The following is a 62929-nucleotide window of genomic DNA, read 5'->3' as shown; positions in this document are numbered from 1 at the left end:
GTCAGGGTACAGGAAGTGACCAGGGGACCCCATCCTGAAGTGCACCTTACTTATTCACCAAGTCGGTGAGGTTGACGTACGCAGTAGCGGTTTATTTATTTATTTTTATTTTTTATATTTAAAGATTTTATTTATTCATAGAGACCATAGAGACAGAGAGAGGCAGAGACACAGGCAGAGGGAGAAGCAGGCTCCATACAGGAAGCCCGACGTGGGACTCAATCCCGGGTCTTCAGGATCACACCCCAGGTTGCAGGCAGCACCAAACCGCTGCACCACCGGGGCTGCCCCAGTAGTGGTTTATCATCAGACCTCTCGGTGTGTGTACACTTACACAGACATTTACACACATGCACACACACATGCATGCACTCAGGCTTGAGCAAACCTGGAAGCTACAGGCAGGTGGCATGAGTGGATGGCCCACTCTGCTTGGGTTGCTCCCTCCTCCTGTCTCCCATGCCTCTGGCTTCTCAGAGAGCTCCTCCATTGGCTGGCCGGGGACCGCAGGTACAAGGCCACTTTTTGGAGCTCGATGGCCGCACCTCTGCCCCAGGCCCCCCAGGAGGGCTGCGGCACTCTTCCAGGAGCAGGGCTTCCAGCAGCGCACTAGGTTGTCCCTTCACCTGTCCCAAGAGATGTCTGGAGCGAGGGTCTGCATGTCTGTATAGGGAATAGCTGTGCACAACCCACAGACCAAGAACGACACAACACACCCGTACACACACACACACACACACACGCACACAAAACTTGCCATGGGCCACTCGTGGCACTGTGGGAAAATGAGAAAACAGAAAGGACCATAAATTGAAAATCCTTCCAAATCCCCCAGATCCAGAAATGACCAGGAATAACATTATAGTGTATTCGCTCCAAAATGCTTTTTTTTTTAATTTTAAAGATTTTATTTATTTATTCATGAGAGACACAGAGAGAGGCAGAGACACAGGTGGAAGGAGAAGCAGGCTCCACGCAGGGAGCCCGACACGGGACTCGACCCTGGGTCTTCAGGATCACGCCCCCAGCTGCAGGTGGCGCTAAACCACTGAGCCCCCCCGGGCTGCCCTCAAAATGCTTTCTGATCGATTTTATAAAATTGAAATCAAATGAAGGCGAACCTGCTTTGTTCACTTAGAAAGGACGTGGATGACGACAAGCAAGTAGATGGAATGTGGCCCATCCACACGGCGGGAGACCCCCGGCCTGGAGGAGGAAGGACCCTGACACCTGCTCCCATGTGGAGGGACCTGGAACAGGTGATGCTGAGTGGATGAGCCACACCGAGGGACACACAGCGTGGCGTTCCAGTGCTGGGGGGGGGGGGTTGCGGAGAGGAGCTGGTGGGGGGCAGCGCGGGGTGGGGGAGGAGGGAGCTGGTGTGTAATGGGGACAGTCCTAGTGCCACCTCCAAAGTGAACAAGCCTGATGCCCCAAACTGTGTCCTTAGAGCTGGTGAGGACCGGGGCTTTACGCTGTGTGCAGTTTATAATAATAATGATAATAATAATAATAAGACACGGAGACTTGAGTCCCGGGTCCGGAGCAGCTGGGAAGGGGCTGGGGGTCCCCTTCTCCAACCCTGGGCCTGGGAGACCTCCCTGTGGCCCCCTGGCATGGAGCTGCAGTGGCCAGAGTCCGTCGGCAGGGGGAGCCAAGCTTGCAGCCACCTGCCCACTCCTGTGCCCTCTCGCCCTGCTGGGCGGGCACCTCCGAGACTCAGGGCCTGCCCCACCTCAGCCCTCTCATGCCGCTGCACACACGGTGGGATGGTATTTGTTCAGGAGCGAGGCCACTCTGGTCACCTGCGGGGCTTGGCTGGCCGCACAGGGCCTGTGGCCACGGGGAGCCTTGCAGGGGACTCCCACTCAGCTGTGCCTATCTCTTTCCTGGAGGGCCTGTCACTGGTCCCAGGAGCCTGGAGGGACTGCTCCTTGATGAGACCACATGCTCAGTCTTCTGTCTGGTGGCCCTCGGCCAAGGGGGGAGCAAGGAGGGGACAGGAGCCTGCAGGCCTGCTGCAAAAGGTGGGACCAGAGGGCTGGGCTTCTTTGATGCCACAGGCACCTGCTGGGGGCCACAGGGCTGGGGAGACACATGGGGCACTAGGAGTGAGCGCTGCTCTCGTCCAGCTGTCCAGGTCCTCCCCACCTCTGCCCCAACCTCCGTCCCCCTGGGCACTGACTGGCCCCCTCGGCCCTGGTCGTCACCCCAACCTGGGGATGAGCCAGGGCAGTTATGGTCTGCAGCTTCCCCGGGACCTGCGAGGAGCCTGGCCGCACCTAAGTCTTCCATGGCTCTTGCTCCAAACCCGGGAGCAGAGCTGCTGTTGTGCATGGCATGCCTCCAGGCCTGGGGGCGTCCGATGGAGGAGCAGCCACCAGGACGTGGGGGAGATTTGCTTGAGCCTCCTGGAGGAGGGGTGAGCATGTCTGTTCCAGAGGAAGCTTTGGGAGCTTGGGGTGAATTCCTAGGGAAGCTGATTGGACCTGTTCTTAAGGGTGTGGGGGCTGAGCTGAGGGCGGCTGGGCAGCTCACCCAAGCAGGACATTCTCCACCTGGCGGCTGGGCTGCATTCCGGGCCTGGACTCCTGGGGGAGGGGGGGAGCAGGAGAGTCAGGGGGCTGGGGAGGGCTGGCTGGGTGCAGGGAAGGTGCGTTCTGGAGCAGGGATGGGCAAGTGCCAGAGCCATACCCCCCTCCAATGCCCACTGCCTGCTGGGCCCAGCAGTGCCCTGGATGGGGCCAGGGTGGAGTCCCAGGTATAGGAGAGGAGGGCACCAGGCAGCAGGAGGACAGGGAGGGGCACTCCCAGCCAGGGGGCCAGGGGGAGCCAGAGGCGACTGGCAGCTAGCAGGAGCCACATGAAGGGGCAGGAGAGAAGTGGAAAGCCAGGCCAGAGGACACAAAAGCAGGTCCTCTCAGGGCTGGGTGGGGGAAGACTGCGCTGGGGGAAGAGCCACTGGCTCTTCTGGGGTCTCAGCCAGTGAGCTCAGGGAAGGACCCAGATGTCAGGGCAGCCCCTGCCCTGGGCCTGATGTGTCCTTTCCGTCCTGGGTCCGAGGCCTGCAGCTGGCCCCCGAGACCCCCGGGGATCCCGATCGGCTGGGCTCTAGGCGTGGGCTGTCTAGTGAGGTGGGGGCTTCTGTCGCTGGGGAGGGAGGGATGCAGGCTGCAGTCCCTCTCACTGCTTGTGCATCTACCATGCAGCGTCCCCACCCCCTGTCTAGGGTGTACCCTCCCCTCCCCTTCCCCTCTCGAGCTCAGCCTTCCCCCAGGGTGCCCCTTCTGGGTGCACAGCCCAGCACCCCTTACACAGCAGACACTACAATGCTCACTGCGCTGCGTGACTGGCTCCACTGGGAGGCTGTCCTGCTCCAGGGTGTGGGGGGGTTGAGATGGCCCAGGAACCCACTCAGCCTGTCCGTGTGGCTGGAACGTGGTGGGCTCTCATCCCAGGGTTGCTCATGGGGCTGCTCCGGTCCAGGATGAAGCAGCTCTGCAGAGCGTGGAGCGACGGCTGCCAACCGCTTATGTCCCAGCCTTGGAGTTCCTAGAATGTCCCCTCTGCCACGATCCAGGGGTCACAGCAAACAGTAATGCCAGCCTGGATCTCCAGGGACTGTTGACCTGCCCCTCTGGAGAGGAGAGGAGTGAGCTTGTGGCTGGGGAGGTAGCTGTGCACAGGGCCCATGTGCCCAGTGGGTGCCAGGACAGGAGGGAGTCAGGACGAGGTGGAAAGGGCAGGAGTCTCTCCTAACCCCTCCTCACTAGCTGTGGGAACCCTATGGGGCAGTGCGCAGGGGGTGTGTGCAGGGGGAGTGTGCAGGGGGGAAAGAGGGGGCGGGGAAGTGCGTGTGTGTGTGTGTGTGTGTGTGTGTGTGTACAGTGAGCGCGCAGGGGCTCCCTCTTGGCCCTGGACAAGGAGCGGTCTGTGCAGGTCCGAGGCACTCCTGAGCCCTGGGTGGGCAGGACCTCAGAGGGAGACCTCAGAATGGGTCCCAGGTGGAGCGTGCAGGCCCTCGCGCTCTTATCACTGCAGCCTGGCCCTGGTCCTGGCTATTCATTCCCGAGTTCTAGCCCCCCGGAGCCACAGCCTCTAGGCTGAGCAGGCTTCTGGGTGCTCTCTGACCTGTCCTTCTGATGACCCATCCTGCCGCTAGAGCCCACCAGGGGGTGGAAATGTGGGGGTCTTGGAGGTCTGGCCTGGTTGGGTCTGCAGTCTCCTGGGACGCTGCCAGGCACCTGCCCCGTGCTCTTGCTCTGCCTGGGTTGGTGCAGGGCAGTTGAGGGAGGGCAGCTGGCATGTGGCTGAGCTGTGCCCAAGGCCCCCTTGTGTGAGCTGACAGCTTGGGTTGCTCCTGTGCCTGCCCTCCCCACCACCTCTGGTGGAAGGCAGGCAGGAAGGCTGATCAATTTTAATTAGCTTTAAGTCTCCGTTGAAATCATTTTGGTTTCTTCCAGAAAAGGCACAGAAAGCTTCGATCCTGTAACTAATGCAGGAAGGGTTAGATCAGCTGGCGCAGCCAGCAGTGGTGCGTCACCGCCACCACCACCTGGACTTCGGGGCGAGCCCTTGAGCTGTTCTTCCCCCCATGCACATTTGCTCTGTCCCTCTGGTCTGGGATGGGCCCCAGCAGAGAGCAGTCCCTGAGGGAGCCCCACCTTTGGCTCGGCTCCCAGGGTTAGACCGCAGGCACTGGAGGGCAGGGGGGTCCTGCACTCCAAGGGGCTCAGGAGAGCGGCGTGGCCGGGTGTCCACTGGGACCAGGATCTGTGCTAGGAGCTGACAGTGACAGAGGTGACCAAACCCACAGAAGTCATCGTCCAAGTCTCTGCCTCCCTCACTCCAGGGCCCCAGCACTCCTTGCGGTCAGGTCTTCCCGGCTACCAGTCACTCTCCTGGCCCTGATTTTGTCCTTTGCAGCTTCCCAGAGGTCACAGGGCAGGGCCCAGGCCCCCACCGTTGCTGGTGCAGGGGGCTGCAAAGGCACAGGGGAGCCCCCAGAAGAGTATGGGGGGGCGCAGGGCCAGGAAAGACTCGGGGTCCGCCGCTTCACTCTGGGGGCCTCTCCGTGCACCAGCACACAGAACTCTCTCCCCCAGCACCCCCCTCGGGCTGGTGCCACCCCCGCACTCCCCGCCCCTCCAGAGACGCCCGCACTCCGGCCCACTCCGTAGCAGCGCCCCCAGTTCGCCCCCGCCCCGCCGGCTGCACCCCGGAACAGCAGCCCGGGGCTCGCACCCGCGGTGGGGGGCGTGCGCCCGGCTGGGGGGGGCGCGTCCTGGGGGAGGTAGCGCGCATCCTGGGAGGGCGCGTCCTAGCGGAGCGCGCGCGCTGGAAGCGGGAGTGTCCTCAGTGGGTGGGCGCGTCCCCGAGGGGGAGGGCGCAGGCTGGGGGCGGGCTCTCGGCGGCCCCACCCTCGGCCGCGTCCCCGGGAGCCCCCCGCGCACCCAGCGGGGACCGAGCCGACCGCGAGCCGCAACCATCCAGCCATGGAGGCGCGCGCGCGGCGGCGCCCGCAGCTAAGGCTGCTGCTGCTGCTGCTGCTCTGCGGTAAGGGGCCGCGGGGCGCGCTCCGGTCCGGGACCTCGGGGCCACCGGGCTGCACCCGCCCGGGCCGCGCCTCCTGCCCTGCGCGGGTCCCGGCCCGCCCGGCGCGCCCGGCTCCGGAGCCGCGAGGTGTGACCCGGGCGCCGGCCGCAGCCTCCCGGGGCGCTCCCGTCCACGGTCCCCCGAGGAGCCCAGGCCGACGGGCCGGGGCTGGGGAGGGAGGCGCGGGCTGTCGCGCGGCTCCGCCGGCGGCGGGCTGGGGTGGCCCGAGGAGCGGGGGTGGCGCAGGTCCCGCTGCCACTTGGCCGCCGGCTAGCGAGTGAGCTCCCGTCCGGGGCCTCGGCGTGGACCGCACGCTCAGGGCTTCGGGGAGAGGCGTCCAGACTGCGCAGGACGGGTCCTTTGCACCTGCACTGGTCCACAGCGTTTGTGATGCGTGTGCGCGCGCGTGCCCCCGGCTCCCAGGACCGGGAAGGGGGCAACCCCCCGAGGCTTCCCTCCCGGATCCCCTCTCCAACGAGAAATTGGGGCTCCCGGGAGGATACGGATCGGGGATGGATGGAAAGAAAAGCTTGTTTGGAAAATTTTTTCCTAGAGATGATCCAAAGAGGCTGTGTGTGTGCCTGGGGAGGGCTTCCCTGGGAGGTTTGCTGAGCTGAGGTGGGAGCGCTGGTCCCCCCGAGGTGAGCTGGGCGCTCAGGACCTCTCAGGGGGCCGCTGTCCCCTGGTCCTTTGGGATGTAGGCCTTGCCCTAGCTGACCTGTGTCTCTGGCTGTAAGACACAAAGTTGAGCTTGTTTGAAATCATCAGCTTTGCTGATTTGGAACAGGTTCCAAGGTGGGAAAGGGCTGGATTGCCCCTCGGGTTCCCGCTCTCTGGGCGGCCCTTCCCCCAGAGATGTCTGGGGGAGCAGTGTGGCTTCATCTCACCCTCCAGGGTTAGAGCCTAGAATTAGGCGGATTTTTTCTGGTGGCTTCTGGACATGAGCACAATGAGGTGGGATTTCAGTAAGCTTCAAACTCAAGGCCCCTGGGATGGAGATTTTGGCTCCTGGGGGAAAGGGAGCCCTTTGCTTCATCCCAAGGCCAGTAGGGGCTCCCTGGACCTGCCTCCAGTAGGGCAGACCCCGCACCAACGTCTTCTGCATTCACAACATCTGGTCCTCCTTCGGTGGCTCCACGGTCTCCCTGCCATGGAACTTGGTCGGGGGGGGGGGGTGCCTGGCTGGGGAGGCACCGGGCCAGCCTCTCTGCACACCCAGCCCAGGGCTGGTCCTGCCGGAGGGCGGGGGGGGCGGCCTTGGGAGGTGGCTGCTGACCAGGTAGGATGCAGGGAAAGGCAAAACCTGCTCTTGGTCACACTCCATTTGTCAGAGGTGGGGCCGAGCTCTGGAGGTGGCTGCATCTGGAGCGAGGGTCCCAGGGCTGCTGCCGGCACCTGAGCAAAGTGGGGGCCCGGCTGTCCAGGAAGCGGGGCCAGCTGGGGGACTGGTTCTTCCTGCTGGCAGAGGCCCCTTGAGGATGGGCTGTGGAGGGCCAGGCCAGGAAGGTGACTTCAGCTGTCTCGGGCAATTCCAGACCCCCGTTCAGAGGCAGCAGCCACCATGCAGGGCCCTGGGATGGTGAGGTTCAGCAGAAGCCCCCAGCTGGGGCTCGTGTCTGGCCAGCTCCCTGACTGCACCCTTTGGCCTGAGTGCAAACCCTGGGGGCTCCCTCTTGCAAATGCTCAACCCCAGGACGGGGTAAGGCACTTACTTACTGGCTCTGGACTCAGTTTCCCCCACTGCAACGTAGATGTAGGAATGGCAACATGTGAAGGGTCATCATTACCTTTAGTTGGATTCCATCATCTTAGTCCCGATAACCACTGTGCCAGCCCCCGAGGCTTTGACTCAGACACAGGGATGCGTGGGAAGGCGCCCGCCAGTGCCTGGCACCTGTGTGTGGCTCCAGGAGCTGGTGGTACCCCAGGCAGCGCCAGTGCCGTGTGTGAACGTGACACTGTCCTCTTTTTGCCAGTGGTAAGGGTAATGACGTCCTGATGCCGCACTAGCTCCTGTCGCCCTGACTCGGGCCCGGGTGCAGTGGCATGATAGCATGTACCCCAGTGACACGGTGGCTGCCCAGATGTGGTTGGCTGACGGGTGTCTTGCAGGTCTTCTGACCTCAAGGCTGCTTTTATTTATTATTATTATTATTTTTTTCACGGCTGCTTTTATAGATAAGTAAGTGAGGCCCCGGGTGGGGAGGGGACTCCAGGGGAGACTGCCCCATCAGGGGCAGGGGCAGAACCTTCTAGAAACTTTGGCCTTGCTGGCTGTGCCTGTCGCTCAGAGCCTGGTGGCTGGTGTGGTTGCACCCCGTCTCCATCTGAGGAGGACGAGAGGCTCCCGCAATCCACTTGCAAATGCCCCGCTATAAAAGGCCTTTCTCCAGGAAATGCATCGGTTTGGCGGGTTATCATCTTCTGGAGTCTCTGGAAGTCCCCTAGACAAAAGGAGCACAGTACCACATTTTCTTTGTTGCCCTGATGGAACCAACTAGTTTTGTATTTCAGTTTAATTCCCAAGACCTTTTCTGATGCAGCTGGTAGCTTGTGGCAGCCGCCCACTTTCTCTGAGCTGTCAGGAATCTGTGTCTGTACCTGCTGTTCTGACACTGGCTGGGTTGTTGGGTTTGCTGGGAGCCCTTTGAGCAGGGCGCGCATCAGAGATGATGCTAGAACGTGCCCCCTCCCCCTGCCCTGGGACACTTCTGGTGCCTGCTTTGTGCAGACAGAGGTGGCACTGCCCTAGCATCCTCACAGCACCCCCCATGGTGCTCAGTGGCATACTTTCAGCCAGCGCTGGCCAGCTCCTGCTGCACTGCTGGGTGGAGACTCTAGTCCAGGAAGAAGGAGGCAGAGAGGAGAGAAGAGCAAGGGTCCTAGGGCAGAGGGAGGAGAACAAGAGGAAGGAAGCGCTGGGCTGGGTCTTAGTGATCCAACAGCAGATGGTTAGGGTATGCTGGGGTTCAGGACTTCCAGGTCTAGGAGCTTCTGGGGTCCAGGTCCAGGAGATGCAGCCTTAGGGGACCCAGGTCCAAGGGGTCTAGGTCCAGGGGTCCCAGGGGGTCCAGAGGTGCAGGTCCAGGTGTCAGGGTCCAGTCCCGCTGTCGGATCAGGTAGGTAGTCTGGATAAAGGTGGGTTTTCGCTGGGAGTGTGGCAGCAGCCAGGAGGAGGTGACAGTGTGGGACATAATGTGGCTTATGCACATGTGGGAGGTGGATGGAGCTTAGGAGACTCAGATGGGATGCTGTGATGATCCCATCAGGGAACGGCCAGGCTCAGGGATGGGCCCAAGGGCTAGGTGTGCAGAATGCTGGTGGCAAAAAATAGATTGAGAGTCAATGGCCTAAACACCCTAATTAAGAAGCAAAGCACCTGTGGTGGGAAGCCCACTGGGGAGCTGCAGAGGAAGGTGCCTTTGGAATAGGGCAGTGATGGGAGAAAGGAACATAGGCTGCTTCATCATCATCCCCCTCCACGTGGCCCCCGAGGGCCCGCACTCCCAAATCACCAACACCATGCCCATGTGGCCTGGGACCCAGGGCTACCTTCCTGCCAGTGGCTGGGCAGGTGCATCTGGGCAGGGCAGTGGAACGAGGCCAGCCCATGGTACACCCTGGACCACGCTGACACTGCATTTGGCTGTGGGAAAGTCACTTTTCCTCTGGGCATTTAAACGAGGGGGATTTAAACGAGGGGGATGCGGGGCAGGAGGCATGATGCTGCTCCTCAGGCAAACCAAGGATGGGATTGGCATGAGGGTGTCATCCCACGCCAGCGTGACAGGCCAGGGAGGTCAGCTCTGCAGGCAGGTAGCTTGGGGCTTGCCCTCCACTGTGTGACTGAGCAGGTGGGTGACTTCCCCTGTGTGATGATCCTGTCTTTAAGAGCCTCCACGAGTAGGACCTTACTTAGGACAGGGCACGTTGTGTACATTGGTGGGGTATTGAGATGGCAAGCTCCTCTGGAAGGACTGTCAGCTGTTTGCCTCGACTCTGTGAGTGCAAGCTCTGAGATTGGGTTCAGGGGAGAGTTCCAGGGTTGAAAACTGCCCTGGGGGGCCTGCACCAGTCTGGCTCTGGGTCCACCTTTCCAACCCCACTGCCTCCCCTTCACTCCTAGTAACTGTGGGTGCCCACCCATAGGCAAAGTGAAGTCTGGCTTCATGGCTTTCTGTCTGTACCTGGCACTCCTTCACTGTTCACTGTTCTGTATCTCACTTATTTTTTCTCTATTTTTTTCTCTATTCGTTTGTTCTGCAAATTATTGAGAGAAGAGTATTTAATTCTCAGCTATAATTGTGGATTTGTCATTTTGTTCCTTGCAGTCCTATCCATTTTTGCCTCCTATGTTTTGATGCTCTGTTATTAGGTGCATACGTGTTTAGCATTGCTATGTTTTCCCGGTGAACTGAACCATTTATCATTATAAAAGACCCTCCTTATTGCTGATAATATTCTTGGCTCTGAAATATACTTTGTTCAACACTCACATTGGCACTCCACCTTTCTTTGGATTAGTGGTAGGATGGTATGTCTTTTTCCACCCTTTTCTTTGAAAATAATTGACTCTTTTTCTTTAAAGTAGGATTCTTGTGTACTGCCTATAGTTGGGGCTTATTCTTTGATCTCATCTAACAACTTTGCTTCTTAATTAGGGTGTTTAGGCCATTGACTCTCAATCTATTTTTTTTAAAGCTTTTATTTTTGAGTAATCTCTACGCCAATATGGGGATCGAACTCACAAACCCAAGATCAGGAGTCGCATGTCCCACCACTGAACCCTTCAGGTGCCCCTCAATCTGACTGTTGACATGGTTTGGTTTACATCTACTTTTGTGTCGTCAGAACTTTTTCTCTTCTTTTTTTTTTTCGGTCTTCTTTTGGACTTAATTATTTTTTTAGAGTTTTTACTGCGTTGCCCTCTTCTCTCTTGCCTCCCCTTCTGTTCCCAGAGGCACTTCATGGTCATGAGTCACCTTCTGTATGGCGCAAGCCCCTCCCTGAGCCTGGCACGGGTTTCCACACAGGGCACCCTGTGGCCTCCCCTGGCGATGACCTGGCCTGCAGAGCAGGATCTGAGTGGATCCAAACCCACCATTTCCTTTTGATGCATTTACTTGTGCTCAGACGGTGAAATCTGTTCTGCTGCCCTTAGGAACTAATCATTCATTCATTGATTCATCCATCCATCCATTCTCTTGAAAAGTCTTTTTGGAATACCAGTGAGGTGCTTGTGGTTAGAGGAGTGAGGGAGCAGTGGGTGTTTATCAAACACCTACAGTAAGAGCATCGGGAGCCTCTGGGCACATGCCTAATGCCTGACCTTACAGCCCCCCTGTGAGACATGGCCTGTTTCCCTCAGTTTGCCAATGGGGAAACTGGGGTCAGCTGCTGCCTAGTGATGCTCAGTGTGAGCCCAGGTCTGCCCAGTTCTGGGTGTGGGCCTCTCTCCTGTGTCCTTCCCTGTGGTTTTTCCTGCCAGGACACACACAGAGATATACACACATGTACGCATACACTCACACACACACACTCACACACACACACACACACACACACACACCAGGACATACACGGCAGGGCTGTATGCGCACACATGCACACATGTACACACACGTGTGCACACATAGCAGGGCTTTCTCTCGATGGTGTGCTGGGAGCCAAAGCAGGGGCCACAGGAAGGAAGCTTATAAGGGGTGTCTGGGGTGGAACAGTGGGCTGGTCCTGAAGGTGGGGGCTGCTCAGTAGGGAAATGAGCTGGGGAGGGTGGGGGTGGAGGCATGGGGGTGCCAGGGGTGGAGGTGCAGTGGGGAGTGGGGTGCTGGGAACCTTGGGGGGACCCGTACCAGACCTGGGGAGTGACTGATGGTCTGGCTTCTGCCTCTGGAATGTGAGTCCCTGTGTCAGGGTCAGCCCTGGGCCTCCTGGGATGCGGGTGCAACCCCATGGGGGCCTTGTGCTCCTAGAGGGCCCAGACACGCAGGATCCTTCTGGGGATGTGCTCAGGGAACCCTGGACCCTGGAGGAGCAGTGGGGCCTCTCCCCATCCCTGATTGGTGGGACCCACTCCCCACCCCACCCTCCACCAGAGCCATTCTGTTCTTGCCTCCCCGCCCTCCCGGGACACGCATCCCCTGCCTGCTGCCCTCCCTCGCCCTCTTTCTCCCACTCCCCGTCAGGAGGCTGCGGCCCTCTGGGTCCCATCTAGGCACCACCCATGTGGGCCCCCTCTTGGTAGGGGCTTTACCTCCCTGGGCCATACGGGGGGAGGCCAGCCCGAGAGACCCCTCTTCCGCCTGTGGTGGGTGGGTGGTGTCAGCAGGAGGGCTCCAGGATCACCTTGCAAACCACGTTCCCAGCAGTGTGATGCCCGTGGCTGTTCCCTCTCCAGGTGGGTGTCCCCGAGTGGGTGGCTGCAACGAGACACGCATGTTGGAGAAGCTGCCCCGGTGTGGGAAGGCCTTCGCCGACATGATGCACAAGGTGGACGTCTGGAAGTGGTGCAACCTGTCGGAGTTCATTGTGTGAGTGCCGCTGCTCTGCCCCCCCCACTGCCTGCCCTCCCCTGCCCCCCCACCACTATCTGCCCTCCCCTGCCCACCTGTGCCCCTGCCTACCCTCCCCTGCCCACCCCTGCCCACGCCTGCCCCCGCTTACCCCCTCATGCCATCCCCTGCCCAGAGCGTGCCTGCCCCTGCACATTTCCAGCAGATGCAGAAATTTCATTCTGTTTCATCCAGGAACAGTTCCCCCACAACCACTGTACCAGGTCCACGCAGGGATTGGGGGTATGGACCTCCCTCCCAGAACCACTGTCTGCTGGGGCCCTGGGCACGGAAGCCCCTGGAACAGCTGTTGGGGATGGAGAGCAGGGGATCTGGGGACAGCGGCTGGCACCTGCCCGTCCCTTCCACCGGACCTGGAAGGTGACCCCTGGGGTGAGCTGTCCTTCCCGAGGTGTGGGGCCGCCGGGGCTCCCCTCGGACGGCCCAGCAGAGCCCTGGAGGCTCCAGGCAGCCCCTCTCCCCAGGCCCAGGCCCCCGCCAGCCATGAGTGTCCGGGAGGGACTGGGACTCTGATAAAGGGCTCTTCTGGGAAGAGCAGGGCAGAGTCCAGCACCTCGAGGCCCCTTGCAGCACTGGGAGATCCCAGGGCCATATCAGTGCCCCAGAGGCACGGAGAGGAGTGAGAGGAGGCGCTGTAGACACAGAATGCGCCCCTGGACAGGAACACGGAGCAGAAGATGACTGTGGGAGGAGATTTCCTCAGAAGCAGAAGGACAGAGCTGGGAGCCGGAGGCAGCCAGGGGTCAGCTAGCAGGCCAGGCATCCCGGGGCAGGAGTTCTAGGAGGCAGGCAAGGGACACAGGGAGAAACTCAGGGCCCTTTCCCGGTGAGGGCTCAGGTTTGCAGACCCTGAGTGGGGAGTGGGAGAAAGAGGGCGAGGGAGAGGTCCCTGGCACCTGGCCCAACGGTGTGGGCCAGGAAGGGGCCGAGGCACGTGTGCGGAGAGGCTAACACGGGCTAGACACACAGGTGAAGAATTGGGGCTTCAGGCTCTCCACGCAGCCCTGGAGACCCGGAGGCGGGGGCCTGGCGCTTCAGAATTCTAGAATGCTTCCCCCCAATCCGTCATCATGGAAACACTGTCAGACATGTGGAGCGCTCACCTCGTGTTTCCCGGGCACCCTTTCCTAGGAGGCAGGGGTGGCTGCCCCCGCGCCCCGAGATAGTGAGCACACCCTGAGGATGCAGAGGCAGAGCGGGAGAGGCAACCCTGGGTGGGCCTCCGGCGGCGGGGTGGCAGTGGCAGCGAGCCCCAGGGTGGCCTGTCCCCGCGGTGACCTGTGCCCGAGGTCACCGCCCTTGACTTCACCTCAGAGCCAGCCTGCTGAGGAGGGAGACCCCCTCCATCCCATTAAGGGGTGGCTGCTAGCAAGGTTTCCAGCTGCCGTGCTGTATCGCCCATAAGCAGCATGGCATGCAGCCAATCTCGAAGGGAAAGCAAGAGGTGGAGTAGGGAGCCTAGTTGGGAAAGTGCCTGCCTGGTGGGTGAGGGCATCTGGCAGGGGGCTGGGGACCCATGGTTGCCATCAGGGCTACAGCTGCATCTTCTTTACTATGTACGCAGCACCCCAGTAGCTGGAGGGAGGGTCTTCTGGGAGCCTCACCAAAGGGAGGCCCCGGGTGACCAGGGGATGCTGGGAGAGTACAAACCGTGATGGGACCCTGGTGCCCTGAGGTCATGCAAACAGCACCTCATCCGGCCTCGGGCTCGTCTCCAGTCTGGGGAGGGTGGCAGTGGCCTTTCTGGGGGCAGGGGAGTCAGCGCATAGGGCTCTGGTCAGACTCAGGGCACGAGGGCTGCCCTGAGCAAAGGCCAGGCTGGAGATCTCCTGGGCAGCAGGTAGCTGAGCCCCAGTGTGTGTTGGGCGGGTCTGGGGATGATGGCCTTCCTGGGGACGTGACCTGGGCAGGTCCCAGGCTCTGGACATGATTCAGGCCGTCCCTTCTATTTCTGGCTCTCTTCTGCTGTGCGGGCTCCTCCTTGGAGGCATTACCTGGGGGGCTCAGGTGTGTGACCTGCATTCCAGCTTCTGGACTAGGACACAGCCGGGGGCTGCCAGGAGGGCTGGGTACCCGGAGACCTGGCGAAGTGAGTCCACTCCTCCTCGTCTCCTACCCCTTGTTGGGCAGAGACAGCGTTTGTGGAGGAAGCAGTTCCTTCCTGATGGCTCAGGCCAGGCCACGTTCCCCAGGACAGGGTGAAAGGAGGACGTGGGCACAGAGCCTCAGGCCTGCCTCACCCCAGCTTTCATTCCTGCGGGGAGCCGAAGTCGGGACTCCTGGCCCCCCTGTTCCTATCCTGGGTGCAGCACTCAGCCAGGTGTGGGAAGGCATGGGCATGGGCAGAGCTGGTGCCCCTGGCAGGTGTCTGCCCAGCCCTCCCTCCAGAGCATCTCGGGTGGTGGTTCCAGTGCAGGCTCCTGCCTCCAGAGGTGGCTGGCTGTGCTCAGGGTGAGGTGGCTGTCCGGCTAACTCTGGGTCACCGTAGCTGCACCTTGGTCGGCCGGTAGACCTGCCCAGAGCCCTCCTGCTGGACAGAGGTGGCACCTCATGGGTGGCTTGCTGAGTGCCCTTCAGAGGTTTGATGACATGGACAGGGAGGCCTGTGGGGGAGGGGAGTCGAGCCTGACCTGGCAAATGAGGCAGCTGGCCCCTGGCCTTGGAGAGACCTCTCCCCTGGGGCCCACAGAGCATCTTAGATCATGAAGGGCTTGCAGGTCGTGCACCCCTCTGCCTTGGAGAAAGGGGTCAGGCCTGATGTGTCCTCTGGGCAGGTCTGGGAAGTCCTGGGGGTCCTGGAGGCTGGGTCCAGGCTGGGGGCTCCCTTGCTGGGTTAGCTCTTCCTTGAGGTGGGAGGTGGGAGGGTTGGGCTTGATGAGGTCATGTCACTGGCGTGGGGGCATGGGGACACAGGGATGTGTGGCAGGCATCCTGCCAGGTGGTGTAGAGAGCACTTGTGCCGTGGGGGAGGCAGCTGAGACCCAGGGGGTAAGGCTTGGTGTGTGTGGGGATGATCACCTTGCCCAGGAGCCTCTGGGCCAGGAGGCCGGGAGTGGGGTGCCATAGGGTCCCCGGTATGAGGGGGCCTAGGACTGGGCCCCCATTCCCTGCCCTCGGGGGCAGCAGGAGGGGCGCCTGTCACGCCGTCCGCCTTTGCAGGTACTACGAGAGCTTCACCAACTGCACGGAAGTGGAGACCAACGTGGTGGGCTGCTACTGGCCCAACCCCCTGGCGCAGGGCTTCATCACCGGCGTCCACAGGCAGTTCTTCGCCAACTGCACGGTGGACAGGACGCACTGGGAGGACCCCCCGGATGAGGTGCTCATCCCGCTCATCGCCGTGCCGGTCCTGCTGACCGTGGCCATGGCCGGCCTGGTCGTGTGGCGCAGCAAGCGCCCAGACCAGCTGCTGTGAGGCCCGCGGGCGGGGCCGCCGCAGAGGGAAGGCCAGGCCGGCGGGGTGGGGGTGGGGGTGGGGGGGGTCCCGGGGAGCCGCCCTCTCTGGCCACCGTGGGCAGGGCTCCCCTCCCCCTCACCCCCGCCCCGGGACGCAGCCCACTGCGCTCGTGCTGCTCGGGCTCGTCCTCCTTGGGCCGCGGGGCAAAACGCACCAAGGCCGGAGCCCAAATTGCTGCTGCTGTGCCCACGGTCCAGGCTGGGCGTCGGGCCCGGCCTCCTGCCCTGACCCCGCCTCCTGCGCGGGCTCTGACCCCGCCCCCGGCCCCGACCCCGCCTCCTGCGCGGGCTCTGACCCCGCCCCCGGCCCCGACCCCGCCTCTTGCGCGGGCCCTGACCCCACCCCCGGCCTGGTCCCACCTGCCCTGGGCCGCGCCGGCGCTCCCGGCCTGGGCCCGGCCCGCCCACGCGCCCCTGAGCGGGGCCTGGACGGAGTGTGTGCGCGGTGTTTGCAGCGCCCGCGGCGCTGGGTCTGACCCTCCTGGCGGGGAGCCCGAGCACCGCCCGAGACCCCCTGTCTGCCCACAGCCGTGGCCTGGGGCGCCCAGCGCAGGCCTCCTCCCCAGGCCCCTGGGAGTCAGGCCCCTCTGCGCTGGGGTCCTGTGAGCCCGCGTGCTGGCTGAGCTCCATCTGTGCTGTGTGTGCTTTCTCCGATAAAGAGTCATCCTGCCCTGGGGGTTCCTGTTTTATTTCAGGGTATTCAGAGAGGTCCGTCTCTTGGGGCTCACAAGTCCTCATGCCCGTTTTGCAGATAGGGAGTGACTGGGGGACCCCCTAGAACCCCACCCCAGAATGTCAGAGTTCTGAGGGCTTCGAGCCAGGGGATTGTGGGTGGGTGGAGGGACCAGCCTGTCCCGTGTGCATTTCAGAACCACCTGGGGCTTCCCAGGACCCCTGCCTGCTGGGTTTCCTGGTGGGGGTGGTGGTGGTCAGAGGCTGGTCTTGGAGGCCCCAGAGCAGCAGGTGGAAGCCTGTCTCTGGTTGCTGTCTCTCTTCCAGTTCCAGGGTGGTCTTTTGACGAGGCTTGTTGGCTCCAGCACATCTTTGCTGGGACCAGCGGTGGGGCTGGCCTTGGAGGGGAGGCCAGAGAGACCTGGCAGGCAGGACCCATACCCTTCAGAAGCCCACTCTTGATGACCTTTCCCCCGGCAAGGAGTCCTAGCAGAATGGGCCCTCTCCAGGGATGAGATGGTCCCACCCAAGGATCTCCAGTCACCTGGCCAACCAGAGCCTACCTGCCTTTGGGGCTGGGTCTCTATGGCTGGGTCTCTCCCTTGGGTAGCCCTCATCTGTCACGCTCTGAAAATCGTCTCTGGCTGGAGGTGGGGTGTGAATGTCCTCTACTCAGCTCTGCGGAGACAACAGGTCACAGAGCAGCCTGGAGGATCCTCGCAGTCCCGTGTTTGTGGAGCATGACCGCAGGAGAGAACGTGGCCTGCCTGCTGTGGATGGACAGAGCTGAGACTCGGGGACGAGGTGGTGACCGTGTGCTTGGGTCAACCCGGGCAGCCCAGGCTGTTCCTCTGGGTCTCCAGGCGTGTTGTTTGTAAACTTATATCCACGTGAAGCTGCTTGCACTCGGGGGCTGTGCTGCTCTGGGCTCTGTGTCCATCCCCACAGTCAGCCTCACTCAGCCATCTGGCCCTCCCTGGGGTTGCCTCGGGTCACTCATCCCTTCATGGTGAACAGATGTAACCAGACACAAAGGTAGACCAGGGTCTCAGAAACTGCTTCCTTTGGCTTCAGCTTCTGTGCTCCGTATGTTTTTGTTTCTAAGTGTTTGGGTTGTTTAGAAGGATATTGTTTTAGACCATTTAGGTGGCTGCAGGAACACTCCACAGGCTGGGTGGCTTATAAACAACAGAAATTTATTTCTCATAGTTCCAGGGGCTGGAAAGTCCAAGATCTGGCTGACAGATTTCTGAGGTGTCTGCTTAGGGCCCACTTCCAGCTCCCAGATGCCCGCACTGTGTCCCCTCTCGGTGGGAGGGGGTGGGAGCACTCTAGGGTCTCTGGTAAGGTTGCTGATCTTACTCATGAGGACTCTACCTGTGAATGTCATCCCATTGGGCCTTAGGAATTCAACACGTGAGTTTGGGGGGAACACAAATATTCCGACCTCAGCAAGTATGAAAGGGTCCCTCAGTGGCCCCGATTCGTGATGGGGGACAGTCAGGGCAAGATAAAACAATGACATCATTGCTTTTGCAGGTGTGCTCTATGGCTGTGCTCACAATATGGTGCATTCACAGGAGTCTCTTCCTTTCATGGATTTGCTTTCCTGTAAGAGCACTGTTTTAAGTCTACCATTGGAGAACTGAGCTCTTACTCAAGGAATCAACACCAAATAGATATTAGTGACGATCAAGAAGGTATCTGGGGGCAGCCTGGGTGGCTCAGTGGTTTAGCGCTGCCTTCGGCCCAGGGCATGATCCTGGAGACTTGGGATCGAGTACCACATTGGGCTCCTTGCATGGAGCCTGCTTCTCCCTCTGCCTGTGTCTCTGCCTCTCTCTGTGTCTCTCATGAATAAATAAAATCTTAAAAAAATAAAAAAAGAAGGTATCTGGGAAGTACACGTACTCTCTCAGTTACCCAGCCCTAATTAGCTAGGTGGTGGGTGCCATGAGGGGTGGGGTCTGTAAAGCCATCATCTTTGCCCTCGAGGGTCCCTGTCCGTGAGTCTGGGAGATGGAGGTGGCTGCAGATTACTCTGTCATGGGGGGTGTGACCAGCCTGGGTGTGAATTGGGGAGAGCATGTCGAGGGGGGTGTCTGGGGGCAGCTGGGTGGGGAGTCAGTCCCCTGTGGTCCGGAAGTCTCATCCACCAAAGCTTTCAGAAATCAGAAGATCAAGTAAACACACACATCAAAAGTGGAGATGTATAAAAACGAACAGGCTTGATATAATATACATTTAATGTTTGCCATCTATTGATCATCTACTCATCTACCTATCTGTCCTTTCCAAATGGAAATATTCATTTTTTTCAAATACCCATGGGGAACTGATAAAAGTTGAAATGATTTTGGCTACATTCTTGGGTTGGAAGGAGTGAGAGGCAAAAGAAAATCTTTTCACTTGGAAATTACAAAATCACCTTTCTGTATAATTTTGGGTTTAAGAGGCAAGAAAAACAGAAATCATAATTGTTTTATTTTTTTAAAGATTTTATTTATTTGTTCATGAGAAGCACAGAGAGAGAGAGAGAGAGAGAGAGAGAGAGAGAGAGAGAGAGAGACAGGCAGAGGGAGAAGCAGGCTCCATGCAGGGAGTCTGACATCGGACTCGATCCCGGGTCTCCAGGATCACAACCCAGGCAGAAGGCGGCCCTAAACTACTGAGCCACCCGGGCTGCCCCATAATTGTTTTAAAGCCAATAAAGATGAAAACACTATCTGCACACCAGCGTACATGAGGTACATATTTGCTTGGCGGTTGGAAGGTGTGTGGGCTGTCTGGCACCCAGAGTGCCTGACCAAGTGCCCTGAGCGGCAGCAGGGATGGGCATCCCTCTTGGCACTGGCCCACTGCTCAGCAGGGTGGGTTAATGCTGGGGGATGTTGACAGGCTGCGAGTCCCTGCACAGCTATAGCAGTGTATAACCTTACATGTGCTTCCCCAAGAACGGGAAAGACTAAAACAAAATTTACTAAGCATTCAACTCCATATGCTAGCAACAAATAGCAAAAAAAAACACATAAAGCATAGAAGGAAGAAATAAATAGTGATGGGAACAGAGCTAATGAAATAGAAAAGTTAGAGAAGATTTGATCAATAAAATGGCATGTTGGTTCTGGAGAGGATAGATGAGGTAAGAACCCTGAGTAGAAAAATCTCCACAGAAGAAGTTGGATGTTGTGCTTCAGATCGCGAATCCGAGAAACCGCCAAGGAGCCGACACCGATGCAATCACACGAGGGTTTATTTACAAGCTCGAGCCTGGGTCCAAGTATAGCAGGGACTTGGACCTCGAGACTAAGAGGCTTAGCAACTTTATAGGGGCCAGTGGCCAATGGGATACGCAGAAAGTTGCACAGTCATGCTGGTCCGCTGAGCCGGATTTCCCGTTAGGGTGTGCCCTGGTCTTTGATTAGGACGGGGCAGGGCCCTAAGTAATAAGGAGGTCAGCACAAGGCGAGTGCAGCCCAAAATAGTCAGTCCTGCTCTGCTTGTCCAGGGGTAGGGGATTTTGTTCAATTTCCTGGGTCCCACATTGGAAAGTTACTTAGATACTAACTTCTAAAGTATGACAGTGGGCCCTGCGTGCGGGTTTATGAGTAGTTTCTTTCTTTCTTTCTTTTATTTTTTTTTTAGATTTTATTTATTTATTCATTCATGACAGACACACAGAGAGAGGCAGAGACACGGGTAGAAGGAGAAGCAGGCTCCTTGCAGGGAGCCTGACGTGGGACTCGATCCCAGGTCTCCAGGATCACACCCTGGGCTGAAGGCGGCGCTAAACTGCTGAGCCACCCGGGCTGCCCCTTATGAGTAGTTTTTATCACGATCCTATGTGATGTATAAACTGTCCCGGATCACAGACAAAGATAGGAAGTTCTCTAAGTAATGGTACATGGCCAGGGTCACCTTGACCTGCTAGGATTCACCCTGCTGAAGGTGACAGCCCGAGTATGACCAACAAGAAATGGCTTAAACAGTTTTTTTGTCATATTATATATATACATATATATTTATATTTTATTTCTATTTTTGTCATATATATATTATGAGAATATATATATATATATATATATAATGTATATGTATATATATATGAGACTGACTCTCCTAGTTTATTCGGTTCCTGGAGCAGGAGGGCCCAGTGGACGCATGTCTTTGTTCTGCAAACCGGCCAATCCAGAGCCAGACTCTATCTGGACAAAGGAGGCAGTACCCCTGTCTTCATCATCCCAGGCCAGGTACCAGCAGCTAGGGACACCCGTGTGGTTTAGAACCTGCTAGAATGATTCTAAGTAGCCAATTTTAAGCCATTCACCTTTCCCTGACCTGCCTTTCCTGTGGAAAACCCCAGTAGAGACTCTGGTCTGGGCTCTCCCTTCACTCCTGCTTCTGTCACGTGACCACCCTGGTGCTCCCCCCACCCATGTGGTGTGTTGTGCTTCCTGTCTCTGGGCCCCCAAAGATACAATGACCTTTGTTTCCTGAGCCTCTCCTGTGTCCTCTGCAGTGCATTCAACGTCTGACCATCCCACAAAAGAGCACGGGCTATGTCTGGGGCCGTGATCCGAGGATGTCATGAAGGAGGCTGCATTACTACCTCCTTCCTGGAGCCTGCCCAGCTGCACATCTCAAAGCATTTGGCCTGCATCCGGGCATGAAGCAAGGGGTAGGGGGGAGGGCAAAGGCATATTCTTTTTGGGATTGCATCTTTTATTCAGGAAATCCACATCTTCCGGGGCTTCTCCCTGAGACTCATAGCCAGATTTGTCTCATGGGAGCACTTCTAGCTGCAAGAGAGGCTGGGAATGAAGCGTATCACTTCTCAGCTTCCAGAGAAGAGGGAATGAACAGCCCGCATGTGTGCCATCTAAGCAGAGTGGGACGGGGACAAGGGGGGAGCACAGGCGGGTAGCCCCCAGGCATGTGTGTCCTAGTGGTGAGACCTCAGACACATCCTTCCTACTGTCAGGAGCGAAACAGAGATGCTCACATTAGAGGCGGGTACTCAGTCTTAGGGAGGGGATCCTAGTCATTGCAGTAAGACTATAAAAAAGAAGGGACATTTAATGAACAGGAAAGGTCAAAACTGCCATTACTTGTAGATACATGATGGTCTACCTAGAAAATCCATGAAAATCAATAAAGATAATTAGAACCAATGAGATTTGGTGGTGGCCTGAAGCAAAATCTGCATACAAAATCAATACTTACAAAACAACTATATTCACACATAAATTAATAGAAGAAATACCCTATACACAATAGCCATGAACTTTAAAATATCCAGAAATAAACCAAATAGGACAACTACTGAGATCTAGTATATATACATATATAAAGAGCTTCTATAAATGAGTTGAAAAAAGACAACCCGGTTTTTAAACGGGCAATTAATAGTAAAGGAACTACAAACAGATATGTAAACAGCCCATAAGGACAAGAAGGGAGCTAAGTCTAAGAGATATGAAATTAAAACAATGAGATATTAGTATTTATCGTGAATACTAGAGTTGGATAATGTCAAGTGTTGGTAGGGTGTGTTGACAGGGTCCTGGTGTGACAGTAAACGAATGCATCTTTTTGGTGGGCGACTTGGAGGTCTCCGTGGAAGGAGGAGGCATTCCCTCCACCCGAGGGCAGTCCTGGACAGGTGCTGAACTCCAGTGTCAGAGACCCAGGAGGATGTCCTGTAGCTTTGCTCGAGCAGCAGCAGGTTGGGAAGGATATATGTGTCCTTCAACTGGGAATGCTGGACAGTGGATTGGGTTTCACTCCTACCACAGCACAAGCTGCGGAATTCGGAGTGGCTTCTGTGAGCCCACCAAGGGACATCTCTCACTGATGACAGCAGTAGGCCTTGCATAGACCGTTGGGCCTTAACGGCTCCAAGGAGTGAATGCAGGCCCATGGCGGAGTCTGTGCTTCCTTCTTCCTCCTCTGCCTCTAGCTGTGGATTAAGGCTGAGCTGGGCCCAAGGGCTCTGCCAAATGGATGGCTACCATCCAGGAGGAGCTCCTCTTTTTGGAGACAGAGCTTCAGTGGAAGCCCCCCCCCCACCCATGGGAGGGGGGCATCCCTCATCTTTCTTTCTCGTCTATTGCTTCCAGCTCTGCCAGCCTTGTTTGCAGAGTCGTGCCGCCGGGCAGACCTTGACCCTGGGGAAGGACGCTCCACGTGAGTCATCCATTGCTGGGTGGCCACCGGGCAGAGGAAGCACATGCTGGTTATCTTGCAGGGTTTCTGAGTCAGGGACCTGGGAGTGGCTCAGCTGGGTGGTCCTGCATCATCTGAAGCCCCAGCTGGGGAGCGCTCATGTGGTACTCAAGAGGCTTCGGCTCCTCGCCACATGCATCTCTTCGGGGCGGCTGGCTTCCTCTGGAGCTAGTGATACAAGAGCAAGAGAGCACAACAGCATACCCAGCATGCAGACGGCAGTGCTTTATTTATTTATTTATTAAGATTTTATTTATTTTTTTGAGAGAAGGAGAGAGAGAGTGAGCACACGAGCAGGGGGAGGGGCAAAGGGAGCCTGATGCAGGACTCGATCCCAGGACCCTGAGATCATGACCTGAGCTGAAGGCAGACACTCAGCTGACAGAGCCACACAGATGCCCCAAAATGCAGTGTCTTTAATAATGGGTCATGGCCTCAAAGAAATGACCTCTGCCACTTTCTGCTAGTTATACAGGCCAACCTGGGTGTAAGGTGAAGTAGGGGATGACGTGGGGCTGTGTATGTGGGTGATGTGGGATAATTAGGCACCATCCTGGAGGCCGGCTCCCACAGTCTCTGACCAGAGGAACAGAGGAAGGGGCCCTTTCTGCTGGAAAGGGTGGGGACCGCTGGTGTCTTTTCCTCACTTGTCTTGCCATTTTGCTCTCGAGGCCACTCTAGGCGTGTAGATCTGTAAAACAACATGATTTCAATGACAGTCCTGGGGAAACCAAGGCTCCACAGTCAAAAGAGTGAAGTTGGCCCCTACCTCACACCATATACACAAAATAAAGTGGATCAAAGTCCTACAGGTAAGAGCTAAAGGTGGAGATCTTAGGAGAAAAAAATGCAGGAAAAGCTTCATGATATGTGATTTGAGATGATTCCTGGGATATGACACCAAAAGAACAGGCAACAAAAGGAAAGAAGCAGAGACAAACTTGACTACATCAACATTTGAAACTTGTATGCATCCAAGGACATAGACCCCAGACTGAATCAACCCACAGCGTGGGAGACTCTGCTATGCCTCAAGTCAAATGGGGTCAAGTGGGTGCTGACAGCAGAGGTGGGTCCTCGAGAAGGGGAAGAAGGCTTCATAGGGAAAGTGCTACTCTGCCCTTGAGGTCTGGTGGGGAGTTTGCCATTCGAGATGGGAAGGTCACTCTAGGCAGAGGCATGAGAAGTGGGCTGGGAGGGCACAGCTGGCCCCATGTCCCAGGAAGGAGATTAGTGAGAGGCTGGCAGGGACTTCTCACACAGACTTCTAGCCTGCTTGACAGAAACCCCAGACCCACAGCACGCTTCCTGGCAGGGCTCTACCTCCAGGGCTGTCATCAGGGACACAGGCACCAGAGTACCCGAGTCCCACTGTGGGCATGACAGTGGGACAATGGGCCAGGGCACAGGAAGTCCCCAGGAGCAGAGGGACCCCCAGGGCATCCTTGTCTAGATGTGCCCGACAAGAGCCTTGGGATCCGTGGCTCCAGGAAGGTGCTCACTTTTCGAAGAGGTAGAGGCCATCTGTGAACTGCACTGACTGTGTGTGTGGGGGGGGATAAGGGGCCAGGAAAGGGGAGTCCACCCTAGTTTGCACTTGGCTCCACACTGCTCTCAGGATGGGATCCTGGCCTCCGGTCTCAGTCGAATATGATGAGGCCCAAAGGAGAATGAGATCTGGTGGGCATGTGGGTGTTGGGGTCGCAGGGGCCAAGACAGAGCCAAATCTTCCTTCTTTATGGTGGAAGTCCAAAAATTCCCAAAATCATGGTGTTCAGGGAGACGAAGAAAATCCAGCTGTAAAAAGAAGGACATCCTGCCATGTGCAAGACCATGGCTGGAGCTTGAGGGCATCATGCTAAGTGAAATAATTCAGATAGAGAAAGACAAGTACCTTATGATCTCACTTATATGTGGAATCTAAGAGGACCCGAATTCAGAGAGACAGGGAGTAGAATGGTGGTCTCCAGGGGCTCAGGGTGAGGAAAGCGGGGAGATGTTGGCCACAGGGAAGGATCTTCCAGTTATAAGATGAATAAGTTCCGTAGATCTAATGCACAGCGTAGTTAATAATTGTGTATTGCGTATTTGAAAGTTGCTAAGAGAGATCTTAAACTTTTGGACTGTAAAAAACTGTAACCACGTGGGGTGATGGGTTACTTCACAAAGTGTAGTATACATACCTCATAAAGTGGACATAGCAACTATGCTTTATACATATATTCACATATCAAGTACACCATGCGTCAGAACCGTTGCATTGTATACTCTCAACTTACACAATGTGACATGTCAGTTGTATCCATAAAAGCTGGGGAAATACCAGAATAACTGGTTGCAAGAGGTCAAAGCGAGAAAGAGGCGATGGGAGAGGGCAGGGCTGTTGATTGAATGCATGACCCTCATTAAACTGTTTAAATGGGGTATGAACACCTCCGATAAACCAGAGCAGGAGAAAGGCTGTGTGTGCACGCTGGGGCTTCTGTGATGGTGAGTGCACGAGGCTTGTGAGACGTGTGGCCTGAGACCCCTGCCTTGGGGGGCCAGCTGGAAAAGGGTGGTCGGGATTCTCCTGGAGGCCATGTGATTGTTACACCTGTTGAACAGGGGCTTGCCCTCCCCTGCCTTCTACCTGGGCAGACCCCGTTCCAGAATTCCTGGGTCAGAACTACAGGGATGGGCCTTGTTTTGGTGTCCAATCTCTGAAAAGATTTCTGGGAAAAAAACCCAGAACATTTATTGGCAAGTTCCCATCATTCAGGGAAGAGCTGGCTGTAGCAGTAGAAAATGACATGGCTTTAAAATGACACATTTAGGGCAGCCCCGGTGGCGCAGTGGTTTAGCGCTCCCTGCAGCCCACGGTGTGATCCTGGAGACCTGGGATTGAGTCCCACGTCGGTCTCCCTGCATGGAGCCTGCTTCTCCCTCTGCCTTTGTCTCTGCCTCTCTCTCTCTCTCTGAATGAATGAATGAATAAATAAATCTTTTAAAAAAATTAAATGACACCTTTATAAAATGTCTCGAACATAAGACCCTACCATCCAGAAAGCTGGACCGTCTACGTTCCGGGAAGGCCCACGGCTGATGCAGGCAAATGGCGTTCTTCTCTGCCCTTTGTCACAACCAGATTTCTCTGTGGGCTGACCAGGGGGCCTGGACAGGGTGCCCAGTGATAGTGAGCAGGAAGCCAGGTGGACCCGGGAGCTTTAGGCACCCCTCCCCCAGCGCAGCAATTGGCGAGGGTTTTGAAGCTTCTCAGGGTTTGAGTTCCTTGAGTTCCTGAGTCACCTCTGTGGTTCCTAGGGATTCCCTACCCCCCCCCCCCCCCCACCTGTTTGGAGCAGGTGCCAGCTCGAGAGCCAAGAGCTCCACCTGGAGGGCAGGAGCCTTTCTCAGGTATTGAGGCTTGTCTGCATCCCTGGCTGCTGTCTCGCAGCAGGAATCTGAGCTGCATCCTTGTGGCCTGGGGTGGGAGTCCTGAGGTGCAGAGGCCAGTGGTCTCTCTGCTGGGGATGGCAGGCAGGCTCAGGGCCCCACGGAGGGAGGCCCAGGGGCATGGAGGGCCTCCAGGGGATCCAGAACGCACCCTGCGGCCCAGCTGCCCTGTGAGCCCCGTCTGCACCAGAGCATCTGGAGAAGGCCCTAGGGCTTCTTATGTGACAGGAAGGGCCTGAGCACATCAATGCATGTGCACGCTGAAGAGGAATGACAAAAATGATCCTGTTCCTCAGAACCTGTGTGCTTCTCCCCATGGCTTCCCATCCCTTCCCCAGAAGCGAGGAGGAGATAGGGACAAGGTGGCCATCTACTCGCCCAGGACAGGGGCCCCGCCACCCCTGGATCTCGGGCTTCAGCTTCCAGGACCATGAGGAATAAATTCATGTTGCCAGAGCCTCCGGATTTGTGGTGCTTTGTCTTGGCAGCCCCTGCAGACTCTGGCTTAGGGCAAAGTGGGCCCTGCCTCACTCCTGTCTCACAGGGTCCCTTGGGACAAGCCACCAACTTCTCTGGTTCTCCTTCTTCAGCGACACAATGGGACAGCTGTGCTGTAGGGAAGAGCCACAGCTCTTCTGTACAAGGGCAGCGGGGGCCCAGTCCGGGACAGTGGTCCTGAGGCCCCATCGCCGGCTGGTCCCTGCCCCTCCGTGGCCCGTAACTTCATGGGACATGACCTTCATGGGACATGGAAAAAAACACATGTATGACAGGTGGATTGATCCAGCAGCTTCAGGAAGGAAGGTGCTCAATAACATTTCTTTGAAAGAGTAAAAGGCTAACATAATTGCAGGCCGAGAGGGCAGAGGCACCTTCTTCCTGAGAGCCCAGCTCCTGGGATAGAGTAGGAGCCCGGGTCCTTGTCCCTCACAGGCAGGATGGCCTCGGGACAGGGCTCAGGCAGGAAGATGGAAGCATCTGGGAGATTCTGGACCCCGATTCCTCCCTTTCCTCTTTCCCTTGCCTGTTTTCCGACAGTTCTTCAATTCACAGAATGTGTTTGGGGGACCCCAGGATTGGGGGCTGGGGAGATGGCTTTCTGCCCCCATGAGAGGACTCCTGGGAGAAAGTGGGGTGACCCAGGGGATGGGAGCAGTTAGGAAGGGGGGACAGGGAGGTGGGGAGGGGGCAGAGGAGGGAGGGCTCTTGGCAGCTCCTTAAGGTGGAAATTAAAAGGTTTCCGGCAACAAAGCCACCAGAGGAGAAACGTGGGACCTCGGCTTCCTGGAATAATAATAGCACATCCTTCCTGAGTGCTTCCTGCATTCCGGGAATGGTGCCCAAGTGCCGGCATCCTGCGGTCCGCCTGTGACCCTCAGGGTAGGTCCTGTGTTTATTGCTATTTTACAGATAAGGAAACTGAGAGCCCAGTGCGCTTGGGTGACGTCCCTGAGTCCGCAAGCCTGTTAGTGGTGGAGACGAGCTTGAGCTCCTGATCATGTGATCCCAACTGCTCTGACCACCCCTGCGTGACCAGGGCACGAGAGGCACCAGCACCTCTTCTTGGATGGGGGCACGGCTTGCCCTCCCCTCTGCTGGGTCTCGGGCGCCAAGGGCCCTGGCTGCGGGCCAGGGTGGCACTGAGTGTGGCCTCACACGGCGAGGTGGCCCAGCCTTGCCCAGGCTCCTGGGAGAGCAGGCTCGGCTGCTCATGCCAACCTGGCCCTCTGCAGGGCCGGGGGTCTCATGGGAAAAGTGGGGCTCTGGCCTGCCCTCCGCCCTGCGCAGTCACCCCCCTCGCTCTGTGCCTGATGCTGTTGGCGGGGGTCTCTGCCTAAGGGGGGGCCGGAGCCCTTATGGAGGCACCACCCCACTCTGCGCTTGGCCAGCTTCGAGGGACGGCAGCCTGGTTCACTGGCAGCCGTGTACCCAGTGGCGCCAAGTCCACCTGCTTATGGCTGAGAGACAGTGTTTCTGGGGATTTGCTAGAGTACTGTGAGGTCTGTGCCTCTGCTCCCTGAAACCCTCTGTGTCTCAGCCATCGTGAGCCTGCACCCCAACACCTGCATGACCACAGCCCTCCGTGAGCCTGCACCATGAGACCCACATGACCACAGCCTCTGTGACCTCAGTTTGGAATGTAGGTGCAGTTTCCTTCTTCCTGCGTCTCTGTTCCTTTCCTCTTTTTTTTTTTTTTTTTTTTAGATTTTATGTATTTATTCATGAGAGACACAGAGAGAGGCAGAGACCCAGGCAGAGGGAGAAGCAGGCTCCACGCAGGGAGCCTGACACGGGACTGGATCCTGGGGCTCCAGGATCAGGCCCTGGGCTGAAGGCGGTGCTAAACCGCTGGGCCCCCTGCTGCCCCCCTGTTCCTTTCCTGATGCTCCCGAGCGTGGTCTGTGGGTTTGAGCTCCCCTGTCCATCTCCTGCACGGGGTTGGTAGTGAGACCTTAGCTTCCCTGTCAGTCTGGGGACCGGGGTCCTTCAAGGGAGGCTTTGTGTGGGGCCGGGGCCACCCACACTCACGCCACTCCTTTCCTCACCCAGATTCCAGTGGACCTTCCTCCTTTCCCTCAGGATTCGGGGAGGAGAGCTGATTCCACTTCTGCTTTCTCTGATGAGCTGCTGGCCCGAGAGTTTGCATTTTCAGGGCTGCTGGGTCTGGGTCCCCACGGCCGCACCTCCTGCAGCCTCAGTCCAGCTGGGGGCTGGGGGCCGAGGGCAGGCTGGGCCCCGGGGGCTTGCTGCTTTTCCTCTTCTTACTGACAGGCAGTTTTCAGCCTTTAAATTCATTTTTTATTTTAATTCTAGCATCGTTAACATTTTTGCAGTCTTGGCATGCTTTCTTCCCAAGCAACAGGGAGGGTATGGTTTTTGCATAGAAATTTCATAGATACTTCAGGTTATTTGAGGAGGAGAGTTTGGAGTCCTGTGATTGGAGATACTCAATGCCCCTCTTTCTCTTAGGGACAAACCACTCAGGCCAACAAATCAGTAAAACCTTAGATTTGTTCTAACAGACGCTCAGGAGGGCGAATGGCGTCCTCGTGCAGACTACCCATCTGAGTATAAAACAAGCCTCCGTAAAATTAAATTCACAGTCATACAGAGTGTTTTCTTACCATGATAGAATTAAAGACCAGTAAGATATCTAGAAAATCCCCAAACTATTTGGAAATTAAGCAAAACTGTTTTATTTTTATTTTTATTTTTTTACCTTTTTAAAAAATTGGTGTTCAATTTGCCAACATATAGAATAACACCCAGTGCTCATCCCATCAAGTGCCTCCCTCAGTGCCCGTCACCCAGTCACCCCCACCCCCCGCCCACCTCCCTTTCTACCACCTCTTGTTCATTTCCCAGAGTTAGGAGTCTCTCATGTTCTGTCTCCCTTTCTGCTATCTCCCACTCATTTTTTTTTTCTCCCACTCATTTTTTCTCCTGTCTCCTTTATTCCCTTTCACTATTTTTTATATTCCTCAAATGAATGAGAAAAATTGTTTTAAAGAATCCACAGGTCAGAGAAAAAAAAAATCCCAGGGCAATTCTTAGGAAGTGTCTCATCTAAACATAAACACATCAGTATGTGCGACGTGCCAAAGCCGTGTTGAGTGGAAATTGAACCTCGAGTGCTCATATCAGAAAAGAATTAAAATTCTAAATTGATATGATTCCATCAGAAGAAGCTAGGGAAAAGAGGCAAATTAACCCCCAAATAAGTCAAAGGCAGGAAATACTACAGACAAGAAATCAGGGAAAAGAAGGCAGATGACCTTCTGGAATCAGTAGAGCCGAGAGTTGACTCTCTGAAGAGCTTGCCAACACTGGCAAAATCCTAGCAAGAATGATGAAAAGGGAAAGAAGGAATCCAAAATTTATTGGCATCTGGGAGAGAGGGGCCATCATAAGAGATCCTGCAGATGTTGGGAGGATAATACGGAAATGATACAAGCAAACTGATGCTGGTAAGTCTGACAAGTCAGATCCAAGAACAAATTCTTTGAAAACATGGTTTATGAAAACAGGCACAAGAATTAATGGTCAATCTGAGTAGCCCATAGCTGTGTAAGACACGGAATTCTTTTTTTAAAGTTTGTTTATTTATTTAGTCATTTCTACACCCAACGAGGGGCTTGAACCCATGACCCTGAGACCAAGAGCTGCAGGCTCTTCCCACTGAGCCAGCCAGGTGCCCTGAAATGGAATTCTTAATAAAAAACCTTCCTAGAAAGAAAAACTCTAGAGCCCGATGGGTTCACTGGTAAATCATATCAAATACTTAAGGGAAGGGGCGCCTGGGGGCTCATTCAGTGAAGCATCTGCCTTCAGCTGAGGTCGTGATCTCAGGGTCCTGGGATGGGGGCCTGTGTGGGGCTCCCTGCTCAGTGGGGGAGCCCGCTTCTCCATCCCCCTCTGCGCTCCCCCCCTGCTCATGCTCTCTCTCTCTCTGTCTCTCTCTCTAATACATAAATAAAAAATCTTAAAAAAGTACTTAAGGGAGATTTTTTCTTTTTTAAATTTTTATTTATTTATGATAGTCACATAGAGAGAGAGAGAGAAGAGGCAGAGACATAGGCAGAGGGAGAAGCAGGCTCCGTGCACTGGGAGCCCAACGTGGGATTCGATCCCGGGTCTCCAGGATCGCGCCCTGAGCCAAAGGCAGGCGCTAAACCACTGCGCCACCCAGGGATCCCTTAAGGGAGATTTAACAGCAGTTTTAAACTAATAAAATCAAGGAGTAGGGAATGCTTTCTAACTCATTTTATAGGAACAGTGGAGCTCAGATACATAACAAGTGAATTACAAGAAAAGAAAGCCATAGATCAATATCCCTTGTAAATAGAGATGCAAAAGTTGTTGACGATACATCACAGATAGCATCCAGCTATGTAGAGCAAGGGTCTACATCTTAGATCCTTAACATGTCTTAACCTGGTGGGTTTGATCCCAGGAATGCAAGGTTGGTTTTACATTTAAAAAAAAAAGAATGAGGGATCCCTGGGTGGCGCAGCGGTTTGGCGCCTGCCTTTGGACCAGGGCGCGATCCTGGAGACCCAGGATCGAATCCCACGTCGGGCTCCTGGTGCATGGAGCCTGCTTTTCCCTCTGCCTATGTCTCTGCCTCTCTCTCTCTGTGACTGTCGTAAATGAATAAAAAAATAAAATAAATTTCCTCTTTAAAAAAAAATAAAAATAAAAATAAAAAAAAAGAATGAAAATCACCATATGCACAGAATCAAGGGGAGTCTTCACACAGGTGTGTAAACCAAAATTCCACAGCAATTCGTGATAATGAGTTTCAGACAGCTAGACATGGGGCAGAAACTCATGGCGGAAGCACAAGGCATGGTTTCCTGGGGGCTGGGGGACAAGGGGTCCCGCAGATGCACCCACCCAGTGGGCCTGACCTTGGGGGCAGCTGCTCCTGAGCGCTGGCCAAGACTGCGGCCCACCTTTCCCTGGACTTGGTTTCGTCCTTCCCCTCATCTTGCAGAGCACGGTGTCTGCTTCCCACTGGACCTTCCCCTCGGGATGGGCATGACGACCTTCGGGTTGGGGAACCGCATTAACAGGCCCATTTCTTGCTGCAGAGAAACCCGCGTCCAGGCCCTTGGTTCAGGCCCCTGTCACTCGGCTGTCAAGGGCCAAGCCAGGACACGCTGGGTTACGAGCTCCTGGGAGGCAGGCAAGTGCACATGATCTTTGTGTTTCCAGGAACTAGTGTTCCCCCAGCAAAGTGGTTGATCCACATGCGCTTGGGGGCAGCATGCTGGGTGGGTTCCCCACATGTGGTCTCTTGCCCCTGGGCAGGGCCCCCTAGCTTCAGAGCTAGGAAGGCTGGGCCCAGGTGGCCTGGGCTTCGCTCCTGGAACCCTACTGTTCAGGGCGGGACTCCTTCCCTAGAGAGACAAATCACCTCATGGAAAGCCTTCCAGGATGGCTACTTCCAACCCCTGCGTTTCTGGTATGTAGCCCACAGCAGAATGTTCCTGGCTGTTGCCGGTTGCAGGGCAGATGCCTGTGCTTCCGATGGGGGACCTCTGTCTCCAGGGAGGCTGTGCCTGTGCCCTCAGGACGGAGCCCGGGCGTGGTGGGCTGCCCTCTGGCCCCCCCGGCGCCCTGCAGCTTCCCACCCCAAGCTGACCTCCTAGACTATCTGAGATCTGCCCACCTAGGATCCGCTTGCTGGGCAACCTGCTGCTTTTCCATGGTGGTCAGACCCCAGACACTTGGGGTGGGGTAGGCGTTTTGGGGAGCCCTGGTTGGTTCAACCCCGCGCAGAAGCCGTAGATGGGGAGATGGAAACGGAGTCTGGGAAAGGCCAGGGCTTTGCCAAGGCCACATCTTCAAGTGCACGGTGTTTCGGGCGTCCTGCCTGTGAGTGGGAGAAGCATGGTCTGAATCAGCTGCTGAGGACAAGCTGTTCTCCGACATTCTGCTTCTCAGGACCTTGGCTCCCCGACGGCTCGGTGCGGGCTCCAGGCTCCGCTGCACGAGCCGGTGGCCGTGCTTCCTCCCCCGTGGAGGGGAGGGACTGTCCCGGCTCTCCAGGCATCGTAACACCTTGGGTGCTGTGAGCGCGGGCTGTCACGGAGTGCGGGCTGTGCTCAGGTGTGGGCACCACGTGGGCACCGTGGCTCTGCCTCTGGACCAGACTGGTGCCACCCAGTCTGATGGGAGCGGTGGCTGCTTTTCTTTCCTGTGAACAGAGAATGGTGGGAAGCTTGTGACAGCAACGTTAGGGTCGCCAAGGCGGCGGGGCGGGGCTCCTGCTAGGAGCCTTGTCTGCCTCCCGCTATTCCACCAGGACATTCTGCCCAGTGAGCTCAGAAGGGCACATCTTCCCTTCACACTCAGGTCACCCCCTCTCACCTAGGTCTCCCCCACACCTGAGGGTCACCGCCACACCTGAGGGTCACCCCTACACACCTGAGGGCCACATCCACCCACCTGAGGGCCACATCCATACACCTGAGGGTCACCCCCACACCTGAGGGTCACCTTCACACACCTGAGGGTCACCCCTACACACCTGAGGCCACTCCACATACCTGAGGGTCACCCCCACACCTGAGGGTCACCCTCATATACCTGAGGGTCATATCCACACCTGAGGGTCACCCCCACACCTGAGGGTCACCTTCACACACCTGAGGGTCACACTCCTACACCTGAGGGTCACCCTCACACACCTGAGGGTTACCCCCACACACCTGAGGCCACATCCACATACCTGAGGGTCACCCCCACACCTGAGGGTCACCCTCATATACCTGAGGGCCATAGCCATACCTGAGGGTCACACCCCACACCTGAGGGTCACACCCCTACACCTGAGGGTCACACCCCACACCTGAGGGTCACACCCCTACACCTGAGGTCACCCCCACACCTGAGGGTCACACCCCCCCACCTGAGGGTCATACCCCCACACCTGAGGTCACCCCCACACCCAAGGGTCACACCCACAGCTGAGGGTCACCCTTATACTAGGGGTGATTCCTCACCTGGCTCACTTTGGTGTCTTCTGGGCTGGGGTCTCAGAGGTGGCCTCCACATGGCAGGAGGGAAAGTGGCTGTGGGGCTGTCTGTGTGCCATCAGGAAACGTGTAGGTTCCTGGGGAGAGCCCCTGTATTCTCAGGCGCCCTGCCTTTCCTGACCTCGGGAAGTCCCTGGGCTGCAGGCAGTGTGTGTTGAGTCACACTGGACAGGCCGCCCCCCGACCGGTCCCAGCACTGCCATCTTCCTCCTGGAGCCAGGGGCTTCCCGATGGACAGCGTGTCAGGTGTGGGCCCAGGGCACGGTGGGCAGAGCTATGGCTGGCGGTGTGCGGGCCTGGCATTTGTCCAGGGCTCTCGGAGCATGTGCAGACACGCTTGGGCCCGTGGCGGCCCCTCCAGGTGCGTCGTAGACGGGAGCAGGCCTCGCATGGCGTGCCTGAATGTCACTCCACGGAAGGGGCCGGGGGTGAGCCAATGCCCGTGCCAGCCCTTAGCCAGGTGACTTGGATGCCCCTCCACAAGGAGATGAGTGGCAGCGTCGCTTCTGAGTCTGCCAAGCGAACTGCAAGGCCTGCACTCGGGGCATGCAGCGAGTAGGTGGTCTCTCCGGGGGGCAGGCGGCCCTCCAGCCCACCCTTGACCCCTCCTTCCTGCAGGGGCAGGGCTGGGTGTGCAAGGCCAGGGGGTGGCAGGGCCTGGGACAAAAGCCCGGCTATGGGACCCCCAGCTGGAGGGCTGCACGGTGACTCAGTGGGCAGAAATCCCCCTCCCCTCAGAGAGTCCCTGTAGACAGCCAGCCCTGGGCATCAGCTCCTCAGGGGCCCTGCCGCCAACTTCTGGGGAGCCAAATGTTAAATGTGAATTTTCGACCACAGGGTTTGGTGCCCCTAAGCCTTGTGCTGTTGGAAGGTCCTCCGTACCCCCAAGGAGCCTCAGGGCGTTAATGAGGCTGCCTGTTGTGGCAGCTGAGCTGTCCTCCCCCAGAACTCGGCACCTGCTGCTTGGTGATGTGTCCCCAGGGCGGAGAGCCGTCTGCTTGGCGGATGGCGGGTCAGGACACAGAGCCCGGGCTCCACGGCCGGCGTGCACAGGACAGCAGGCGGCCTTCTGTGTGAAAGTCTGGGCAAGCTCATGCATTCATTCCGCAAACACTTCTCAGGCCTGTTGGGAGGTGGGTGCCAGCAGAGCTTAGGGAGCGACATGGGTCTTTATCCTGGGCTCCCAGTGAACCCCACGTGCAGGCTGAGCCTGTTCTGTAGATAACCCAGGAGGCCTCCGCCAAGACAGAAGGGACCATGTTCCCCCAGATGGCATCTCAGGGCCTCACACCCCAGCTCTCATCCCTCTGGTCTCTGAGCCGTGGACTAGCAAGGACTGCAGGCGGTGGTAGTCTGGGCGGGGGTGCGGCTCAAATGGGAGGTCTGACCTGAGTCTCTCTGGAGACAGACCTGTCAGCATCAGCAAACAGGAGGTAACGGGCCAAATTGTTCGTGTGAGAGCAAAAGCGTCCTTGTTCCTCAAGCTTTAAAAATACTCTAGAACATGGAGCTTGGGATGCCAGTAAACAGAGAGAAAGTTTTATTTTCAGGGTGCCACTGAGGGTGGTGGTGTTTAGTGCTGGCCTGGAGGCATATGGCAGCTGTCAGGGGTGCTCAGTGCAGGGCTGGGGTTGGGAACCCATCCAGGGGCACATAGTGTAGGGGGTGGGGGTCAGGGGCCAGTCCAGGGGCATATAGTGAGGGGATGGGGGTCAGGGGCTGGTCCAGGGGCACACGGTGAAGGGGACAGGGATCAGGAGCTGGTCCAGGGGGCACATGGTGTAGGGGGTGGGGGTCAGGGGTCAGCCCAGGGGGCACACAGTGCAGGCTCGGGGGTCGGGGCCAGTCCAGGGGGCACACAGTGCAGGCTCGGGGGTCAGGGCTGGCCCAGGGGCACACGGTGCAGGGGATGGGGATCAGGGTCAGCCCAGGGGCACACGGTTCAGGGGACGGGGGTCAGGGGCCGGTCTAGGGGGCACACGATGCAGGGGACGGGGACGGGGGTCAGGGCTGGCCCAGGGGCACACGGTGCAGGGGACGGGGATCAGGGTCGGCTCAGGGGCACACGGTGCAGGGGGTGGGGGTCAGGGGCCAGTCCTGGGGCACAAGGTGCAGGGATGGGGGTTGGGGCCGGCCCAGGGGGCACAGTGTGGGAAGTCTGTGAATGGTTCATAGCTCACGGCCCTGCTGCTGGCATGTGCCAGGCTGTCTGCAGCCTGAGATCCTGGTTCCGGGGGCACGGTGGGTGTCTACATGAGCCACATCCCAGGAAGTGGGTCATTTGTGCACACAGCTGGGCCTGCCTCTTTTCTCAGGAGATCAGCAGACATTCCCCAGGGTCTCAGAGTCTGGGCTCTTTATGGCCACTCCCAGTTTCCAGGGAGTCTGGGAGAGGGCATCTGCATAGGGGCCCATGGGCACCCCAAATAAAGTTGGAGTTCCTTTTTTTTTTTTTTAATTTTTATTTATTTATGATAGGCACACAGTGAGAGAGAGAGGCAGAGACACAGGCAGAGGGAGAAGCAGACTCCATGCACCGGGAGCCCGATGTGGGACTCGATCCCGGATCTCCAGGATCGCGCCCCGGGCCAAAGGCAGGCGCCAAACCGCTGCGCCACCCAGGGATCCCTAAGTTGGAGTTCCTTTGACAAAGGAGGGGGTTCAATGTGTGCCAGCAAGGGTAGAAGGCAGATGAGTCAGGCCCTCCTGGTCTGGGTGGCAGGAGTGACACCTGCAGGGCAGGAGGCGCTGTCCTCCCCAGGGCTGGATGGTGTGATGAGGGCAGAGGAGCAGCTGGAGACGCCCCCAGGGAGCCCTCGCCGCTGCCTTTGGGGTGTTGCTCCGCCCGAGGTCCGGGATCCGGGCCTCCCGGTCTCCTCTGCTCACCGCCTCACCGTGCGCGCTCTGGAGGTGAGCGTCCCTGGGGCTGTCACCCTGCGCCCAGCTCACAGCCCTCTGCTGGGGCCCGTGCTCACCTTGCACCACGCGTGGGGCCACGTGGGGCCGCGTCCTCGAAGCGAGGACTTTCCTTGCCTCCAGGAGCTTCTGTTGGACGGAATCCAGTCTCGTGGTTAAAGGGAATGGTCCGCAGGAACGTTCTCAGCCAAAGGGACCAGCTCAGGAAAGTCTCGCTCACTTTCCAGGAAACGTGGGAGGGCGAGGCCCTTCCGCAGGGTGGAGAAAGTTTTCCTCGAAGCCTCCGGAGTGCAGACAGTCCCCAGAGGCCTGACTGGTCGGTCGCCGGCTTCCTTGTGCTCTGGGGGCCGCGCCAGTCCGAGCGAGTGACTCAGGCCCTTCCCGCCCATGCAGCCAGAGCGGGTATCGCTGCGGCCTCACTTCTGGGTCCCTTGGGGGCTCCTGCCCAACCCCAGGAGGGCTTCCAAGGCCCTCCCCTGGGCATCCCCTGGGGCATGTCGGGCTGCGCGGGACCCTCCCCGTGCTCTTTGCCTGCCCCCCAAAAGCGCACTCACTCCCCGGGGGGAGGCTCCACCAGGAAACCCCATTTTAGCTTAATTGGTTGCCTTACATCCTCTTAGGGAGCGGCCCCCAGGCTCTATGGGGGGACTGGGCCCGTCTCTGATGCCTCTGCCCGTGATGGGACCTTCCTCACCCTCCCCTTCCCCTTATGGGACCTTCCCCACCCCCCACTCCATGATGGGACCTTCCTCACCCCCTACCCCGCATCTTGATGCCTACCTGAAAGCCCCGGGGCATAGCCACTGGCCTCCCAGGGACACTGCCCGAGGCCACACCTACTGCCCTGTGCCGGGTACTGCTGCTGGGTGTGTTTCTGCCAGACCCAGGAGGGGCCCGATTCAGAGATAAGGTTGCTGCAGATGCGGTTTGTCAGGGGGAAGGTATCCTGGAGAGGTGGCCTTTGATGCGGTGACTTGCGGGCGAGAGGAGGGGAAGCTGGGCGCAGTTCGGGCGGCTCGTCCGCGGTGCTGTGGTGCGGTGTCCCCCTCTCGGCATACAGGACAGGCCTGCGCATGAGGCCCCTGTCCAGTGCACACCTGGGAAAGAGCAAATCTGTTTTTAGATGGACAAGCGTGTGTCCCTGGTACCTGTGTTCCAGGTAGTCATTCCCCTCTGTCCATGCAGACTTTTCGGGTCTCTGAGAGTTCCCAGGAAATCAAGGATCACTGCCCACTCAGGACTGGGAGCCAGCGAGGCACCTTGGAAGGGACCCGTCTGCCTAGGTCACGGGGTCACCACTGGCGTCCGCGTCTGTGGGAGAGGTGACCCGGGCCCCCGTGCATGCGACACCCGCTGGACACCAGCCAGAACCACATTGGTTATTACAATTTGATTCAGCTGAACACACGGTAACACCATCAGGGCCTTCAACCTTTAGTGGAAATGATTGTGACTCGTAAAACCAAATGGGAAACTCAGGAAGTTCAAATTGCTCGATTTCCCGAGAAGGTGAATGCGAGCCTGCCCACATTCCACGCTGCCACGAGGGCTGGGGCATGAGGAGCAGTGAGCCTTCCACCAAGATGGTCAAGACGGGGTTCATTGTGCGCAGACGGGCTGTGACGTGCGACCTGAAACGAAGCCCTTAGTTATCCTGCATCTGCAGAGTACTCAGACACCCTTCACATGTCCTGGGAATGTTCTAGTATTTCTGGCTTCTGCGAGCCTCTTCCTTCTTAGGAATCACGTTTCTCCAATACCTGCAGCTCAGACCCAGCTTTGGAAACTTGGTGGTGGCTCTGCTGCCTGCCTGCCCATTTCTGCCCTCCGCCATCCACTGCACTGAGAATTTTTCTTAACATGTTGACCTGTTTAAATTCAAAGCATTGTGGGGGGTTTATTGCTGTCTTGGAAACCCTATATGAGTGTCTAGTAGCATCTCTTCATGGAGACTGCAGGGGATACACCTGTAAAATGCGACGCTGTGGATTCCCTGGGTGCTGTCCTTTTAAAATTTTAATTAATTTATTTGAGAGAGAAGGAGTACAAGGTGGGGGGCAGAGGGAGAGGGAGGAGCAGACTCCCCATGGAGCAGGGAGCCCCATGTGGGCTCGATTCTAGGACCCTGAGATCATGACCTGAGCTGAAGGCAGATACCTCATCCCCTGAGCCCCCCAGGCACCCCAAGAGCTGTCCTTCTGAACCAGATCATCTCTTGTGTTTCCAGGACAGCTAATAGCCGAGGGCACACATCTTCGTCCCCACCCTCAGCCACCTCTCCGTCGCAGTCCCTTCCACATGCGCATCTGCTACAGGCAGCAGGACACGGAGATGTCTACAAGCAGTGGCCGCATGGATGCCCGCGGGAAGGCCCTGCAGACTGGGCCCTGGGCCGGGACCACCGTAGCCGGATTCGCCTACATGGGGCCTTCATCCTTCTACGCAGAGCGGATGTCCTGGGAGGTCCACATGGAGATCTCCAAGGAGCACACGGGGAGTAGCATCCATGTGGAATGAACTCACCACTCAAGTCCCCCTCCCCAACTACAGTCCGTGTGGCACCACCCACACCCTTGGGGGACCTGCCCTCCCTGGCAGTAGCACCTGCCACGTCCTGTTGGAGGCTTCGGGGGCTGTGCACAGCCGCAGTTGGTCCACATGTGCGTGACCGCAGCTCACCTTTTCTGACAGCAGCAGGTGCATCAGGCTGGCTGTCACAGGTGCTCCCACAGGCACTTGGCTCCGCCCCAGCGCTGCCCGCCCTCTGGTCAGGCTTCCACACTCGCTCCCACCTCCCGGCCATCAGCCAGGGCCTGTGTCCTGGGCTCCCTGCCCCACCGGCCACCGGCATCCCCTACTCTCTCTCATTCTAGAAGGCTGGGCTTTCCTGGGTCAGTGAAGGTGGAAATCCTTGGTGGCTCTCTGGGGGGACAGGCCATGGGGGAGCAGGAAAGACCAGAAATAAAAATACATTAATTAATACAGCAAAGAACAGTATGGTATGTATGCATTTATAAACAGACCAAATTCTGATTTATTTCAGATGTTAAGGTTTATGGAAAAGCCTGCAAATCATGTTCCTGCTGTTTGCCACTAACAGTATCCAGAATCTAGAAGCATAAACACTGGTGTATGAAGAGTAGCCCCAGGTTAGGAGAACTTCCTCCTGGTTTCAGGTGTCACCACATGGACTATCCGGCCTTGGTGGAGGGGGTGGGCAGGAGAGAGACGCGGGTGCCACGAGACTGGCCGAGCTGGGGTTCCTTCCAACCTCGTCCACAGTGAAAGCTGGCTGAGGTGGGGTGGCTTGGTGCCACCTTCCTGGTGGAGGATGCAGGACATCGATTTATATTCTGGGACAGGGGACTTCGAATCCTTTCCTGCCCATAGGACGTGCATCCCGGTGCCGGCTTATCAGTCCCTCCCGGGATGGGCCTCGGCGCTGGCCCTCGTTCTCTGTGTGTCCACCCCAGACAGAGTCACCCAGACCTTTGGGCCACTTCGCACGAGCTTCACAGGATGACCCTTTCTCCGAGATGTGCACACATTCTCTGTCTGCTGTGAAGGCCTGGAGGACAGTCCCTCAGCACGTAGTTCTCCGGACACGGAGACAATTTACTGTCCAAGGGGTCATGTCTTTGTTTTGCTTCCTCTTTAAGGTTGGACTAATAAGAGGCCAAATTTCTGTGACCTGACCAATTTTGTTCTAGTCTGAGTTGTTCTGGGGCAGAGGGGTGAGGATGGGGGCTTGGTCAACCTGGCTGCCTTCTGGGGACAGTCCTGACCGGCCCGGGGTGGGGCCGCCCTGGGTGACCGTGGGGCTGGAGGCGGTGTCAGGGTGCAGATGCCTCCTTATGCCTGGCTTGCAGCCCTTCCCATCTCCTCCGAACGCGGCCTGTTTGGGTGGGTCTCTGTGCCCTGTGGCCCTTTCTAGCCCTTTCCTCTGGGGGCTCAGTGACCTGCCCTGGTGTCACAGTGCCCAGAGCTGATGTGACTTCACCCTCCAGCCTCTTCTGTGTCCACACTGGCGCTCTCCCGTGAGCTTGACCCCCTGCCCTGAGTGGAAAGGGTCACATCCCGACTCAGCTGGGCCCTGTGACCTTCTGAAACACCTCTCACATTTGCCTGGAAGAAGAGGAGGAAAGATGCTCAGGGTTCGAGCTGTGTTTGGCAGATGTGTGCACCAAGGATGGTGTGGGGGGGAGATGTCTGTCCTGGGAGGCACAGCCAATGCCAAGCAGGACCACAAACGAGCACAGCTGGTGGGCCCGGGGCCATCAGGTGGGGTCGGCCCACCCACCGCGCAGTGCACAAGGAGCCTCCCAGGCAGTGTTGGGGTGCTGCTCGGAGGCCGAGCCATGGGGACGGGCCGCAAAGACGTGGGCATGCAGGGCGGCCTCTAAGGGGTGCAAGTGGGGTCAGCCGCAGGCCTGCCAGTGGAGGAGGCCCAGGAGAGCCGGGGCCCAGGACCCCGAGCCACCTGCCCCGGAGGAGGGCTGCAGATGGCTCTTGGGTTCAGCGACACTGAGGTCACCTCCGAGAGCACCATTTCTTAGAGCTACAATAACTCTCAATGACCCACTTTCTTTGAGAGATTTATTACAGCTTCTTAATATTTTTATTTTCAGTGTTGGCAATTTTCTTTTGTAGCCCTCCTGGGGGCAGTAACTTCGAAGCGCAGTCCTTCAGGTGAGGCCAGATTTGGCAGACGCAGCGATTTCCATGTGCGGCCTTCTGAACCTGACCGTCTGTTACCTCAAGGTTTGCTCAGGGATGTGGGGTCGTGCTGACCCGGCTGCTCCTCCGCACACCGAGGCCCCTGGGTGCACAGGTTTGCAGGCCCCTGGGGACAGGCAAGTGTGAGGTGTTGAGGGGGTGCCGTGTGCCGGTCGGTGGCCTCGGGGTGGGGTGACAAGCCGGCCCAACCAGCCCCTTGGCAGGGTTTTCCTAGGGCAGCCAAACACTCCCGGGATGTCCGTGCCTTCTGGTGGCAGCTGGCCTGGGGGACACAGGCTCCGCGTGGCTTCTCTTGTACTCACATGATCGTCTTAGACGAAAGTAAGGTGACAGAGTGAAATGCCTTGCATGCGTTAGATCCGGGGACTCAGGAGGCAAGGCCATCTCAAGCGGCTGTCTCGTGCACAGCCCGGCTCCTGCCCCGGTGGCCTCGTGGGCTGGGTGTCATCTGCCCTGAGCCTCAGGAGGTTCTTTCCCTCCTGGGGCCTCCCATGGCTCTGTGTGGTCCCTGGGCAGGAAGCAGACCCCCAAGAGCCGCAGGTGTGGGTGGTGGACAGTGACAGGTCCCAGCTGGTGACCCGGGGGCCCAGCTGGTAATGCTGACACGGCCGGGAGAACAGCACTGGTGGCATTGCTTTCAGGCCATTTCCCCTTTAATAGAAGGAGAGCGTAAACCCCGGTGGGCAGTAGGGTGGCGGCAACTTTGGTTTCTCTTGTCCTTGGGACATCCATGGTCACTAGAGTTTGCTCTGTGGTGCGCGGATGATACGAGGCCGCTCGTTTCTCAGCATTAACGTGAGGGTCACCACCCACTGGAAGGAATGGTCTGCCTTGACAATGTCACCAGGTGGTTTCCCAGTGACCTCGGGCTACTGTGGGAACGGGCTCCCATCTGTTGGGCTGCCTCCCGAGGTGATCATCTCCCTCTTGTTCCTGTGGGACAGATGGACGAAACGGGAGCCCCCGGGTGCTCCCCTGGAGGGTGGGGAGCTGGGGGTGCAGAGGCGCGCAGAGCCATCCGGAGAGGGTAGGACGCAGGTGGTGCTGCTATCTCACGGGGTGCTCGCTCCCACCCCTGGGCTGTGCATGGTCGCTGTCAGGTTCAGCGTGAGATCCAGGCCCTCACTTGAGACCCAAACCTGCCACTTTGCAGCCACAGGACTGGTCCCCTCGGGCTGGGGAAGAAGGTGCTGGTGCTGGTGACACCTGTGGCTATGGGAACATGCGGCAGGAACAGGCTCACGGACGCAAGGCCGCCACGGAGTCTGCGCTCAGCAGGCACACGAGCCAAATCCTGATTGCCCACAGATGCCCGGGCCTGGTTCCCAGGGGGTGACTGTCGTCAGCCTACACCTCGGAGGCTGTCATGGGACCAGCTCCAGCGGACGGAAGTGGCCGTGCGAGCCTTCACATCCGTGTCCTGACTCTGAACTTCAGAGGCCCGGCCGTGGGGGGACCCCGCGTGGGGCTCCAGACCCCGGGTCCGGTGGAAGTGGTGCAGCCCCGGGGTTTGGCAGGTGTGTGCATGTGGAGGGAGCAACCTTGGGGACTGGAGGGACCGTAAGCCGAGGGACTGGCTGAGCTGGGGCCTGGACCTGACTGTGAATCACGGTGTACGTCGGGAGAGGCTGGGCCTTGTGTCAGGGGCCCATGGCCATGGCCCAAGCGGTCCTGCTTCCACGACCCTCACGGAAAGGAATAAAGTTGCTATTTGAATAAAAGAAAAATCGTTCTTTTAATTGAATAGCTCAATTTGAATTGAATGAAACAGTTTCCTGGGGAAAGCTCAGGGCATTTCGCCCCAGCACAGCTGTAGGTCAGGATCATTTGAACATTGTAGGACTGAAAATGTAAAAATCTCATCTTCATTAAAAAATGGGCAATGGGAAAAAAAAAATAAAGAAAAAAGAAAAAAAAAAGGGCAACGGAGCCGAATAGACATTTTTCCAAACAAGACATCCAGATGAACGACAAAAGGGTGAAGAGGAACCTGACCTCACTCGTTCAGGGAGACGCCTCGACCCCGCAGTGACACGACACTGCGCACAGGCCGGACGGCTGGCATCCACAGGACGAGCGACAAGGCGCGGTGGGGATGCGGGAAGCGGCCGCCTGCGTGCTCCACGCTGAACCCTTGCCTCACAGGGCACCGTCAAGGTTCACTGGGTTCAGCTGGCGTTTACTGAGCCCCCGCAGCCTGAGAATTAGAACGAGATGAAAATGGGCATCATCCTGGGGAATGAAGCCTGTCGTTTGCACGAAGTAAAATCACAATGTAATATTTGTTCTTTTTTTTTTTTTTAAAGATTTTATTTATTTATTCATGAGAGACCCAGAGAGAGGCAGAGACACAGGCAGAGGGAGAAGCAGGCTCCACGCAGGGAGCCCCATGCGAGACTCCATCCCAGGACCCGGGGTCACGGCCTGGGCCTAAGGCAGAGGCTCAGCCACTGAGCCCCCCAGGGGCCCCATCTGCTTCTGCACATCCTCAGGGATGTGCCCCAGGGCCAGGAGCCTGAGCAAGCAGGGGCCCATACTCCCATCCACCCTACTCTGTGGGTTAATAAAGATCGGGCTTGGATTTGTAATAGACCTCGTACAGTTGTGATGTTAAACTTTGTTCTTTAGATCTTATCACATTGCTGTTCACATTCCTCTCTCCTCTTTCCCAATGTCTGTCTTTGAGGGTCTTTACAAAGCTGACCTGTGGCATGTGAGACTGTCCACAGGACCTTGGCAGAGTGAGGGGGTGGGTAGTCCCCAGAGAATGGCCTCCTTGGCTGTCAGATGAACTTCAGGCCCAGCGGCATCCCGCGGCTGAAAACCCGTGGGGACCAGGGGGGACCGGCCTCCCAGGCTTGTCTTCGCTCCTGCCTGGCTGATGCTCCTGGAAGCAAGGTGGCCTCCAGAACTCCGGGTTTATAGTCTATGCTTCCAGCAGCCTCCATGGCGTAGATTTCTCTTTGCTGAGGGCTTTAGCAGGTACATCCCTGAACCAGCCACTGGGCCGCAGGGATGGAGGAGTGCTCTCCAGACATGGGAGCTGAGTGCCCCCTTAACTAATAATCTCTGTGTCTGTGCATAAGATACATGCCAAGCATAGCTGGAAAAATATTTAATTTTTCTTTTTTTTAAGATTTTATTTACTCATGAGAGACAGAGAGAATGAGAGAGAGAGAGAGAGACAGAGACAGAGACACAGGCTGAGGGAGAAGCAGGCTCCATGCAGGGAGCCTGACGTGGGACTCGATCCTGGGTCTCCAGGATCAGGCCCTGGGCTGAAAGTGGCACTAAACCATTGAGCCACCCAGGCTGCCCTATTTAATTTCTTTTATCTCAACTAGAAAGTTTCCTTCCTCTTTAGATAAGAACTCTGAAGCCAATAGTTCTTTTATTTATACATTTTTAGACGTCAAGATGTTTTTCTAATGTCTATGTTTTAAGGAGTGGATTTCAAAATGTTGAGAAGTTGGTTATAGTCTCATACACTCTGTGAGCTGTCCGTGAACGATAAAGATTTATGGAGGAGCAAGTCTAGCTGGGTGCCACAGAAAATGATTTCAGTGATTTCCTAAAGACTCCTCCACTGTTTAAGGCACAATGGGGCCGGAGGGAGGGGACAGGGACCCTGGAGCCCAACACCCCCCCAGTCCCCGCTGTTGACGCTGTCCTAGCCCTGGGGGGCAGCTGCTTAACAGAATTCAAACCTCATTTGCTCCATAGTCATATTTTTTTTTTAAAGATTTTATTCATTTATTCATGAGACACACACACACACACACACACACACACACACACACACACACAGGCAGAGACACAGGCAGAGGGAGAAGGAGGCTCCCTGCGGGGAGATTTCAGGATTCCAGGATTCCAGGATCAGGCCCTGGGCTGAAGGCAGGTGCTAAACCGCTGAGCCACCGGGGGATCCCTCCATAGTCATATCTAATTAAAAATGAAATGTCCCCAGTTTCCTAATGTCTTTTTTTTTTTTAATTGCTAAAACGCACAAAAAATTCCATGGAGCCATTTCTGAGTCTTGTGCTTGCCTCAACGGTGAGAGAAGTTTCCAGGCCCCTTACTCAAAGTTCTCTGCTCCTCTGGTTACTTTGGGGCATTTTTCCAGGAACATGCAAAGGATTCCTGCAAAGACCGTGCAGGCGGCACTGGGGAAGCACAAAGAGGTCGTGGGAAGGGAGGCGCCTGTGAGTGCCGGTGGGGGGGCAGGGGAGACTGAGGAGAGGGAAGGGGGAGCGGCATTGAGAGGGGAGTGCTGGAGCTGCGGACAGGCTGAGTGTGATGGGAGCAGAAGAGGGTTCTGGCAGAAGTGCTGGACCAGGTGTAGGGGTGTGGGGGAGGTCTGGGGCCTGGAGGGAGGACACTGCCAGCATAGTTCAGGGGAGCGGCTCACAGGGAGTTTCTCGCATAGGTAAATAGCCACCAGAGTAGACCAGGGATAAGCCTTTGTGGGGCAGGGAAGGGGATGTCCCAGAGCCAGCTGGTGCTCAGGTGAAGGGCTGGGGCTCAGGGGAAGAGGAAGCATGGGCAAGGTCCCTGTGTGGACAGGTGAGTAGAGAGGTCACAGACAGGGAGTGGGAAGGGCCAGCTGCCTACATGCAGCTCACAGCTGCAGGGAGGGGGACAGAGGGGCGCAGAGCAACATAAACCTGTGGCCAGCTAGGAGCCAGGCCTGAGTCCTGGAGAAGTGCAGGTGGGGAGGAGCCAGGGGGGAACAGGTGAGTGTTTGCGGGGAGGAGTGGGGCCCAGGCCTTCTGGAGCTAGCAGGGCCTAAGCAGGGTGCAGAAGAACCGTTCTGAAGAGACCAGTCTGTCTACCTATCATCCATCTACCTCTCAAATCTATGCAAAGCTACCAACTTTAGAGGTTTTGTCTAAAAAGGAGGGAGGCATGGAAGACTCCTAACTCTGGGAAACGAACTTGGGGTGGTGGAAGAGGAGGAGGGCAGGGGGTGGGGGTGACTGGGTGGCGGGCACTGAGGGGGGCACTTGATGGGATGAACACTGGGTGTTATTCTGTATGTTGGCAAATTGAACACGAATAAAAATAAATTTATTATTAAAAAATAAATCTCTATTTAAAAAAATAAATAAAAAGGAGGGAGGTTTTCTGGTCAAAATAAAACAAATGAAACCTGTGTGTATAACATATGAAAACTGTCTTCTGTACTATGGAGAGTTTTAATTCTGGTGAGATACACAGCATGTGCAGGCCTCAGCCATTCCAGCACATGATTCTTTCGGTCCTGCAAAACTCAAACTCTGTCCCATTAAACACAGACTTCTTCTCTCCCCCCTTCCAACCCCCCCCACACCTGCCTACTTTTCCAGGAAATAGGAGGGAGGGACACTTCTTCCTAATTCATTCTGTCTCTATAAATTTGATGATGCTTAGGGACCTCATATAAACAGAATCAGATGGCAATGTCCTTTTATAATATAATTATACATCATGATTAATTAAGTTAGATTTATTCCCGGGGTTCAAGGCTGGTGTGTCACTCTGTGTGTGCATGGATGTGTATGTTGGTGTATCTGTACATGTGCACGTATGTGTGTGCAGTCACCATGTTCATTTGTCTGTGTTCTACATATGCACACGCTTATGTGCATATGTGTCTCTGTGCATTCATGTTCATGTGCATCTATGTGTTGGTATGTGCTTGCACCTGTGTGCAAGTGAGTCTGTCTGTGACTCTGCATGCATATTCATGTGTGTTTGTGTGTGTAAGTATATGTCCGTGTATACAGCTGTGTCTGTGTGTGTGAGTGCCTTTATGTGTGTCTGTATGCATACATGTGCATGCCTCTGTGTGCATATGTGTCTAAGTGTGTGTTTAGGGACATGGATGTAGAGAATCAGATTGTCAATGAATCCTCCAGCTCACACGCCTGTTAAATTTACTTTGTACTAAATGAGTACATCATCCTCATAGTACAATCCACCTGGTGTCCTGGAGTGACCCCCCCCCCCCCCCCCCCGGATCACGCACACATACTGAGCTCTCTGGACAGGGTCTGGGTCTGAATGTCAGGGCTGAGCAGTGACAGCAGTGGGGCTGGTGTGAAGGGATGCTGGCTGAGTAGAGTTTTCACCACTTGAGAATTTACTCAAGGGAGAAACTATATATGATTTTTTAATAAAACCCCAAATTCACAATTTTTGTAATAGCTGGTGCACTGCCCCTGGCCACATTCTTGTTTTGTATGCTCAGTGCATGGTATATATAAGCCTGTGGTAAATGTTTGTATAAATAGATGAGTGAAAGGGGATTCAGAAACAGAGATGAGAGCTTTTAGGAAGGACTCAGTGGTCTCTTCCTGGCAGTGAACACATGTGGTTGGAAATGCAGTGTCAGCAGCTACAGTGTGAGGAGGCCAGGCAGGCTGAGAGGGGATCATATCCCCTGAGCCCTGGAATTAAGGAGGTTACCTAGATGAGAATATGTTTAGCAAACATTGGTTGAGTATGACTCTAATTTCCCATTGGCTGGATAAATTTTAAATTTTGGTTCCTTTTTAATGTTGGGGGATATCTTGCTGATTTTCTCTCTATGAACAATCTAAAGAGCCAATAATCCTTCAAATAATGTCTCTAGGTGACAATAAAGAGTCAGTGGCTGATGGATATTGGTGCAGAATGCGTGAGTTCTTTGACATGGGCTGTCGTCCTTGTAAATTCTGAAAAGCAATAAGCAAGCTTTGTGAATACCACATGCACCCGTCCTCTTAGAAGTAGTCACACTCACCAATTATAATGAGTGAACTGTACAAGCAGAAAAAGCATTTTTTTGGTTGACTTCAGACTTCAGTTCTGTTCTTAATAGTCTTGAAGAGGAGATGCAGGTTTTGTACCACCAGGGCGTTCATTAGACTGCTTGGTAAGAGTGGCTTTCTAGACACAGGTGTGCCAAGATTTTCCATTCTGTTGCTTTAATCACACATGATTTACCAGTGGTTTGCATTTGGTGCTGCATTGGTTGGCAGATTTTTTGTTATAAGCATCTGCTCTTGTCACACTGAAAAAATCTTAATGTAATAGCCTCTTGAGGTTTTACGAGGTCCTTTTGAGTCAGGTTGACAGGTTCATAAGTCTCTTACTTGTCTGGCAGTGCATTTTATCTTGAATGCCATCTCAGGTTCTGTTGAAAAAATTAAAGTCACTGAAATAGAATGGTTCAGGCTGAAGATACAGTTGGTAAAGATTTAATGCCCTTAATGCTTTGGAAAGTTTCTCAAATATTCTAATGGAGCCTTATATTTTTAAAGGATGATTCTACAAAAACTTACAGGATGACTATTATAATCTTTTCATGCTTTGTACCTGACTTGTTTCCTTTTTTTTTTTTTAAGATTTTATTTATTTATTCATAGAGACAGAGAGAGACAGAGAAAGAGAGGCAGAGACACAGGCAGAGGGAGAAGCAGGCTCCACGCAGAGAGCCCGACTTGGGACTCGATCCAGGGTCTCCAGGATCACGCCCTGGGCTGCAGGCGGCACTAAACCCCTGTGCCACCGGGGCTGCCCCTGACTTGTTTCCTAAAGAATTTCAAGGCAGCTTTAAGAAGAAAGACTTGAAAGGATTGACTTTTGGAATGGTGGATGTTAGGAACCTAGGTTCCCACAAAAGCAACAAAAATAATGACAGAACAACAACAATCAACCATTTTAGTACTTTGGAAATTAACCAGAGTCATACGATGAACTAAAAGTATCCATTCAAGAAAAAAATCCTAGTGAACTTTCACAAGAGCAGCAGGGTGTGAGGTGGCGCAGTGTAGTGCTACTTGCTCTTCACTCCCAGCTCGAGGTGTGAAAGTCATGCGAAGCTGGAGCAGCACAGCCAACAGAGAGGGATGACTATTCAGGGAGCTCCACGAAGAGTTCCACCCTCAGAGCAGTGTCAGTAGTTTGACCAACTAGCAACGACCTGGAATATCCCCATTCCCACAGTATAGTCTCAATTTGATTTGACTGAGCATTCAGCTGGGAAAAAAAAAAAAAAAAAAAAGCCCTAGCCCATTACAGGAAGCAAGGGCAATCTGCTGGTAATACTGCAGCTTCATAAGGCTATCACTTCAGTTAGGGTGGAAAAATTCTGGGTAAAGTTTAAAAGGAAAACCTAGAGAAGGAGGTAACTGTAGGGAACTTCAAGTATTCCCAGGCACACCCAGGGAGGTGACGCTCCCAGGAGGGACCTGGGAAGGAGAGGTCTGGCTGGCACCAAGGTTCTATAGGAGCAGGAAATGAGAGCTACAGCTGTCTTGTCAACTGCCTGACGTTTCAAGATGCATCTCTACAAACATCCCCTTGGCAAAGGGTGGTTCAAGGTGCTGAAGAACATCTTATGATTAATAATTGGCTGATCACTAAATCATATTGATCCAGGGGTGACTCTTAGGAAGCCAGGCTTAAAGGTAAAAATAAACTAAAAAAGCTTGCAGAGACTCAATGTCCACACATTGCAGGGGATAGAGAATCTACAGAATTAATCCAGGAAAGTCAGGAAACAAATATGCAGCAATAAGAACACCAATGAAACAACAGTAACAACGAATTCTGTGTGTGTGTGTGTGTGTGTGTGTGTTTGAGAGAGAGAACCAGATATATTACAAATATATTTTCTAAAACATCTAGTTTTCAACAGTTAGTATCCAGATCGTTTTGAAAACAAAAAACAAAAAACAGGAAAGTGTGGACCATACATAGAAAAAAAAAAAAAAAGGCAAAAAGAAGAAAGAAAGAATGAAAGAAAAAAAAAGGCACCAATGAAAAATGTTTCTGATGGGTCTGGATGTTGGACTTTGTAAATAATGACTTGAATCAGCTGTTATAAATATTTGCAAAGAACTAAAGGAAAGTGTGTTCAAAGAATTAAAGGAAACTAGGACAACCATGACTCACCAAATAGCGAATATCAATAAATATACAGAAATAATAGAAAGAACTAAATAGAAACTCTGAAGTCATAAAGTATAATAATTGAAATGAAAAATTTGCTAGTGGGATTTAAAAAATTGAGCTGATGGAAAAATTAGTGAACCTAAAGGTAGATTAACAGAGGATATTCAGTCCGAAGAACAGAACGAAAGGACGAAGGAGGGAGTGACATCAGAAAGATGGTGGAACAGGAAAGCTTGGGAACTCTGACCCTCCCCCCAAATACACTGATTCAGTAACAATGCACCAAAAATTCCCTTGGAGAGAAATCCAGAAATTAATGGAAAGGCTTCTGCGTACTGAGATTACGTGAACCCAGACTTGTTGAAACTGGAAGCGAGATTTGAGACAGTCTCTCACTGGAGCCTCTTCCCCCAGTGCAGTGTCACACAATCAGGAAGAGACTCCTTGGTTTCCAGCTTCACCCAGGGGATGAAAGGGGTTCTTTCATGTGTCCAGCACCCCAACTTTTCGGAGGGGGTCCCCAGAGGGATGGCTTCCGTCTTACCAGTGTGGGAGTTTTAGCAGACCTGGCACAGCCCAGCTGCCTGGAATGATCAGAAGCAGTATCTTGGGCGGCTGTAGACCATATACCCTCTCCCCTGCTCAGCACAGTGAGCAGACCAAAAAATAGCTCTTGTTTTTTGTCCCTGGAAAGGGAGATGATTGAATCATTCATCCATTGTCTCAACTTCTCTGGGTATGCCCAAAGAACTAGCACGTGTCTCTTCAGTTTTGGAGCTCTGAAGGGTTGGACACAGTATAGCTACCTGGAGTAGAGCAGAGAGAGTGCTTTGGGTTGGTAGATGCCATAGCTTCCCCTACCTCAGCAAAAGTGAGCATCCAAAAGCCACAGCTGCTCAATTCTCCTCGAGGAGGAAAAATTGCTAGAGCCTCCCACCCCCAACCTCTAGCTGAGGTAATTGGGGAGGGTCTTCTGTAGGAGCACAATCCATGAAGAGAGGGAGAGGTACCTGCTTTGTTTACTGTGCAGACACCAACACAAAGAGTCCAGGAAAATGAACAACCAAGCAAAGATGTCTATACAAGGGAACAAGATAAATATCCAGAAACCAATCATAGTGAAATGGAGTTCTTTTTTTTAATTTTTTAGTTTTTATTTTTATTTATTTTTACTTTTTTTGAAATGGAATTCTATGATTTACCTGAAAGAGAATTCCAGGGGATCCCTGGGTGGCGCAGCGGTTTGGTGCCTGCCTTTGGCCCAGGGCGCGATCCTGGAGTCCCGGATCGAGTCCCACGTCGGGCTCCTGGCATGGAGCCAGCTTCTCCCTCCTCCTGTGTCTCTGCCTCTCTCTCTCTCTCTCTCTCTCTCTCTCTCTATGCCCTATCATAAATAAATAAATAAATCTTTAAAAAAAAAGAGAATTCCAAATATTTGTCATAAAGATGCTCATTAAAGCCCAGAGAATAGCATGAACAAAGTAGTATTTTGATATGGAGAAAATGTTATAGAGTACTAAACAGAAATCAGGGGGCTGAATAACATAATAATTGAACTGAAAAATTCATTAGAGGGATCAACAGTAGACAGAAATAAGCAGAAGAAAGAATCATTGAACTTGAAGATAGGTCATTGGAAATTATTCAGTCTGAGGATCAAAAAGAAAAAATAAAAAGAAAAAGAATGAAGAAAGCTTTTACAGGGCTTATAAGGAAGAGAGAAAGAAATACCAGAAAAATTATTCAAAGAAATAATGGTTGAAAAAAAAAAACAAGAAATAATGGTTGAAGAGTCCCTAAATCTGAGAAAAGAAATGAATGTCTGGATCCAAGAAGCCCAAAAGATACTAGATCAGAGGAATTCAAAGAAATCTATACTGAGACACATTATAATAAAATTGTCAAAAGTTGAAGAGAGAATTTATCAGATAAAAGAGATTCCCCCCCCACCTCGCTGTCATAAGATTGTCAATGGATTTTTCAGCATAAACCTTGCTGGCCAGGAGGGAGTGGAATAATATATTCAAAGTTCTGAAAGAAAGAGATTGATAACCAAAAATACTATGCCTGGCAAAAAACTGTCCGTCAAAAATGAGAGATAAAGACTCCCAAACAAAAGTTGAAGGAATTCACCACTAGACTTGCCTTTTAGTAAATGATAAAGGGTGTTTTTCAAGTTGAAAGGATGCTAAACAGCAACACAATAGTGTAAGAAGGTATGAAACATATTGGTACAGGTAAATATACAGGCAAAAACAGAATACAGTATTATTGTAATGATGTGGGTAAATTATTTTTAATTCTAGAATAAAAGTTAAAAAACAAGATTATTAAAATAACTATAACTAAAAATATGTTAAAAGATATACAATATGAATAGACGTAAATTATGACATTAACAACGTGCTTGGCAGAAGAAGTTAAAAGTGCGGAGTTTTTGTATGTGATTGAATTCAGTTGCTATTAGCTTAAAATAAACTGTTATAACTATGAGCTCTTTTATGTAGGGCCCAAGGTAACCAAAAAAACCTAGAGAAGTAAAAAAACAAACAAACAAAACCCTAGAGAAGTTACATAAAAGAAAAAAAAAAAAAAGAAAGGAATCGAAGCATATCAATACAAAAAGAAAATCAACAAAACAGAAAGAAATATAGCAAGAAAGGAAAAGATAGACAAAAACACCAATACAGGGCTAGTAGAAAACAACTAATAAAATGGCAAAAATAAATCCATCTTTATCAATAATTAATTTTTAAGTAAATGGATTAAACTTCCTAATTAAAAGACATTGAATGATTGAATGGATAAAAAAAAAGAGAGAAACAGGTCCAACTATATGCTGTCTATAAGAAACTCACTTCAGACTGAAGAACATACATAGGCTGAAAATGAAAGGATAAAAGAAGGTAAGCCAAGCAAGTGGCATTCAAATAAGAACAGGGTGGTTATATTTATATCAGAAAAAGCCGACGTTAAGTCAAAAACCATAAGAGAAGACAAAGAAAGATATTATGTAATAATAAAAGCGCCAATTCACCAGGAAGATATAATAAATATGTATGTACCCTTCATCCAAGTACTTAAATATAGAAAGCAAACAATGATAGATAGAGCAGCAGGGAGAAATAGATGGCAATACGATGGCAGCAGGAGACTTCAGTCCCCCTCTGTCAATAACGGATAGGATATTTGGACAGAAGATCCATAAGCAAACAGAGGACTTGACCAACACTATAGATCACATGGACCCAACAGACACACACAGAACATTCTCCCAAAAGTGGCGGAATGCATAATCTTTTCAAGTGCACACTGATTTTTTTTTCCTCCGGGACAGAGTACTTGTTAGTGATCACAAGTCTTAACGAATTTATGAAGGTTGAAATCATAGCAAATATCTTTTTTAACCACAATGAAAAGAAACTAGGGGTCAAGCAGAAGGGAAACTGGAAAATTCTTAAGTGTGTGGAAATAGAACAACACGCTTTTTTTTTTAAATTTTTATTTATTTATGATAGTCACAGAGAGAGAGAGAGGCAGAGACACAGGCAGAGGGAGAAGCAGGCTCCATGCACCGGAAGCCCGACGTGGGACTCGATCCCGGGTTTCCAGGATCGCGCCCTGAGCCAAAGGCAGGCGCCAAACCGCTGCGCCACCCAGGGATCCCAACACGCTTTTGAGCAATATTAGGTCAAAGAAGAAATCGGAAAGGAAATTAGTAAATACCTTGTGACAAAATGGAAAATGAAAATGAGTTTTTTGACAAAAACTCAAAACTCATGAAATGCAGCAGATGCATGACTTAGTGGGAGGTTTATGGCAATAAATGCTTACATTAGGAGAAGAAACAACCTACCTCTCAAACAACCTACCTTTATACACCAGAGAGTTAGAAACAGCAAAATAAGCCCAGAGTTAACAGAATGAAGGAAATGTTATTAGAGCAGAAATAAATGAAATAAAAAATGTAAAATGCTAGAAAAGTCAGTGACACTAAGAGTTGGTTTTTGAAAAGGCCAACAAAACTGACAATTTCTTAAGGCAACAAAGAACAAAATAGAAGCCTCAGGTAAATAAAATCAGGAGTGAAAAAGGAGACATTACATCCAAAGCCAGGGAAATAAAAAGGATCATAAGAGACTGCTATCAAAATTATATGCCAACAAATTGGACAACCAGGAAGAAATGGATAAATCCTAGAAACATACAACTTGCTAAGACTAAATTATGAAGAAATAAAAAGTCTGTACAGGTCTAAAACTAGTATGGAGATTACACCAGTAATCAAAAATCTCCCCCCAAAAGAAGATTCTTGGACCAGATGGTGTCATTGGTGAATTCTGTCAAACACTTAAAGGAGAATTAATGCCTATTCTTCTCAAACTCATCCGAAAAACTGAGAGAAGAGAATGCTTCAAAACTCATTTCAGGAGGCCAGTACTATCTGATTATCAAAACCAGACAAAGACAACAGAAGGAATGAGAAGTACAGGCCAATGTTGATGATGGGTATAGATATGAAAATCCTCAACACAGAGCTGGCAAACAGGAACTGGCAGCATTTGACAGGGGCTTATCCCTGGGTTGAAGGGATGGTTCAGCATATGAAAATAAATTAATGCAATACCTTGCATTACCAGAATAAAGGCCTAAAATCACATAATTATTTCAATAGGAGGAAAGTTTAATAATTTTAACATGTTTTTATTTATTTATTTACTTATTTATTTATTTGTTTATTTATTTTATTTTTATTTTTTGTAAAGATTTTATTTATTTATTTATGAGAGACACACAGAGCGAGGCAGAGACATAGGCAGAGGGAGAAGCAGGCCCCCATGCAGAGAGCCTGATGGGGGACTTCACCCCTTTACCGAGGATCACAACCTGAGCCAAAGGCAGACGCTCAACCACTGAGCCACCTTAACATGTTTTTATGATAAAAATTCTCAACAAATTTTTTTTTATTTTTTTATTTTTTAAATTTATTTTTATTTTTTTAAAAAATTCTCTACAAATTAAGAACAAAGAGAACTACCTCAACATAATAAAGGCCATCCTACTCCGTGGTGAAAATCTGAAAGTTTTCCTTCTAAGATTAGAAACAAGGCAAGGATTTCCAGTCTGCCGCTTTTAATTCAACATAGCAGTGGAAGTCTTAGCTGAAGCAACTAGACAATACAAAGAAATAAAAGACATTCAAACCAGACAGGAAGAAATAAAATTGTCCATTTGCAGACAACAGGATTGTATACATAGAAAATTCTAAAGACTTCATTAAAAAACTGTCCAATTAGAACTAATAAACAAATGCAGTAGATTTGCAGGATCCAAAATCAATACACAAAAATCAGTCTAACTTCTATACAATAACAATAAAATATTTGAAAATGAAATTAGGAAAACAATCCCACTTACAATGGCTCAGTCGGTTAAGTGTCTGACTCTTGATTTCAGCTCTGATCATGATCTTGGGGACCTTGGATTGAGCCTGGTGTCAGTCAGGTTCCTTGCTCAGCAGGGGGGTCTGCTTGAGGATTCTCTCCTTTTCCCTCTTCCCCTCCCCTCTAACATAGATAAATACATCTTAAAAAAAAGAATGAAATATTTAGGAATAATGTTGACTAAGGAGATTAAAGGCTTGTATATCAAAACCATAAAACATTGGTATAAGAAACAAAACAAGACACATATGGAAAGACATTCCATGTAAATGGGTAGAAGTATTAATATTGTTAAAATGTCATACTACCCAAAACATCTACAGATTCAATGCAATTCCTCTCAAATTCCCAGTGGTTCTTTTTCTTTACAGAAATTAAAACAACAACAACAACAACAACAAAATTCACATGGAAGACCCTAAAGGCTTAATCAATATCGAGGAAGAAGAACAAAGAGGAAGTGTGGATACACTTGTATCTCCTGATTTCAAAGCCTATTGCAAAGCTACAGTAATTAAAACAGTATGGTACTGACACAAGGAAGGATGTATAGGCCAATGGGACAGAACAGAGAGCTCAGAAATAAATCCATGCCTATGCAGCCAACTAACTTTTGACAAGAGTATCAAAAATAAACAAAGGATAGGGAAAGGATGTTCTCTTTAATAAATTATGCTGGGGGCAGCCCTGGGGGCTCAGCGGTGTAGCACCGCCTTCAGCCCAGGGCCTGATCCTGGAGACCTGGGATCGAGTCCCACATCGGGCTTCCTGCATGGAGCCTGCTTCTCCCTCTGCCTGTGTCTCTACCTCTCTCTCTCCCTGTATCTCTCATGAATAAATAAATAAAATCTTTTAAAAAATTATGCTGGGAAAACTGGATATCAACATGCAAATTAGTAAAATGGAACCCTCACCTTACACAACACAGAGAAATCAACTAAAAATAAAGAATTAAACATAAGACTTGAAACTGTAAATCTGCTAGCAGAAAACAGGGGAAAATCTTCATAACATTGGGCTTGGCAATGATTTCATGGATATGAACCAAAACCGTAGTCAACAAAGATAAAAAATAGACAAGTGGGACCACATCAAACTAAAAAACCTCTGTGCAGCAAGGGAAATCATGAAATAGTGAAAAGCCAACCTTCAGAGGGAAGAAAATATTTTGCAAACCATATATTTAAAACAGGGTTAATCTCCAAAATATGTAAGGGGCATCTATAACTCAACAGTAAAAAAAAAAGTAATTACTCAGTTAAAAAATGGGCAAAAGACTTGTACAGACATTTTACAAAGAAGACATACACAGAGACCACAAGTACATAAAAGTCTTTTAATATTACTAATCACCAGGGAAACGTAAATCAGAATCACAATGAGATGTCACCTTACTCCTGTCAGGATGGCTATTACAAAACAAAAGCAAAAGCAAAAAGCAAAAGGAAAAGAAAAAGAAGAAAAGCACAAGTATTGTGAGGATTTGGAGATATTGGGACCGTTGCACACTGTGGAATGCAAAATGGTGAAGCTGCTGTGGAATACAGAGTAGAGGCTCCACAAAAAATTAAAAATGGAACTACCATGTGACCCAGCAATATTACTTCTGGATATTTAGGAAAAATAACTGAAATCAGGATCTTGAAGAGATATTAGCTCTTCTGTGTTTTTTGTAGCACTATCCACAATAGCCACCATGTGCAAACAACCTAAATGTCCCTCAACGGATGAACGGATAAGGAGAATGTGATGTAGACACACGATGCATACTATTCATCCCAGAATTCTGCAATACGATACAAGATGGATGAACCTCGAGAACACTATGCTGAGTGACATGAGCATATCAGACATAAACACTGCACAATTCCTCTTGTAGGATGTGTCTTATACAGTCACATTACTAGATCTGAAGTGTGGTTTCCAGGGGCTGGGTAGAGGGTCATTAATCAATGGACAGAAAGTTTCAGGCCAGCGAGATGAGTCAGCCCTGGAGGTCTGCTGGACAATGTTGAGCCTGCAGTCATTAATAATGTGCATTTAATATTTATGAAAAATACTAAGATGAAATACACATTTACTCTGCCCAGAGGTTCAACAAGCTCCATGTAGAATAGACCTGCAGAGACCCACCTGTAGACGTCTCACTGGGGACCTGCAGAAGATCAGAGTCAAAGGGAGGACTTGGAAGCAGCAAGAGTACAATGACAGACCAAGTAACAGCTGACTTTTCCCCAAGGCCACTGAGGCAAGGGGGCGGTGGGACCACGCCGTCACAGTGTGGGAGAGACTACCAGCTAGGAGTCCTGTATCCCGCCAAACTATCTTTTGAGAATGAAGGAGAAATAAAGATGTATTCAGATAGACTGAGAGAGTTCACTGCTGGCAGAGCTGTCTCAGGGACACGTGGCAGAGGGCCCTTTGGTCTGAAGGGAAAGGACACGTCCACACAAAGAGGTGAGGACGCCAAATTACAGAGGAAAATACAAAATGCTGGATAAGCATATATATATTTAACTAGGCTCCATGCCCAGCATGGATCCCAGCATGGGGCTTGAACTCATGATCCTGTTTCAAGACCTGAGCTCAGATTAAGAGTTGGATGCTCAATTGGCTGAGCCACCCAAGTGCCCCAATAAGCATATATTTTTAAACTTTTCTCCTCTCTTGATTTCATTATTTTATTTTATTTTTTTAATGTAACAGAAGATTTAATTCCATCAGTTTCCCAGCAACATAGTCATTTAATGGGGATTATCTTGGTCACCTCCATGGGTTGGCAGGAGGCCCTTCCACTAAAGGCTCCCATGGCTTCCACTGTATCATTTTTTTTTTTTGGCCAGACTTAGTTCATTTTCATCCTGAAGAGTCACCTGTTCCAGTTGCACCCTGAAGTTGGTCTTCCAATTTCTTAACATCTGATTCTGCTTTAACCATACCCAACTTCTTTTATTTTTTAAATTTTATTTATTTACTCATGAGAGACACAGAGAGGGAGAGAGAGGCAGAGACCCAGGCAGAGGGAGAAGCAGGCTCCATGCAGGGAGCCCGACGTGGGACTGGATCCCGGGTCTCCAGGATCATACTCCAGGCCAAAGGCGGCACTAAACTGCTGAGACCCCTAGGCTGCCCCCGTACCCAACTTTTCATCTGTAATATGTTCTGTATACTTTCTATATGCTGCATTTCTAGGGGTTTGCTCAAGAACATCAAGAGTCTCTGTGTACAATGTTCTTAGCATCTCACATGCAGCCAGGCCTACGAGGTGCATGGTCCTCTTCTGCAAACCCACCGGGACAGCGCCCACTCCTAACGGACTGTAAGTGACCGCAGCTGTGCCAGACAGTGAGTACAGGTGCTGCTGATAGGCTCATCATGTACAAAGTTGTGATTTGTGCAGGAGTGAAAGCATAAAGGATGGAGAGAATGGTATTCAAGTTGGAGCAGAGTTTGTAGACACCACTGGAACAAAGGCAAGATGATGATGATGATGATGATGATGATGGTGATGATGACGATTTTAGAGAAAGATATATAGAGAGAGTGCGTATGAGCAATGGGGAGAGGGGGCAGAGAGGGAGAGAGAGAGAGAGAGAGAGAGAGAGAGAATCCCAAGCAGCCTCCAGCTCAGCGCAGAGCCTGACACAGGGCTCCATCTCACAACCCCGAGATTATGACCTGAGCCAAAATCAAGAGTCAGACGCTCAACCGACTGAGTCAGCCAGGCAGCCTAAGGGCAAGATTACTTTACGTAATGGTGCATAGTGTAGTCCTCAGAGCAACCACCAAGAAGATGAAGTAAAAATTTGGCAAAAATAACAAACATTGGAACATAAATGAGAGAGTAGAAAAATATATTTAGCACAAAAGAGGCCAGTGAGGACTAGCTGAAGAGCAAAATGGTATAAAACATATGCAGACGATGGGAAAAGGAGCAAAGTAAATCCTATTGTATAAATAATCACATTAAACAGCCCAATAAGAACAGCCCAACCACTTGTCAGAGTGAATTCAGATTTCAGGATGCAGCAATGTGCTGACTGTGACACACTTTACATCCAAAGACACAAACGGTTGAAAGAAAAGGGACGAGGGTGCTACAAATGGGAGCCAGAGTGCTAGGACTGCTGCCTGACTATCAGACGTCAGACTTTAAGGCAAGTTGTTGCTGGAGATGAAGAGGTAGGTGTTATCATGGTGAACTGAGCGAGCCATCGGGAAGATACAATTTTACACACACACACACACACACACACACACACACGCATCCACCAACAGAGCTTTGAAATATATTACAAAAATGGACAGAATTAGAGCAAAGGACAGGTCAAAAATGATAGTTGTGTTCTTCAGCACCCCACCTTTAATAGTGTATGGAACAACCTGGGAGAAAACCCATAATGACGTGGAGGACAAGACTGTTGACCCCTTGGCCTAACAAGCATGGAGCACTTTCCCCGACAGCAGCAGAACATGCTTTCTGTGCAAACATGTGTGGGGCATCTCCCAGGGCAGACCGCGCATGACCCTGTGACGCTGCCTTCATGTGTGCAAAGGGGCTGATCTCATCGTGTTCTCTGGTCACCACGGAATGGAGCTGGAGATGGGCAACAGAACGAAACCCGGGAAATCCAGTAGTACCCGAAAATCAAACCACACATTGCAGATACCCAGGGGGCCAACGGAGAAAATATGGGGGAAATCAGAAAGTGTTTTGATGTGAGTGGAAGTGAAGACACCAGCTCTGGACATCCACAGGGTGAGGCAAGGGCCATGTCAGAGGGAGGTTTATGGTTTAAATGTCTGTTAGAGAAATGAAAATCCCGTGCGCCAATATTCTAAATGCCACCCTGAGTCTGGAAGGAGAAGATATGAATAAGCCGAATAAAAAATAAAACAGAAAGCTAGTTCTTTGAAGAGATCAACTTCTTGACAAATTTGTAACTATATTAATCAAAAAAGGGGGAGAAGACACAGATTGCCAGAATTAGCAGTGGCAAAGGGACCTGGCCATGGCCCCTTCAGAAACCAGGGGATTATAAGGGAGTCCTAATCACATCTTTATGTCAACGAACTCAAGAGCTTAGAGGGATCAAGAAAGTTCTGGAAAGACATGTCACCCAAAACGGCCGAAGGAGGGTGGGAGTCTGAGCTACGAGGTTGAGTGCGCAGTCCGCAGACTCACCCAGAGAGGACCCAGGCCGACTCGGCGTCTCCACAAGGGAAGAGTCTCCATGTCTCGTGGATGTGGATGTCAGCGCGTCCACAGAATGTCGGCAACCTCAGTGGGACGACGCCCAGGCAAGTGGTGTTGACCCATGAACACGAGGTGATAATGCACAGAGATCAGTCTGTGACAACAGGACAGAAACCATAGGGTCATGTTAGTGGCTGAGGAAAGTGTTAGACAAAATCCAGCATGCATGATGGACATGCTCGAGATGCTTGGAGAAGCAAACCTCCTTGAGAGGTTGGAAACTGTTCACACAAACAACCTGCAGATCTGTTATGCGGGAGGAGGCTGGGGTAGCCCCGCCACAGACGGTAACTGTTGTTCCCATTATGTGTGTGGCCCTCGTAAATGAGATAAGGAACACGGAATCGTTCCTGCTACAGATATTTAAAAATGTTGTCTCTCATTAATCACTACTTAATTATGTCAACGTCTACGAGGGAAGCTGGGGAGTGGTCTTGTCACCTTTGGACCCCTGGTCACTGAAGGACGTGGGACAAGCCCTCCCCGAGTGTTGGCTGGGGGAGGTCTTGCTGTAGAGCCGTTCTCCAGTCACTCTCAGTCCCTCAGCGACAGAACCGAAGAAATAGCCCGATGCCGCCTGCACGATGACACAAACATTACACAAAATCAGGCCACGTGTTATTCCTGTGCCCTCTGTTCATCACACAATCCTCCTGAGCTCCTGCCATTCCTTATACCCGCAAAAGCAAATTCCTTCCCTGCGTGTTTGTGGCCGCGGTGAGTTCCAGGGGGAGGTCTGAGCGGGTTCTAGCATAGCTTGTTCGTGTGCTGCACGCGAATGGTTCCTGGAGGATGGAGGGACTTGCCCAGGCCTCGGGTCAGGGGGCATCTTTGAGATAAACTCCAGTGAGGTCCTTTCTGGGCTGGGGGGTGGGTGTGTGTGGAGACCTGTGTGGGGCCTGGTGGCCTCGTCACCCCACATGGCAGGAGCCAGCTCAGACCTGTGTGGGGCTTCTAGCTTCAGAGAGAGTGGTGGGGCCTGGGACGGGGCCGACAGAGACAGACAGAGGGAGGGAGTGTCCTGAGCTCATCACCTGTCTGCTCAGTCCTGGCTCCAGCCAAGGGGAGCAGAAGCACCTGATTCTGGGTGGAATGGCAGTGTGGGGCCCGGCCATCTGGGAGGTGTTCTGCAGGTGCAGCCCAAGGGCCCTTCAGGGGACCAGAGACACAGATGTGCAGCTTGGCCCTTGTGGACCTGACCCCTTTGCTCCTGCTCATTCTCTGCATGTTGCTTCCCTGTCCTCCGGGAAGGACTCTGCTGTCCACATTTTCTCTCCCTCTTTCTGTATCTCCCAGGCTCTGCTTGTCTTCGGCTCTCTGTTTTTCTGTCAATCTGTGTGTGTGTGTGTGTGTGTGTGTGTGTGTATGTATGTATCACCTGTCTGTCTGTCCGTCCATCCATCCATCCATCCATCCACCCATCCATCCATCCACCATCTATCCATCCCACCCCATCCATCCTTCCTTCCATCCATCCAACCATCATCTATATATCCATTGATCCATCTGTCCATCCATCCAACCGTCCATCCACCCATCCATCCATCCCACCCCATCCATCCTTCCTTCCATCCAACCATCATCTATCCATCCATCCTTATTATCTATCTATCTATCTATCTATCTATCTATCTATCTATCTATCATCTATCTATCTGCAGCTCTCCCAGTCACGGGGCTGGCAAATCCAGTCTGCAGGGCAGGCAGCAGCTGGAGATCCAGGGAGGAGTTGGTGTTGCATCTTGAGTCCAAAGGCTGCCCGAAGGCAGAATTCCTTCCTCCTTGGGGGACCCCAGACTTTTCTCTTAAGACCTTCAACTGGTTGGACACGGCCCACCGTGTGATGGAGGGTAATCTGCTTTAATCAGAGTCCATGCAAGTGTTAATCTCATCTTAAAAATGCCTTCACAGCAACATCTAGACTGATGTTTGGCCAAGAACTGAGTGTGATGGTCTGGTCAAGTTAACACACAGAATGTGCCATCACAGACATTATCTGAGATTGACATTAATTTTTGTTTAGGGGTTGGGAGGCAATGCTCACTTCTGGACCACTCCAGGGCCCTCTGAGGACAGAGGCTCCAGAGAGTGACAGAAGCAGCAGCTGGGGTCTGGGGGAGGCTCTGGAGGCAGAGTCAGGACTCAGCATGCCACACC

The 62929-nt window shown here is 53.1% G+C and overlaps 1 protein-coding gene and 1 long non-coding RNA gene across 2 annotated transcripts; both read left to right on the top strand.

The window, feature by feature from the left end:
• The first annotated feature begins 5372 nt into the window (after positions 1 to 5372).
• On the top strand, positions 5373 to 15908 carry RAMP3 (receptor activity modifying protein 3). Its single transcript, XM_072763007.1, has 3 exons — positions 5373 to 5556; positions 11993 to 12125; positions 15327 to 15908. Exons 1-3 carry the CDS (start codon positions 5496 to 5498, stop codon positions 15580 to 15582), a joined length of 450 nt encoding a protein of 149 aa, XP_072619108.1. The 5' UTR covers positions 5373 to 5495; the 3' UTR covers positions 15583 to 15908.
• Positions 15909 to 20407: 4499 nt separating this feature from the next.
• On the top strand, positions 20408 to 21469 carry LOC112911697 (uncharacterized). Its single transcript, XR_003233413.2, has 2 exons — positions 20408 to 20545; positions 20815 to 21469. It is a non-coding gene; the product is annotated as an uncharacterized lncRNA (long non-coding RNA).
• Positions 21470 to 62929: the final 41460 nt, after the last annotated feature.

The sequence above is a fragment of the Vulpes vulpes genome, chromosome 7 (genome assembly GCF_048418805.1).
Source record: "Vulpes vulpes isolate BD-2025 chromosome 7, VulVul3, whole genome shotgun sequence".
Classification (NCBI taxonomy): domain Eukaryota; kingdom Metazoa; phylum Chordata; class Mammalia; order Carnivora; family Canidae; genus Vulpes; species Vulpes vulpes.
The sequence above is the reverse complement of the archived record's forward strand: the minus strand, read 5'-3'. Positions and strand labels throughout refer to the sequence as shown.

What these genes read in the sequence shown, in the direction of transcription:
- RAMP3 (XM_072763007.1), top strand. Translation starts at nt 5,496, where the DNA reads ATGGAGGCGCGCGCGCGGCGGCGCCCGCAGCTAAGGCTGCTGCTGCTG. An exon ending in GCTGCTGCTGCTGCTCTGCG is followed by an intron (nt 5,557 to 11,992) that starts GTAAGGGGCCGC and finishes TTCCCTCTCCAG; the next exon opens with GTGGGTGTCCCCGAGTGGGT. An exon ending in AACCTGTCGGAGTTCATTGT is followed by an intron (nt 12,126 to 15,326) that starts GTGAGTGCCGCT and finishes CCGCCTTTGCAG; the next exon opens with GTACTACGAGAGCTTCACCA.